This window comes from Nomascus leucogenys, unplaced genomic scaffold, assembly GCF_006542625.1.
Source record: "Nomascus leucogenys isolate Asia unplaced genomic scaffold, Asia_NLE_v1 001035F_58655_qpd_obj, whole genome shotgun sequence".
NCBI classification, from domain to species: domain Eukaryota; kingdom Metazoa; phylum Chordata; class Mammalia; order Primates; family Hylobatidae; genus Nomascus; species Nomascus leucogenys.
The window spans coordinates 1-58,837 of NW_022097270.1; the positions used below are offsets into that span (position 1 = coordinate 1).

General features: G+C 38.1%; 1 protein-coding gene and 1 pseudogene across 1 annotated transcript; one reads left to right on the plus strand and one right to left on the minus strand.

Annotated features, from left to right (window-relative positions):
• Positions 1-4,339: 4,339 nt before the first annotated feature.
• LOC115834221 (tripartite motif-containing protein 51-like) lies at positions 4,340-10,554 on the plus strand. Its single transcript, XM_030808978.1, has 6 exons — positions 4,340-4,753; positions 5,037-5,132; positions 6,934-7,164; positions 7,884-7,906; positions 8,867-8,964; positions 10,055-10,554. The coding sequence occupies exons 1-6, from the start codon at positions 4,340-4,342 to the stop codon at positions 10,552-10,554; spliced, it is 1,362 nt and encodes a 453-aa protein (XP_030664838.1).
• Positions 10,555-26,712: 16,158 nt separating this feature from the next.
• LOC100595490 lies at positions 26,713-32,263 on the minus strand (annotated as a pseudogene).
• Positions 32,264-58,837: the final 26,574 nt, after the last annotated feature.

Here is a 58,837-nt window from a genome sequence, read left to right on the forward strand (position 1 = left end):
CACTTTTGGCACTTAAATTCAGCAGTTTTTATAAAACACAGTAAGGTAAAGGATTTCAAACTGCCAAAGCGAAGATTACAGTTTGTATTGGTCAGGGTTCTCCAGAGAGAGAGAAACATAGGATGTGTACATAACTATAAATATTATATAAATATATATAAATATAGATAAAAATATATATGCAAATATACATATAAATATATAAATATATATAAAAATATATTTATATTAAATATACAAAAATATATTTATATATAAATATATAAATATATAAATATATAAATATGTAAAAATATATAAATATATAAATATATAAATACATATAATATAAAAATATATATAAATATATAAATATAAATAATTATATATATATATATATAATATATATATAAATATATAAATATAAATAATATATATATAATTATATATAAATATAAAAATATATATAAAATACATATAAAAATATAAATAATTATATATAATTATATATATAAATATATATAAATATAATATAATATATATAATTATATATAATAATATATATATTAATATATAAATATATAAAAATATAAATAATTATATATAATTATATATATAAATATATATAAATATAAATAAATATATAATTAAATATATAATAATATAATATATAAATATATAAATATATAAATAAATATAAATAAATATAATATAAATATATCTAAATATATCTAAATATATAAATATATAAATATATATAAATATATATAATATATACAAATAATATATATAAATATATACAAAACATAAAATATATATAAATATAGATAAATATATAAACATATAAAATATATAAATAAATATATAAATATTTATATAAATATATATAAATTAAAAAATAATATATATAAATATGTATAAATTATATAAATAAAATATATATAAATATATAAATATAAATATAAATATATAAATATATATAAATATATAAATATATATAAATTATATAAATATATATAATATATATAAAATATATAAATATATAAAATAAATAATAAACATTATAATAAATATATAATACAATATATATAAATTAATAAAATATATATAAAATTATATAAATATATATCAATATATCTAAATAATCTAAATATAATCTAATATATCTAAAATACATCTAAATATATCTAAATATATAAATATATATAAATATATATACATATATCTAAATGTATATAAATATATAAATATATATAAATATATAAAATATAAATATCCATAAATATCTATATATATCTATAAATATATATAAATATATATGAATAAATAAATATGTATAAGTATATAACTATACATGTAAATATATATAAATATATAAATATATATAAATATATATAAATATATATAATTCTATATAAATATATATATAAATATACATAAATATATAAATACATATAAATATATAAATATATAAAAATACACATAAATATATAAAAATATATATAAATATGTAAATATATATAAATATATATAAATATGTATAAATATATATAAAATATATAAATATATATAAATATATATAAATATATATAAATACATATAGATATATATAAATATATAAAAATATATAAATTTATATAGATATTTATAATATATACATATAAATATATAAATATATATCAATATATATCAATATATAACTATATATAAATATATATGAATATGTACTAAATCTATAAAAATCTATAATATCTATAAATATCTATAAATAATATATATAAATATTATAATATATATAAATATGTATAAATATATAAATATGTAAATATATATAAATATATAAATATGTATAAATATTACAAATATATATAAATATATATAAATATTAAATATATAAAATAATATAAATATATATAAATTAATAAATATATATAAATATTAAATATATAAATATATAAATATATAAAATATATAATATATAAATATAATAAATATATAAATATATAAATATATATATATATATATATAAATATATAAAATATATATTAAATATATTAAAAATATATATAAAATATATAAATATATATAAAAATATAATATATAAAATATTAAATATAAAAATATAATATATATAAATATATATAAATGTATATAAATATATATATAATATATATAGATATATATAAATATATATCGATATATATAAATATATATAGATATATAATAAATATATATAGATATACTGCAATATATAGATATATATAAATATATAGATATATAAATATATATAGATATGTATAAATATATAGATATATATAATTATATAGATATAAATATATATAGATATATATAAATATATATAGATATATATAAATATATAGATATATAAATATATATAGATATATATAAATATTTATAGATATATAAATATATATAGATATATATAAATATATATAGATATATAAATATATATAGATATATATAAATATATATAGATATATATAAATATATATAGATATATATAAATATATATAGATATATAAAATATATATAGATATATAAAATATAATAGAATAATATAAAAAATATATATAAATATATATATTATATAATATATAATATATAAATATAAATATATAAATATATATAATATATATAAATATATATATATATATATATAATATATATTAAATATAAACAAAATATATATATATTATATATTTATATATATAGTATATATATATTATATGTATATATATATGTATATATATATATATATGTATATATATATATATATATATATATATACACAAAATACTTACCATTGTGATACAATTTCCTATCGTATACCATACAGGTTTGCAGCCTAGGATGGATATGCTATACAGTATACCATAGGTGTGTAGTAGGTTATACCATCTACGTTTGTGTAAGTATACCCTATGATCAAACAATAACAAAACTGTCTAATGTGTCCCTCAGATCATGTATCTGTCATCACTCTACACATGACACTGTACAGGAGAGGAAGTCTACTAGGGGAATTTGTTCCCTTATTATGGAATCTGAGAAGTTGAACATAGGCTGTCATTAAGCTAGTGTCGTGGAAATTCCAATATCCTGGCTGAGTTCGAATCAGCTTCAGGAGAGAGAGGGAAACTGCCTTCTCTCTGCCCTTTATCTTCTGTCTGAGCTACCAGCTGATTGGATAGTGTCCACCCACATTGAGGGCTGCTGTTCCCCGCTCAGCTCACCAACTTACGTGTCTCTCTGGAAACAGCTTCACAGACTCACCCAGAAAAAATACTTTACCAATTCTCCATGTATTATTTAATCCAGTCAAGTCAACACCTAAATTAACCATAATACCATAGTAATATAATTATATATATTTCAGTTTTTAAAAAACTGACTATATGTCGGTTCATAGTTTGAGTGGTCCAAAGAAGGAGTTAATTTAAGCCATAAGAAAAATAAACCCAATATTTTTCATTATTTCTTTTATCTCCTAGTGATCCTAGACTGGTTTAATTGCTCTCTTTTTGTTTATCTGGTCGGTTGGTTTGTTGTGGGGTTGTTTTTGTTTTAAACAGCCAGCTTCTGGGTCCCTCTGTCTAAAAATATGTCATAGAGCTCTCTGACCATCTTCTCATGTTTTGTTACCCAAGGGAGGTTTTCTTTTTTTTTTTTTTTTTTGAGACAGATTCTGGCTCTGTCGCCCAGGCTGGAGTGCAGTGGCGTGATCTCAGCTCACTGCAAGCTCTGCCTCCCGGGTTCACGCCATTCTCCTGCCTCAGCCTCTCCGAGTAGCTGGGACTACAGGCACCCGCCACCACACCCGGCTAATTTTTTTTGTATTTTAGTAGAGACAGAGTTTCACCGTGGTCTGGATCTCCTGACCTCGTGATCCGCCCGCCTCGGCCTCCCAAAGTGCTGGGATTACAAGCGTGAGCCACCGCGCCCGGCCCCAACGTAGGTTTTCTACTCCTCTCCCATATTCATTCAGTAGTTATTTGAAAGAGAAATAGGGACAACCATGTTTTATTCTAGACCACTTAAGTTTAAAACCCGAGTTCCATATCGACATCCAGGGAATAGGTTTTTGAACAGATTTGCATTATGTTATGGGCAGGAACTAGGAGTAGAAGAGGTTGTGAGTCATCTAGTCAGTAGTGTCGGCTATAAAGCCTAAAGACTCTCTTGTGTATGCATTTTTCATTTTTGTTACAGAGGAAATAGTTTGTTCTGCTTTAATGAGCACTGTCAAGAAGAAAATATAGCTATCACATATCACCACAGGTTCACAGATCTTCACCAACTCGACCCCAAAATGACATGCTGCTCTTTCTTCTTCAGAAACATGAATTCTGGAATCTTGCAAGTCTTCCAGAGGGAACTCACCTGTCCCATCTGCATGAACTACTTCATAGACCCAGTCACCATAGACTGTGGGCACAGCTTTTGCCGGCCCTGTTTCTATCTCCACTGGCAAGACATCGCAGTTCTTGCTCAGTGTTCTAAATGCAAGAAGACAACACGGCAGAGAAACCTCAAAACTGACATTTCTTTGAAGAAGATGGCTTCCATCGCCAGAAAAGCCAGTCTCCGGCAATTCCTTAGCTCTGAGGAGCAAATATGTGGGACGCACGGAGAGACAAAGAAGATGTTCTGTGAAGTGGACAAGAGCCTGCTCTGTTTGCTGTGCTCCAGTAGCTCTCAGGAGCACCGGAATCACAGACACTGTCCCATTGAACGGGCTGCTGAGGAACACCGGGTAAGTGATGCTTCTGAAGATCTATTTCTACACAGGACACATGAAATTCTTGTAAGTCTATTTCCTTGGTGATTGGATGATGTCATCTCTGTGTCCCCTTAAGCATGTCTGTTATGAGCTTCCTTGACTTCACACCTCTCAGATTTGACAAACATGAGGAGAAACAAAGCAAACTCTATTTTCTGTGGGCGAATTTGTCTCTCATTTTGGGTCCTTCGTATATCAGAGTGTGAATGATACTTTATTGTCTTCACTTGTGCTTCAATTCATGGCTCTTTTGCAGGAGGAGCTCCTAAAAAAAATGCAGTGTTTGTGGGAAAAAGCTTGTGAAAATCACAGAAAACTGAGCATGGAAACCACCAGAACCAGATGCTGGAAGGTTAGTACCGTATTACTCTACCTTCTCCAGGAACTTATAGTGAACAAATGGGTGACTCTTAAAATAGGAACTTGATCTCAACTCATAATGTTTCTGGAATTCAATAAACAAGGATAAAACACTTGAGAAAAAAACACGCTAATTTTTTATGTAAGTTAGTGTGACTCTTCGGTAGGATTTCTAATCAGACCACAGATGTTATCCAAGCATGCTCATCTGTTTCCATACAAACCTATAGCAATACCCCAACAAATACAAGAGACTGGGCCATTTCACACTGTTCCCAATGGGCTGCCTGGATAAATTGTGGACACGAGAGTTATTTATCAGTCATGGAAATTTCAGGTGACCTTTCTAAGGCTGAGTCAGTATGAATTTGAATCTTGGTGGGCAAGTATATTGAAATGTGAGCTAAATTTCAGGCGGAAGGAGCAAGCGCGCAAACTTAGGGAATGCATGAAATGAAATATCAGAACTAATTAATATTGAATAAGTCATAACACATAATGGGAAAAGTGGTGAGAAATGTAGACTTGTGTCTTGATGAAGATATAAATATGTGAGAAATACGGGAACTAGTATTTAATATAAGGAGAACTCTAAGGACTTGAGAAGAATTCTAGAAATGATTTCTCTTGTGGATGTTTATATTGAGGGTATGGTATCGAATATTAATTCATTAATTTATTCTAATATTAATTGAAAGATATTTTATGAGTACTTAGTCTATGTCAAATATCAACTTAGAAAATTAAGGAGTAAAGAAGAAAGAAAACACACAAATCTTGCAATGGAAATGAGAAAAGCAAATGGTCACCATGCAGATATGTGAAGTACATGATGTGTTAGAGTGTAGTAGTGTCATTGGAGAATAATCCAGCAGGAAAGTAGAAAAGGAGCACAGAGGCCAGGGACTGGGGATGAGGGTTTGAGTTTTAAATAGGGTGGTCAGAAAAAAGGCTCATGGAAAAATTCACACTGAAACAAAATGTCGATCAGGAGGAAATATATATATCCTCCTGTTTGCCTTCCTCTTCCTCATAAATATATGAATATATATGTGTATCTGGGTGTATATATATATATATATGGATATATATGAGGAATATATATATACACACACACAGATACAAATATATATTCCTCATATATCGATATATACCTATATTGGAGAAATATATATATGAGTACATATATGAGAAATATGTGTATATATATATGAAAATAATTCTAGGTATAGAAAACAACATGGGCAGTAATATTTAATATGCATTTATTCGGGGGTTTGAGGAAGCACAAAGAAGTCCATGTTGCGATTAGGGTGAGTTTGGAAGAGAATAAATGAAACCTTATTAGAATATGTTATGCTGGGTGAAATGCATTGAGTTGACAATGCTAGTCTGTGGTCATGTCATCATTTCTCATATAATGGTTTTACATAACTTGCCCCAATTCTCCAAAATAGAAATAATGGTTTCTTACCTAGTCAATATAACTCGATAGTTTGATTCTATGCAAGAGCTGTGTTTTCTTTCTATAAATGTGGTGTGGAAGAGAGAAATCCATTTTTATATACCTATCTTAGAAAACATTTTATCATTAATCAGGTGAATGTAACTGGGCAGAAACAACTATGTTGATACTAGTACAGAAAAAAAAGGAAAGGAATAAAATTTTGTGGAATCTGAGAATTGACAAGATTGAGGATTAAAACATTGGGTGTTCAGAATGCTAAGAGGAATCAGTGAAATTCAAGAGAAGATGGATAAAACATTTCTATTTTGACTAATTGTCACTGCAGGATTATGTGAGTTTAAGGATAAAAGCAATCAGAGCTGAATATCAGAAGATGCCTGCATTTCTCCACGAAGAAGAGCAACATCACTTGCAGAGGCTGCAAAAGGAAGGCGAGGACATTTTTCAGCAACTCAATGAAAGCAAAGCCAGAATGGAACATTTGAGGGAGCTTTTAAGAGGAATGTATGAGGATCTGAAGCAAATGTGCCATAAAGCAGATGTGGAGCTACTCCAGGTACGGACTGACCATGGGGTATCATGATGTTGAACATTCACATGCATGGGTATTTTTCCTCTCTCCTGAAATCCGTCTCCCCATTTACTTCCATGATTTGTTTCCAAAAATACGATTCGATAACTAATGCCACTTGGTTGGGAGGGTATAGCCTCTCCTAGTGATTCTACCAGGCCGAAGATCCCTCCTACTTTATCCACCAGCAACAAAACTTTGTAGAATGGCCAAGGTAACAGACAGCCCCAAGAAATATTTCCCATCAGAAGTCAGTGATGTATTTAGGATTTTTGAAAGTGGATAAAATGAGAAGTGATTCATGGCATTTAGGCCAATTTGGAGACATGGCATGATGGAGAAGTTGGGGAATCTAGGATCACACTAATATTATTTTGGGGTCCACTCATTTTGGTAACAGGGCTGAGGGAAGATGACTGAGTAGCTTCTTTATGGTTACCGCAGAGCATAGACTCTGTGGGCCTCCTCTCCCTTCACTTGTAAAAAGAACGTCTTCAAGACTTAGACTTTATGAGGACATTAATTCATGACATATGATAGACTGGGATTTTCATGAGAAAAGAAATAGAAAATGCTTTCCAGGAGGGAACGTTGTAGGAAAATTATATCTTCAGAAACTGTCTCCAAATCTCACACTGAACTTAGTGGAAGATTCATCTTGTGGAAAGCACTAAGCCTTTTTTTTTTTTTTTTTTTTTTTACAGGCTTCTGGAGACATATTACACAGGTGAGTGCATACCTAGATTTTAGCAGATGCTTTCAGTTTCCACAAATATCAAGCAGGAACTTTGATACTGAAGGTATAATTGATTCAGATAGTGATACTGCCTTGTGCTGGTTGTACTTTCTCCATCCCCCACCCCAGGTAGACATCTATTTTGTTGCCATACACAGTGATTTTCTTCAGCAGTTCAATGAAAGTTCTGCAAAACCAAAAATAAATAAATAAGTAAATAAATAAATAAATAAATAAGAAAGAAAACCAAAAATAAATAAATAAAAGAAAAATAAAGGAAGTGAGCATCTCTATTCCTAATTTCATGTTTATTGCTCAAAAGCCTTCATATTTGAAAGAGAAAATATTACATTTACTACATGGCTACAAAGTCAACCAGGGAAGCCAGAGAGAAAATGGGAAAGTATTTTAGCAGTGAAAAGTGTTGATGATTTCTAGTTTATATTTAAATATATAATTCTGAAAAATAGATGAACAAACTATTCGGAATGTTTGAACTGTGTAGGCCTCCAGAGAAGCTCAACTATGAAAGGCAGATATCCCATGCCTGGAGCAAGTTTCAACACCCCGGCCTTGAGAAGGAAGCAACAGATGCAGCAGTCTTAAAAATAATCCCACTTTTCCAGACAATGATTTCAGGAATTTCTGGGGAAGTCTGGAACCCAGAATTTCATTTTTGAATATTCTCCTAGTCTTAAGACTAATGATCCTTACTAATTTGGAGCAATACAAAGAAAGATTCAAATGAATTCTCGCTCAGATAGACTTTTCCATCGTGCTTGAAAATCAGGAACTGTGAATAAGAATGAATTCAAAAAAGAAAATGATAATTTTGGAATTAGCAAATGTGTGGGTTAAAGGGATTCTCATGAAACATCTTTTAAATAAAAGTAGTGATTTTTATGTATTTTTTTGGCTGTAGATGTGGTAACTGTGTCTTTCTCGTTGCAGGTGTGAGTCTCTGCTGCTGCAAGTGTCTGAGCCTGTGAATCCAGAGCTCAGTGCAGTGCCCATCACTGGACTGCTGGACAGGCTCAATGGATTCAGAGGTAAGTGTCAGCCCATTGGCAGAATTCCCACAGTGTATTACTTCTTGTTAGAATCATGGGGGTAATACTTTACCCTTCACCACATCTTCATTTCATTTCAGCAGGAAGTGAACCATATGGCTATGCAACCCTTTTATATCTGTGTTTCTATTTATATTCCAATTTATAACAATGAACAGTAAAACGTAGTGAAAAACAAATATGTTCTGGGTCACATGTATAGAGTTATATATTGGGTAAATGGAATGACATAAGAAATAAAAAATTGAATAAATGGAACAATGCTCAGAAGGAAGCTTAATAATCCAAGCTTACATAAAAATTTTACATTACCGTATTTCATTTGAATTGTTAAACACATTTCGTTGGAGAATGGCGTTCACTGAAGTTTGATGGAGTATTTGTATTTTCTGATAATAAATATATATTATTGATATAATGTAAAATGTTGACTTAGCATGTAAAAAGAAAGAAGAAATTATTATGTAAATAGGAAGTAAAAATAGAAATGATAATTTCAGTTTAGTTACAACATGAAGAGCTACGAGTAAAATCTAAAATTCAGTTTCAGTCTAGAGCTAGCAGGGATGTCCGCAGAGTGACTGGTAAAGATTTTGCAAAAAATCTGCCTTAAGTTACCACTTATAATTTGAACGTATGGACTTGTATCCAGTTATCTAGAGCAGTGCTTGAGTAAGCTAAAATCTTCCCATTCTTGCCAAAATTATATCACTAGTATTTAAGAACAAGAAATATTTTAATAATAATGACCTTGATAGCTAAAGGGCATTCAAGGCATATAATATTTCACGTTTACATTGGAGATTGGATTAAAACAGGCTGGTCTTATATTGAACTCTCAATTTTTAAGTTTTCAATAAATTTTCAATGTCTATTTTTAGGGTTTTGTTCTTCCTATAGAGAATATTAATCATCCTTATACTTTATTAAATGTTTTAGTCACAATTCTCCTGTCCTTGTAACTTCAAATTTCTTGGTAAAGTAAATTCTTGGTAGAACAACTTTTCACTCAAGAATTCTAATTTCTAATAATTACATGTATCCATGCTTTTTAAAATTATTTTTGCAGTTGATTTTACTCTGCAGCATGAAAGAGCCAATAGTCATATCTTCCTGTGTGGAGATGTGAGAAGCGTGAATGTTGGATGTGACCCTCAAGATGATCCCGATATCACTGCAAAATCCGAATGTTTTTCTTGTATGGGGGCTCAGGCTTTCACATCTGGCAAATATTATTGGGAGGTTCACGTGCATGACTCTTGGAATTGGGCTTTTGGAGTCTGTAACAATTATTGGAAAGAGAAGAGACAGAATGACAAGATAGATGGAGAGGAGGGACTCTTTCTTCTTGGATGTGTTAAGGAGGACACTCACTGCAGTCTCTTTACCACCTCCCCATTTGTGGTGCAATATGTTCCAAGACCTACCAGCACAGTAGGATTATTCCTGGATTGTGAAGGTAGAACCATGAGCTTTGTTGACGTTGATCAAAGTTCCCTGATATACACCATCCCTAATTGCTCCTTCTCACCTCCTCTCAGGCCCATCTTTTGCTGTAGTCACTTCTGACCAGAGAAAAGTCAGAAAACGTGTCTATATGCTCTGGGAACCTGTTTATCCCAGAAAGCCATCTTTTTTGCACCTCATCAAACAGGACAAATCAGTTATATTTAATGTCTTTAGTTGCATTCTAATGTCATCAAAACTCATTTATAGTGTTTCATTAAATATGGTGAAAACACAAAAAACCATGTGTATTGTTTCCTTTTTAAATCATTTTTGGAAAATCATTACCCATGATGTATGGCATAGAATATATTCTCTGGTTTTTAATTATTTCTGAATGTCACAAAGTGAAATAATAGGTAAGAGAGTTGGTCTAAATGAAATTAAAACCAATGGAAGAAAGTAGAGATCTTGGGCTTCATGAAAAACCTTGGAGTAAAAAGACTCAATGGTAACCTGGAAATATTTTCTTTCTCTTCATCTAACAATATTCTACTTATCCATGTGTTTTATTTATGAACCTATACTTTGAGGTTATCTTATTTGACCTCCTATGCTGTGCTTGTCTTTGTAGATCTCATCTTATATTCAAATGCTCATGCATTATTAGAGTGCTGTTCTACAGTGAAATTTACAAGGGGATCAGGACAATGCTGAATCAATAAATATTCAAATGGACATAACTGAATACTGACCCCTACCTCAAACCATATACAGTGCATTTCCACATGGATTCATGTTCTGAAGGTGAAGGGAACACAATAAAATATTCTCATACAGAAAGATTTCCTGACCAGGAGAAAAAGTAACAATTAAGAAGAAAAACTTAGTTTATATATCAAAAACGATGACGTCTGTGTTTCAAAATATACCATTCAAGAATTAAAATGCAAACCAAAGAGTGGAGAAAAATATTTATCCCAACATATACGCAATAAAATAAAATACATGTGATTAATGAATGTAATAAATAAAAGAAAATGAACCCAGTGTAAAATTGGGAAAATATTTGAAGAGGTACTTCATAAAATTGGAGGCATAAATATCTGGACAAATATGAAAATGGGATTACTTTTATTAGTCCTCAGAATAATAAAAATTAATCCATAAGTTGAACTACAGGCCTCCATAAAAATTTGCAAAATTTAAAGACACACAGTATTGTGTGTTGTGAAAGATAAAGAATCAATGAAAGTTATTCATGGCTGGAGGTATGTAAACTGAGATACTTTTTGGCAAACTGACTATGAGCATTCCTTATGGGCTAGATATTCTAATTCTAAAATATATTCCACAGACTGCCTATGTGTATTTCAAGATAAACACAATGTTGATAATTGCAACAATTTTTATAGTAGCTCCTAATTGGAGACAAAGTAAATATTCATCAACAGTAGAATTGCTAAATAAATTGTGATCTCATCATATAAAAGAATTTTACAAAACAGAGATAACACCAAAATGCAACAAATCAATGAATCTCAAAGAGAAGTTTAAGAAAAGAATTGAAACACACAAATGTTATATTACAGTGTTTTATTCAGATAAATTGTGAACTCCATTAAACTGATACTAGAAGTTAGAATATTGAATAATATTTTGGAAGGTAATGGTTAGGAAAACTTAAAAATTAACCAGGATAAGATACAGGAAGCATTGAAATCAAAGAGAGAAACTATAAGCATTTTTCATGCAGAAGAGTATTTTATATATATATATTAAATATTTAATGTATAGAATAAGTTTGAAATAAATAAATTTGATGTTTTGCCTAATTTTTCAAATGCATATATTATAATTTAGATTTATGATAATTTAACATCAACATTAAGACATAAAACTGTTTTTATTATTATACTTTAAGTTCTGGGGTACATGTGCGGAACATTCAGGTTTGTTACATAGGTATACACGTGCCACGGTGGTTTGCTGCAACCATCAACCCATCATCTACATTAGGTAGTTATCCCAGTGATATCCCTCCCCTGGACCCCACCCCCACAGGCCCCAGTGTGTGATGTTCCCCTCCCTGCGTAAGTATTGGGCCTTTTCCCTCAGATTCAGCCTCAGACAGACATGCTACAAATGTGTCCACTTACCACTTGAGTGGAAAACATCTTGGTTACGATTTGAGGAAGATTTTTTTCTCAGGCTTCCAATCCTGAGGGTACAATGCAGCATTGATTACTGCTCAGAGAGAGTGGTCAGGCTATGGAGTAGGGAGGTTTGGTACTAAAGACTAATTAGAAACATAATACTGCAAAAAATTATCTGTGAATCACCATAAATTCCAATGACTCTCATGTAGGTTTTCTGATATCAAAGGGTGTATATTGAAGAAATGGTGGATAATAACCTTTTTTTGGGTGTTTTAGGAAGTCATATAATGAATAAAAGTTGTTTAAGAAAGAATGAATTTGGCTTCTAGTATTGTTAAGAAACAATAAAAATAAAGGAAAGAAAGGGAGGAATGATTGATTTCATGGTTCTGAGAAGTGGGAAGACATGAGTTTATGTACATAGCTTATTGGTGGAATACATCAGTCAGTCTAGGCTCAGTGGCTCAAGTTCGTAATCCCTATAAATTTCGCAGTGCTACATCAGGAAAGGGTTTTAAAGACGAATTTCCTTGAATGATTATTTGTTTTTAAATCCTGTGATGAAATATTTGGTATTAGAAAGCTCAATTGTATTTTCCTCTTTAAAGGAGTGAGTCAGAGCAGCGGCACATGCCCCAATGTGTGAGCTCAGAGCTCAGTGCTCAACCCATCACTGGCCTAATGGGACAGAATTTCATGACCTCCAGGTGAGTGGTCAACCCCTCAGGCATGGCTTGCTCTTTCCTTTCTTTCTTTCTTTCTTTCTTTCTTTTCTTTCTTTCTTTCTTTCTTTCTTTCTTTCTTCTTTCTGTTTTCTTTTCTTTCTTTCTTTTCTTTCTTTTCTTTCTTCTTTCTTTCTTTCTTTTTTTCTTTCTTTCTTTTTCTTTCTTTCTTCTTCCTTCCTTCCTTCCTTTCTTTCTTTCTTTCTTTCCTTTCTTTCTTTCTTTCTTTCTTTCTTCTTTCCCTTTCTTCTTTCTCTCTCTTCTCCTCCCCCTCTCTCTCCCTCCCTCCCTCCCTCTCTCTCCTTTCATCCATGCTGGAGGGCAATGGTGCAATCTCGGCTCACTGCAACCTCCACCTCCCAGGTTCAAGGATTCTCCTGTCTCAGCCACCCAAGTAGCTGGAATAACAGGCACTCACTATCATGCCCAGCTAATTTTTTTTTTTTTTTTTTGTACTTTGTAGAGTTGGGGTTTCGCCATGTTGTCCCGGCTGGTCTTAACTCCTTACATCAGGTGATCTGCCCGTCTTGGCCTCCCAAAGTGCTGGGATACAGGCATGAGCCACCACTCTTGCCTCAGGCATGGTTTTTACTGCAGGCAATTTTTGTTTTTTTATTAATCTTTCATCATATAAAAGGACAGACTGTAAATAGCATATATAAGATACATGTAATACAGTCCTTATGGTCATATGGAAAAAATAAATGAAAGCTGGTGTAATGGTAAATGTCATTCAGTTTCCTCTTGATTCTGGGCCTTTTGGGTCTGGGTCCCTCTGTGCAGCCAAGGCAGGTCAGATGGAGAGAGATGGTGCCAGACGCTGGCCAAATGGGTTCTACATGAGCCTTACTGGGTCAAACACTGCTTTTCAATAAAGACCTGGCTGTTGACGACTCCAGCCGTGTTGTCCCACCACAGTGGGCGGAGTGCTCATAGGTGGGTCCTTGGGCCGTGGGAGACACCATTATATACATTGAACAACATGCATCAAAGCATTTCCCATCTGACACTGCCCAGGGCCCATAACAAAGCTACAGCAGCCACCATAACCTTTGCCAGCATGAAGCCTTGATGTCCTTTTGGTTTATCTGTGTGGATGAGTAAACACACTTACGCTCACCTGTGCATACCCTCACACCATAGTGTACACTGTCCACAGTGGCACCGCCTGCTACTGAGGGCTGTGCCTTTTATCAAGTCTTATTTCAAGCTGGCTCAGCATGAGGAAATTGTGTATGCCAACACTACTTTCCCAACTGAGTCACTCAAAAATTAGTTAAAATCATTTCAGTAGTGTGTGCTTTTCTTTTTCCTGTTAATGAAAGGAAGCTGTGGAGTGCAGGGGCACAGAAACGAGCAGTTGATTTAAGTCATTCCAACGCCATAAGCAAGTTCCAAATGCACTGAGAGGCGAGGAGGAGAAGATGCAAAGGGCGCCTTGGGAAGAACTGTTTTTGCTGTAAGCCCTTGGCGGCTCCCAGCATGCCCACTTTGATGGCATTCACCCCACTGCAGTCGTCGTCATCAATGTGACTTTGTTGTTTTAGAAGGATATGTTGTGGTCAGGGTTCCACCTGTCCTTCCCTAGACCACGGCCCTCCAGGCAGTTCTAGGCAGGTCCCAGTCAAAATGTACTGGGGTATAAACCAAGGACCAGGACCACAGAAACAGGAACCCCAGGGGCTTCCAAGGGAAAGTGCTGGCTGCCAGGTGCAGAATCCATAGAATTACCTACCACGGGAGCCAGCGGGACCTGCGCATCTCCCTGGGGAGTCTGTTAGAATTTCCCCAAATACTGTAAAAGAGAAAAGTACTCATACTTTATCACGTGAAAGACTAATGATGTCTAGGAGTTGACACAGAACAGGAGGACTCTGACCACCACAGGACCAGCGAGATGTGTCAGGACAGAAATGAGCAAGCTTGAGTCTCCGGGCACACCTGGGGAAAGAGTAATGCAAGGCACACCTCAGGGCTGTACTCACTCCTCAAGGCAGGCTTGGGTCCCCAGGGTAAGGGCGAAGAGACAGCCTTCCCGTATCACGTAGTGTGGATGGCGAGGCTGCAGGGGATGTAGTCCTCTTGCCGGTGGGCTGCATGAAACAGCAGGCTTTGCATCTTTTTCAGGCCTGGGGTCTGGCCTTACCCCAGGGGCTTCTGTTTCACCCACAACAGACTCGCCTCCACACCGGAGACCTGGTCAGCAGGGAGAGAAGCAGGCAGAGGGACCCAGCACAGCCCTCCTGCATTCATAAATCATAAATCATATTTTCCAACGAACATCACGAACTCCGTCTCCTGCTCCCAGGAGGAAGCTCGGTCTCAGGAGTGGTCAATGCTGAGATACAAAGCTATTGAAATCTGATCTCCATAGTTTTGAGGTCTCTAGTGTTGCCAGGAGACTGCCAGGAGGGACTTGAAAAGAAAGAGGCACATGATGTTTCACACTTGCTTTTCCCAAGGGCAGCCAAGGGACAGCCTCTGCATACTGAGGTAATTCTAGATGATTGGTTTCCACGCTCTTCCCTCCTCCTTTCTAGTGAGTTTAGTGCTGGCTGACTGTAGAACACTTTATTCACAGAAGCAAGTAGAAAAAATTGTCACTCTTAATCACATGCTCTAAGGTCAGGACCGGAGTGACGGTTCTGGAGGGAAGTGCTAGGACTGGCTCACTTGTGTTCTCATTCAGCTGCCTCAGTGTACACGGAGGTGGATTTCACTGGTGTTGATACATGCTTTTCAAATCCACAAGAGGCTCTCCGAGGGACAGAAGTGACTTTACACCCACCGTAAAGCCATTTCTGTTGCCAGAGTCCCCAGTCTCCAATCAGCAAAAAATTCTCCACCAAAGGGGCGAGCTCCAGCCATCTTCACTTGTAATCAGTAGCATCGACATTGTCTGAGAAACATTTATTCTGTCCACTTTAAGCTTAATTCACAAACACTAAAAAGTAGTAAAAATAGACTTTAGATTTTCCTCTAAACTATATTTATATAGAAATCCTTGAGAAGGTAGCTGTCAACTTGAAATTCACTATCTACAGTTAATTAACATCAGGGTGCCGGAGGGACCCTGGCCCCATCCCTGTGCACAGCAGGGGCGGGCTGTCATTTGCAAGAGAGCAAACCTGGTCTCCCTTCTGTGCAAAGAGGAGGGGTGGGAGGGGCATGGCGGTGGAGGAATTTCTTAGCCATCAGCACAGATCTGGCAGGGCCTGCTTGTTCACTCACTCTGGGGGCCTGGAGGTCCCACCATGATAACACCACATTGCCTCACAGAGGCCCTGCTTTTCTGTCCATGGTAGACCTCAGGTAGGTGGTGCCTGAGATCATAAAGAACTTAACCAACTGGGAGAAGAAAAACAGCAAAGGAAGGAAGTGTGAATGAGGAAGAAGAGATGAGGTAACAGGGGTGGGAGGAAACGTTGGTGATAAAGCCAGGGGGGACAGTGTGGTGGCAACTGACACGAGAGGAGAAGGGGGCCCATGCTCATCAGTCCCTCCCTTCCTGAACAACATGAGGGGTCAGGGAGGGCAAGCCCTCAGTGAGTGAATGCAGCAGTTCAAAGAAACAAAAATAGACCAAAAATAATAAATGTTCTCCTAGGGACACCAGGCTTTTAGGGAGGCCACTGTGAGACCTCTGAATGCCCGATGCCCAATAGTGCTGAGGGGGTAAGTGACAAAGAGCCGCACCCCCCAGCCCTGTGCACCATCTGAGACCGAGGAGCCTGTGTCACCAGTACCTAGAGCTAGAGGAAAGGGCTTCCAAATGGCTCAGGAAGATGAGTGGGCATTTCACTCCACCTCTGGGACCAGATGACCACACCTCCCCTGAGAATCCCTTACCCAAAATAATTGAACATAATAATGTTTGCTTAAAATAAACTGGCTGAACTGATCACCCCGACACTGACCCCAGGACACCCCCCTCAAGGTGGCTCCAGTTCCTCCATCATCTAGACTTTTTTCCCTGCCCTCCCAAACTCCCTGAGCCTGGCTGAGGCCTGCTTGTTCTCCTCCTTGCTGCCCACTCCAAAGAGGATAAGAAACCAAGACCTGGGCTCGCCACAGGTCGAGGAAAGAGGCTTGGCGACACTTCCTTTGACTTGGAAAATTCCTCTACTTAGCAAATCTGCTTCCACATGGCAAAGATGAGAAGTGCTGGGCCCAGTAGCCAGGCACACAAGCTGCAAAGCACCTGGATCTGCCTCATGGGCCAAGGGAAGGGCTGCCCATAGGCAAGTCACTTCTAGAAACGAGTCCAGAGAGATCAGGGAGAGTCTGGGATTCAATCAGGGATGACCCTTCTTTCAGTTGGGCCTGGTGGGTTTTCAAAATCCAGTCTTTCCACTGGGGCCATACCAAAGCTCCCTGGGAGGTCAGGCTTCCCAGTCCCACCAAAGCCCCCATTGAAGCTGTCATTTTTCTCTCAAGTTGCATACACTGGCCAAGTAAGGCAGCTTCTACTCACCAGACAAGTGGCCAGCTCAGCTTCAGATTTGCCCAAAGAAATCTGGTCCTGCCCCATACTTGCTGGCTTGGCAGGCTTTTCAAAAAGCAGGTACCTCTGGAGCTGTTGTGTGGACACCAGGAGCATTACTTGACAAGCCCTGTGCTAGCCCCAGGGTACCCTGTGCACCTGGGTAAGGCTGGAACACACTGGGGACAGGGATCCAACATGTCCACTCTGGAACAGCGTGGGAAACTGGAAGAAAATCGCCAGTGTTGGCTGTCCTGCCATTGCTGTTCTACACATCCCTGGAGACTATGAGCATCGGTACAGCGTGGTGGTGGCTGATCAGGACAGAAATGTCCATTTTTGACCTGGAAGCAGCAGACACCATAAGGCTTAGGGTTAGACGTGGGGTTCCATACCATTCCCAGTGCCAACTTCCCATGGAGGAAAACAGGAAGGAATGTCTGGCCACCCACCCAGGGTCAGATGCCACAACAGCCTGAGCAGAAGCTGCCTGACACTGGCTGTTCCAATGACAATAGGACATCCTTGGGAAGGTGGAGCCATTTGTGAGACTCAGGATGGGTGTCCTGGAAGTGCCACTTAAAGGCGACTGGAGGCCTCTCAAAATCCCTGTGTTAGAGCTGCAGCTCTCCATGCCGGGCTGCAGTGCAGTCACCTGTGGAGCTTTAGGACAGGCCCAGGGCTCAGCTTCCCGGACCAGTGCCTTGAGAACTTTCGCAGCAGGATAGCCGGCTTGGAAAGGCATGCCTGGGAGACCATGTGACACTGCCTGGCTGGGTCCTGGGCTGACAGAGGTGAGCGTGGAGCTCGTGGTGACTTGGTAATGCTGTGAATTATGTACGCGTGGGCAGGAATGTGCCACAATGCCAAGGCCCCAAACTCTTGGAAATTCCATGAGGTCCAATGAGGTTGAACTAAACACCAAGTGCAGTCCTCAAAAGAGAAAATAAAAGAAATAACCCACATAAGGGACTCTTTGGAACTGAGTCTGGAAGAGAAGGCTTTCCTGGTCCACTCCAGGAGAATTGCCTAAAAAGTTTGCTTCCCATTCGTATTCTCTTTGCTTGTTCTAAACATCACCTCCCCCCATTCCCTTAATTTGCATCGTCTGGGCTCCTTACTCTTGTTGCATCCTTTTTTTACATTTTAAGGATGTCTGGATTCGATTTACTAAGAGCATAATGGCTTAATTTTGTATTCTGGTAATCGTCTATTACATTTCCCGCATTTTATCAAATGACACGTTTTCCTCATATCTATTTTTAATATGTTAAAGATTTGTATCCAGTTTATCTAAAAACTCCTTGATTAAAATGAGTTAATTCTAGCAATACATACATGCTTATCTCTGCATTGTTTTATTAATTTTACGATAAATGTTTTTCCCCAATATATGACTGTATGGATAATACTTTTTAAAAAGATACAATAAAATATGATATCTCTTTCTCACTTGATCATGTGGCTTGAATGTATCAATCCCTCCATCAAATAGAAATATCTGGCATTACTTAATCTAACTAATGAAAACATCCATTGTGCACGTGCACCCACAATGAGAAGAAAAGACCAAAACAAACAGCCAAAAAGGAGAGAATCCCATGATTTCTGTGTAAACTCCTACAGAATCTATAAAACATTTATTGCCTAGAAACGTATTTTAAATGAAGGTCTTCAGGCAAGGTTATGTAAAACTGCCTTGATACAAGGGGCCCTATTCACTTTGAAAACTTGGCAAATTGGATAACAATTAAAAATACAAAATTACACAGAAAATACCCCTTTAATAAATTGAGGTTTTTTTTTGATTGAGACGGAGTTTTGGCTTCTTGTTGCCCAGGCCAGAGTGCAATGGCGCGATCTTGGCTCCCTGCCACCTCTGCCTCGTATTCAAGCGATTCTCCTGCCTCAGCCTCTCAGTAGCTGGGATTACAGGCATGTGCGCCATGCTCGGCTAATTTTGTATTTTAGTAGAGACGGGTGTTTCTCCATGTTGGTCAGGCTACTCTCAGACTCCCAACCTCAGGTGATCCGCCAGCCTCGGCCTCCAAAGTGCTGGGATTACAGGCGTGAGCCACCGCTGCCCGGCCTCATAAATTGATCTTAAAACAAATCTTAATTGAGGTTCTCTAAAGGGAGCCTTTTAGGCAACATGCCCACTACGGTATGATGGCTAGGGTGGCTGGTGTCAGGCGAATCATGTGTGCTCCCCCAGCCCCTTCCCTGGGGAGCATCCTAGAAAGACAGCGTGGAAACGCCCGCCGCCTGGTGGTCCCGTAGCTGCCATGGTGCCCAGCCCCGCCGCCTCACCCTGTCCTCGAACCCCGGTGTCAACGCCCGCGGATTCTCACGTCCTCTCTTCCAGGGCGGCGGCGCTTCTCCTGCACCTTGGCCTGGCGCTTCTTTTCGGCCTCCTCAGCCTCCGGTTTCTCTCCTTGACCACCTTGTTAAGGCCTCTTGGGTATTCCGCAGGTGGCCGCTGACCTTGGTGCTGCCCTTCCGCGCCGGGCCTCTGGGGCTGGAAGGTGGGCGCCGGGCGCCTTGCTGAGGCGGACCCCAGGCACCATGCCCGACTCAAGCTGCTCCGCCGCAGGCGCCGCAGGGGCAGGGAGGCTGGCCTTCCGCCGGGCGGGGTCGGCAGAGCCCAGGACCCCGGCAGCAGGGCAGGTGGCGAGGCCCAGCCTTGGGGAGCCCTCCCCAGGAGCCCCATGGCCACTGGTAGGGCTGCTGTGCTGCTCTGTCCCTTGGCTTCACCCGCCTCCTGCGCCCGCCTTCCCATCCCCCGCCGCGCGCCAGAATTTCCTGAGCCGCCAGGATTTCCTGCATCGCCAGCCGCCTCTTCCCCACGCACAGGGAGCACTCGGGCACACGGTCTGGCACGCGAGGGCCACGGCCGGGGCTGTTAGAGGCTGGTGGTCATCCCTGACCATGTGGTCCAGGGCGCCCCGGTCCTCCGGGCCACGCGGAGCCGCGTCAGCGCAGACAGCTCGCAGTCCCGAGCCTCTGCAGGCTCTGGCCATGGAGCGGAGGCAACTCAAGCTGTAATTTTCCCCAAGGGCTCCTGGCAGGGGCGCTCCAGGAGCGTCTGCATGAGGCAGAGTTGTAAGTGGCCACTCTGGCGACATCCCATGGTGGGGGCCCTCGCGTGGACACCTGCCCCTGCTAGCTCAGGGCTCTGATGCAATCGGTTCGACCCTTCATATGGCTTCAACCCTAACACGTCCGTCCTTGAAGTCAGACCCAGGACATAGTTCAACAAGTAGTTGGTGTGATAGCGTGCCCTGACTGGGCCAGACAGCCTCTTTAGTAAAAACAGCGCAGAAAGTCATGAAACAGATCCTCAGCTCCTTTCTTCATTTTCACTTTAATTCTGTGATGCCTTGTCCAGCTGAGACATTCTCCGGGGTCTGGACTCTGCTGGTCTCAATGCCTACTGAGAAGGTTTCCTGGCCATCATCAGCCATGAAAACCTCAAAGCCCTCTGTCTTCAACGTGGGATCCCTGGGCAGCGCATCAGCCTCACCAGGAAAACCTGTTCTCTGCTCATTCTTGGGCCCCATCCCAGGCCTATTTCAAAGAAAGACTCCAGGGGCAGGGCCTGGCAGTCTGTGTTTCCACCAGATCTGTGTTAAAGCTCAAATAACAGCCCAGGTGATGCTGAGGCAGGAAGTGCAAGGCTGAAGCCAGTATCTAAGGAACTGTCCCCATGGGCCAGGGGCATCTCCTGCCTGTGCAGCTTGATAGGGTTGTGTTCCTTTCCCTGTCCTGCCAGTTGACGTCAATTTGGGGCACTCAGCTAAGGCCACCACGGTAATCCACAAAAGCCGTGGTACAGGAGACATTAAGGCCAGTCTAGCCCATTGTGGTCAGTTCCTGCGCCTTCTCAAACGCTCAGCCCCCGCCGCACCAGAGTCTGCAGCAGCCCCACTGCCTCCAGGACGCCCCTCTTCCAGGACGCTCTCCACGCCCTGGACGCCATGCTCCTCCTGGTCCGGAAATGAGAAAGAGTCATCCCAGTGATGCTGAGGGTGTCGGGCAGACTGAGAAGTCCTGGAACTCTTTGTAGTCAGCGGTCCTCCTAGACCTGTGTTCTAGGATGAGACAGCGTGCGGGTCATGCAGCGCGCCCCGCCACCCTGCGGCCCAGTCCAAGCCAGCAGCACCACACCGGTGGCCAGAGGCGTGGGCAGGGGCGGAGGCTCTGTCCGGGAAAGCCTGGTGGCACCAAGTCCCTGCTTCTTGCTTCTGTGTCCCCAGGGAACCCTAGCTCCGCCCAGCCCGGCGGAAACCTGGCTTCTTTTACTTATTGGTTTGTTTTATTTTAAGTTTTAGGACATTGATAAATCACTTTCTGATTTTTGAGATTAAAAATAAATAATTTCAACTTTACCCTTTTTTAAATGTTCACTATTTTAATGCTTTTATTTTTTGTATACTTTAATTATTGTCATTTATATCTTCAATTATTTATGAAGAATTTAGAAAAAGTCTTTCACATAATAAAGTCTAATTAATTAACTCTTATTTATTCTCCTCTCTACTCATATACGTACTTTAACCTTTTAGAACACTTTGTTGAGACTGTTGTACTTATGTGACATTTTAACTATATTCTTCACACTTCTAGTGAATTTTAATGTCATTCAAAGGTAAATCTTTCTATAGTGAAGAATTAAACATAGTTCTCAACAATGTTCTCGAATATTAGGAATTTTCACCTTCCAATGGCATGTTACGTATGTTCTCCTACCCTCTTAATACCATATTCCCCGCCCCCTGCTAATTTTGTATTTTAAAGTAGAGACAAAGTTTTACCATGTTGAACAGGCCAGTCTTGAAACTCTTGACCTCAAGTGATCCAGCTGCCTAGGCCTCCCAAAGTGCGGGATTAACAAAAACAGCAACTAAATGCTGGAATGATTGACCGGGAACTCGTTCTAGATCTCCAGTGAATATATCCTCCTTATAACAAGGCAGAAAGCCTTCCTCAGAATTATCTAGACTGACATACTCATTGTCCAGACCTGTTAACAGACTCCGCAAACAGTGCTGTGAGTCTCAAATGTGCTCCTTCAGTAATGCGGTAGAAGCCCTAGTTCCACACTGGTAGTATCCCTTCCAATGCCTGGAGACTTTTAAGGCATAAGAACGTATTGATCCTATGAGTATATGTTTTGTAAAATCTCAGTTGATTGGTGTTTGGACAAATAAGTTCAGGGTGATATCAACTATTGAGACAAAATTAGTCTAAAGAATTAAGACTCAAAGTCCAGAATGAGAAAAAATTGTTTGCTTAGAAGCCTCCTTATAATTGTCTCTACTTGTTTTATAGATATAAGCACTAGAGGACAAGCTCTACCTGATATAGTGGCCTAGACATATGCGGATTTAATTGTAAGAAAGAAATTATACCTTTCAGGTAAAATGCCTACCAAAAATAATTAGTTGCTGTTTGAGACAAGTTCTCACTCTGTTCCCAGGCTGGAGTGCAATGGCACAATCAGAACTCACAGCAGTTTTATAACTCCTGGACTCAAGCAATCCTCCAACTCAGCCTCCTGAGAAGCTGGGACAACAGTGGCACACCACCAATCAGGCTAATTTCTTTTATGTCTTGGTAGAGATAAGGGTCTTACTATGTTGCCTCAGGCTGATCTCAAACTCCTGGCCTCCATGTATTTTTCTGCCTTGGTCCTCCAAAGCACTGGGATTATAAGTATGGCCACTCGTAACCAGCTTTAGATCAATTTTATTTAAATACCAGATACCTTCTCCAACTAAAAATTTTTATTAGAATTCTCTTAATTCAGCAAAGACATTGTTATTACTGACCCCAGTCTTCAACTTATCTTCGGCTTACATGCAAAGAATACAAATTACCTTTCGTTTTTAATTTGTTTTATTTTATATTTTCAAGGTGCAATATGTCGTTTCGAGATACATGTGCATAAGGAAATGATTACTATAATGAAGAAAATTAACAAATCGATCATATCACTTAGCTGTGCTTCTTTTTTATAAGAACACCAAAAATCTAGTCTCTCAGAATATTTCCCAAAAACAATACAGATTATCTAATATACCTACAGGTTGTACATCAGATTCATTTATTCTACATTACTGCACCTTTACCACTGTTACCCTTCATTTACTATTTTCTTCCCACGAATGTAACCACCGTTTTTAATGTATTGAACTTTTAAAAATCGATTTCAAATATGAGTGGGACCATGAAGTATTTTTGTCTGTGTGTCTGTCTTATTTCACTTAGGAAACCTGCCATTTACATGTCTCCTAAATTTAGTACAGAAATAAAGTGCTAGTCAAGAATGTGTCTCACTTTTGTTAGATTAATTTTTTCCAAGTTATTCTCTTTATCAATTTTTACTTTTTGTACTATAGAAGAGTGAAAATTCTTGTATTAAAAAAAACTGTAACCAGGCTATTGATAAATAACTTCTTTCAGATAAAAATCTCAGGAAGTTCAAGATTTCTGTATTAATGATTGACAATGTTGTTGTGGTCCTCTTAGACTTATTTCGATTGTAAGTAAGTCTTGGTGATATTCTAACATAAATTCTGACAGGTGAAGAGAATAAATAAATTAAGTATCTCTAGGAGAATCAACAGAATAAGATTATCTTGGTTAAATGGCTAAGAAAATATGGTAAATAGACACAAAAACTTTTTCATCTTCCAAAATCAGAGTCAAATACTAAGTGATCATAAAGTAGCTAATTCTGTCTTCCTGCCAAAGTGAATGTGAGCTAAATTAGAAGAATGTCAGGAATAAATATTTCCTTGAAATCTAGCAACAAATAATGTAATTAAATTATGAGGCTTTGCATAGAGTTTTAGCATCAACAGAAAAGCTCACAAAACCTAGGTGAAAATCAAAAAGGAGTGCTGGGTTGGAGCCCTGAGGTGAATAATTTTATTCTCAGATCACTTGGAAAAAGGCAGCGAGTCCAAAAGAAGCTGGTGATAAGCTTTCTCTCTGCTAACTCCTAATGTTCTGCATGAAATATGTGGAGGAGAAGAGGGACAGTTTATTATAGTCTACGTGATATAGAGTGAAGGAATAAGAGAATCTTTCTGATAAGTATCTTTGAAATTTGGAGAATCATTCCTATCAAAATCGTTCATTTAGGGACTAAAATATAAATAAGATGTTTCTTGCCACATAACCCTCAACTAGCCAGGCTCTAAAAAGAACGGCACTGGACACCCGACAGTGGTAAAAAGCAGGGTTTACTCACTCTTGAATCACTAACAACTGGTGCTAACCTTAGGCAGCAGCTTATCTATTTGGTTGAGGTTCAGCCTTGTTTCATTGAACAAATCTCTTGGGTTATTTTCAGTTGTGCCAATCATTTAATTTGTTTTCTGAATCAAATGATAAGAATAAATATGGTTTAGAGTGTAAACAGCATTCCCAGATACATTACCACTTAGTGTCCCATCTGCCTAATTTTGAACCTATAGGACAGGAATGAAAGCATTGTGAGAAACGCCAGGTATTTCTTAAAGCCAAATACTCTTGTCCCTCCTACTTTTCTTCTGGCTTTCCTGCTGCATGGGACATGGTAATAAATGGAAGTTTCCTGCACAAAGAGGTAAAATTCACTTGTTGAAGATGCAGTCTTCTTCTTGACCAACTCCTATATTGGTACAAACATGTGAGAGAAATGCACCTTCTGAATCATTTCAAATTCGTGGTCTTTGTTAGAGCACATAAGCCGGTGCGCTAGGAACGTAGCTATTACATTCTTTATGGAATTTTCCATTCTCTATCATCTGGATTCTTATTTAAAATGTAAACAAAGTTTGTTCTTTCTACTGCATAAGAAGGTTTATACCACTTTATGCTTAGTAAGTAATTAAATTTATATGTCAGTTTAAATAAGGACAGCCTCCAGTATTCTAAGTCCTGTTCCTGTTCCCCATCATCTTATATAGGAAGCTTCCTCTTTCGATTGTTTCTATTAAAAAACCTAAGGCAATTGAAATCAACCCTGTAAAAATTATGCTGCAATTATTTGAAACCCTAACATAATAGTGTTATCTTGATATGAATCTGAAAATCAATTTATTTCTTATCTTTTGATAGATATTCATTAGTATGTTCTATCCTATTTTGTTACTTATATTTTGGAAAAGTTTCTTAATGTTAGAATAATATTTATACATATTAACTCCTCTACTTATCCATTTACTCATCTTATTTACTGTGTGATCTATTCTAAAAATTGCATTGAATAATTGTAACATATTAGCAAAGAAGACAAATACTGCCATTGCCCCCTTGGAATTTTCAATCTGGTAGTAATAAGTATAAGAGTTTTCTGAATATTAAAATCTGATATGATATATTCATAGAAGATGTAATAGCAGAGCAACCCGGCACTGAAAAACTGTTGTGTGAGTTGAAATGTGATTAATAACTAGGATGTTGAGAAACAATAAAGTCTGTGAGGTCAACTTAACTTGCTCAGACTTAAAAAGAAAATAAGCACGCTTTTTATTCTTTGTAAGATAAGATATCCACCACTTCATTATTCTACCCCAGGCTGGTTCAAATATACAACTAAGACAAGTGATTTACAGTGTGTACAAACTGAAAACATACTCTTGATTTTATTTACCTGAATGCAAAAACATAAAAAGTAGATTAAGTGGTGTCAGGGAATGGGGGAGGGTGAATGGAGAATAAGTGTTAATGTGTATGGGGATTCTTCTGGAAGTGTTAAAAGTGCACAGGCAGTAGAGAGCTCTGACGCCTGCACAAGTGTGATATACTAACAATATCTGAATTAAATACATTAGAACATGACTTGCACGGTAAGTGAATGAATCTCAACAAAACTAGTACAAAAAAAACTATTGATGTTCTAGTAAAGATTCCACAATAATTTATTAATTAAAATAACTTAATTAACAAATGTACACATTCAAGGTGGTTATCCCATTTATAACCATAAAGTAATTACATTCCATGAAGTTACAATGAGCTCACAGGCTCTCACACGTAGGGTCTTAGGACACTATTTGCCTCATATATGGGAGGTCACAATAAATCATCATGAAACCAACTTTTCATGTACAACCAAAGCAAAAGAAAGGCCTCAGAGGGGAAGACAAGGAGGAAGGAGGAAAATCATAGATCAGAGAACCTTTAGAAACATCAAAAAAACTCACAGATCCATTATCATAATCCAGAAACACCCCAACCCGACCCAGAGGCCTTTGCACATACTGAATTAAAGGTGGAGAGTTGGTGGAGAAACTACAGTGGTTGCTCCTTTTTGAGGAAATTTAAAAAATGTTTCATCAGAATCAATAACGATATTGGCATCTGCAGTCCTGAAATCTCTACAGACTCCCAGAATCCAGCTGGAGGAGAGAGTCACATCCACCTCCCAGAAATGCCTGCAGGAGGTGAATGCTTGCGCTCCCCACACAGCAAAGCTCTCCACTCTCTGGGGATCCATGGGAGCACTGAGATGGTCATCTCCAAATATCACATATCTCACATCCTCAGAAAGGCTTATATAGCAAGGAATCATTTCTGTGCTCAGAGCATTATCCACTGTCAAGGAAAAAATATTATATTAGTGAGTTCTATGTGAGACAGAGGCTCTGTGGCCCAATTATTCACTTCATTGCTCTTCTTCCAAGAAAATACAGAAAGAAGGAAGGCAAGAGAGTTTAGCCCCATGCATCCATGAAGATGAAATGTTATTACACCTCTACGGCACATACAATTATGTATTATTCCTTAAAAAACAGAGAAAAAATGTGACCATATCACTGGGCGAAGTAATGATTTAATGTCTATCTCTGCCTAGTTTCTTTCAGGACATATCTAAAATGTTTTTTTTTTCTTCAGTAGAAAAATCTTGTATTATTTGTTTTAAGATCATCAAGAGGTAGACATCAATTTGCTGCGATGTGAGAATTATTGGAATGTTAAGTAATGCCTGTTATAGTCTCAAAACATAAAAAATTGGTAGAAATTGACACAAGTAAAATTTATAAGTTTCTGAAAAGAATACTCTGGCTTTACATATCTGTTTAGCTCCTGATTCAATCTACTCTGGGTTCCTGCCCTCTGCCTACTTAGACCTGCTCTCTAGAATGGGCCTAACATGGTTCAGCCACGTTCACAGATCCCTCACCTTTCACTTGTTACGAGATGTATCGATGGCATTAGAATTGTCCTGATTATGGATATTTAGTCATCTTTGTTGATCAAAATGTTCTGATTTTGTACATAATAAAGGTTACTTGTGAATGCATGTAAATGCACATAGAATAGAAACAATTAAACCAGTATGCCAAATCTAAGCCTTCAAAATGAATTAAATTGAATAAATAAGAATACTGATGCCACCATGAGAACTAGTGTCTTCAATAACACATGATCTGAATATCTTTGTCCTTCTATTCTGCCAGATAAAGTGTGTATCTTTCTTACATTTCATCAACTGTAGTCAGGAAATTGAGTTTTGATCATTGTAATATACTATGCAGGTAGAGAAGATGCACATGTTTGGAAAAGTATGTATTACCTACATGAAAACTAAAACTTAAATGGGAAAAGCCTCAACCAAGGACCCAATAAGGAAATAATTTGAGGCTAGACTGCCAAGCAGCTGGCTCTTACCTCTGAAGTTGTTGAGCATATCTAGGACTCCAGTAATGTGCCATGAAGTGAGCTCTGGGTTCACTGGCTGGGCTTTGCATCTGTGTCAAATCAGTCCTGCAAAAAAAAATGGCCTCAGCTATAGTTCCAGCCCAGAGTTAATCATTACAGTATACAAAGATATCACATTTTACATAAGATGTTTCCTCAGAATTCTGCCCGTTTTGTTAACTGGTTGTACATTTTATTGCCACACTCTAGGGGCCATAAGGATGTTACTTTTCTAAATTTTACTTCCATAAACACCCAATTTCGCCAGATATGATTATCCTCAGACATTATACAACTTCTAAAGTCATTAAAAGTCATTGCCCCCCTCTGCCCATCACACCCCCTGAGGGTAGGCAGAAATTCTTGGAATTTTCAGAGAGCAGAAAAACTCAGACAAAAAACCTTTGGGACCTCAGTCTGCAGCTGTCACTAACGCTAGTCAGTGTCTAACAGAGAATATTCATTGAGACAAAAGGCTTTAATCTTTGTGCAAATCAAAGGAGTCTAATTCCAGCCTGAGAACCCTGCTTGCTGAGGGTCCTGAGGCAACCATTTTCCTGAGGTCTTTCCTTGAACTGGGTGTACGGTGATGGAGGCAGGCCCGGGTCATTGATGCTTTTAGGACAAAACATCCCTCCTCAGCCCATCCTTAGGGAATCTCTCTCCTCCCTCTGTCTTTTTTTTTTTTTTAACCTCTGACCCCTCTAGAGTAGAAGATGTCTCTATGATTCCTCAGAGTAATTTTTGTATTAAGATCTGTGGGGTATGGCTGGTCAGGATGGATGGATCGGGAGAACAAACTTCCGAATGGCAAATTGTTTTATGTATATTTTAATTCATTACAAAATTTTTAAGATGAAAAAACTTTCCAGACCAAAAGAGAAGAAGACCTCAGCCTTCTTTTGAAACAAAATTGGAAACAGCCCCTGACAACGATGTTAGTACTCAAATGTATACATCCCTTCATTCACAAGAGAACAAATTTTTCAGATAATAGCATTGTTTTTAGTGTACTCACCTTGCTGATATATTTCCCACATCCTGCCAAAAAATAAAAGGTAATTGTAAATTATGAGAGATTTTTCCTTCTGCATCTTTTCTCATACTCTTGTTCCTTCTGTTTTGTGTTTTAATAATGTGTATCTTTTTTTTCCTGCTAAGGATCATTCAATCCTACATTAATTAACAGAACCTCAACTAAACAATAAAAAGCTTCATCAGTGGGCATTAAGAAGAAAGGAGCTCAGCAAGAGATGGTGGAGTAAAGCAAAGATATCTAGGTTTCCAGTGTCATTAATTTCCTAATCTTATTTCCAAGGAAAGCTCTGACCACACATGACAACTATTAAAACAAAACAGAGAACCATATGAGAAACAGAGTACATGGACATTGATGAGCAGCTTTGAGAAATCTTGCCCAGGCAAGTGGAAACCCCTCAATGTCTTCATCAAATCACTGCTCTCTGGGAGATCAGAGTGAGGAGGAACTAGGGCATGTAAATGGAGTATTATAACCTTCCCCTTCCCCTGGCCTAGAGTTCTAATGATTTTGGATGATCTCTCTGTGTGGATAGTACTCCAAATTATATTGAAGAGAACTTTATTATATGCTATCAGCTAAAATGGCAAAAATTTCCCAAAGATTACCAAAGTATGCAGTAATAAGTGAATGGAGAAACGTAATGGTGGAAGTCAGACAGCATGTGTCACTTAGCTTAGAGCAGTGACATATGCAGGTGATATTTGCATGTCCTGGCAGCACTGTCCAGCAAAGGCTTCCTGTCTCTGAGGATGGACCCTCCCTCCAAACCTGGAGCAGCTCCCCGTCAGGCATGCGGCATGTCTCCCACAGCTCTCTGTACATGTCTTTCCCTTCTAAATGTTGGGTCATTCTCACTTGACTGTCTTGTAGTTGTTGGAAAGCTCTTTTGCTTCTCTTTCCAGTGCCCGCAGATGCAGTTGCTCCTCCTCTTCGAGAAATATATGCATCCTTTGATAATGAATACTGATTATCCTCTTCCTTAATGACATATAGCTGCAGAGACGTTTGGTTAAAGGATTACATGTTCTCACTCTCAATAGAAAACTTCAAATAATTATATGCTAGGTGTAATCAAGCAACTTATAAACTTTCTGCCTCACTCTTGCAAGGAGTCTTGAACATTTGCTATCTTTTTCTGTCCATCTTTTTCAATGTTCCTATTCTCTCTCCCTTTTTAAATCTAACCTATATAAAGACTCCTGGTTTCTGTCACTGTGACACTTCTTCACAGTATTACTGAGTCAATTATTTCCTCTATTAATCTCTCTTTTAGGATTTTTCCGTGTCTGATTCGCCTACATGTTAAAAAACATTTAGCCATACACCGTATTATGCAGTATTTTTTTTACTTTTACCATATTTTTACTCTATATACTATTCTCTTTCTTTCACCTTCCTCACACCCAATCTTAGTGAAATGTTGTCTCATCTGCAGTGTCTGAAAAGGTTTATACCAACCTTCAAATTTGAACTAGAATACACATAATGCCGTTTATCCAATATACTAGAATTAATTTGGTAGCTTGTGTGGGCTTCTCTGTTTGCAACTCCTATTATATCAATTGAAATCACTACATTTTCTTGGGATGAAATCACTATCTTTCAACTGGTAGTTTGAATTTAGCTAAAAATGATAAGCTAACATTGTGTTTATTTGCATAAAAACAAAGAAAACATTTTCATTTTTACCTCTAACGAATGAAATTTGCTAGTTTCCTGATTTAGATTGTTTCGTGTCTCTTCATTGATTTTCCATAAATAGTCCATTTCCTTTCTAAGTTTCTCCTGCAAAAGAAGCAAGAAGCTTAGCAATAATGAAGACAGTATAGTAGATTTCATCCCCTTATCAATAAAAAAAAGGCTGTAATTGAAAGAAACATAAATTAAGTTAGAGTGGAGTGGTCAGATTTTTCCAAATTAAACACATTTGGTTCTAATAATTTGGATGTGAAAAGTGATAGAAACATAATAGAGAGTTTTAAAGGACCCTTCAGATAATATCATCAATTTTCTAAAACTGGCTTTTATATAATCTGACTTTGAACAGTGTTCTTGGTGCTGGCCACCTGCTCCACAGCTCCATTCTATATGTTTGAACAACGTTTCTAAGGAAACCTCCTTTAGTGAAGTCTCAACACAGCTATGATTAAAGTGCCAAATTAGTCAGCAACATTGAAAGGACACATTTATGTGTCATGATTGACATGGAATTATCACCACCTCCACCATCTGCATTCTCATCACCATCATTATCATAGGCCCTCATCGTTCTTATTTGGGATTCTACATAATTCAAACTGCCTTAGAGGCATCACGTACCCTGCATTCCTCAGCAGCCCATCCTTTTGGGCTGTGGCTGTGAGCCATGTGCTCTGGTGACTCAGAGCAGGGCCCACAGAGCAATCTCTTGTCAGCCTCACAGAAGCTCCTTAGTCTCCTCATGGAGCACACCGATATTGTCTGAGCTGTTGATGTTCTGAGGTCTGGTCTGTCTGGCTAGGGAAGCCAGCTTTTTGAGTGCCACACTGGTGTTGAAGTTGGGCTTCTCTGAGATTTTTCTGCACAAAGGGCAGTGAATTGGTTCTCTGCCTTCTTCTGAGCAGAGGCAGAGGCAGAGGCAGGGCCTGCAAAAGCTGTGCCCACAGTCAATGGTGACCGGGTCTATGAGGTATTTCATGCAAATGCAACAAATGAGCTCATTCTGGAAGACTCGCAGGGCATCTTAATCCATGTTTCTGAAAATTAAAAAAAAAAAAGTGAGAATTTCTTTCTCTTATTTTTATTTGCCCCGATGAAAAGGAAAAAAAGTCTGGTGGACAATTTTCCTTGTCTACTTGAGCTCTGTCCAATATGTCTAATAAGTTAGTTCCAGTACAAACTGAGACATAGTAAACACAAACATGCTGGATTTATAAATTTTCCCTCAATAGTCATCGAAGACTCAGTCCAGGACTCCCTGAGATACCAAGATCCTAAGATGTTCAAGTCTCTTATTAGTAAATGGTGTGGGACTTGTATGTAACCTAAACCCATCCTCCTGAATACTTTATGTCTAGATTACTTTGAAGGCCTAATACAATGTAAATGCTATATAAATACTTGTAATGCCATACTGTTTAGGAACAGCAAGAAGATTAAAAATATGTACATGTTTGGCAGGGCGCGGTCACTCATGCCTGTAATCCCAGCACTTTGGGAGGCCGAGGCGGGCGGATCACGAGGTCAGGAGATCGAGACCATCCTGGCTAACATGGCGAAACCCCGTTTGTACTAAAAATACAAACAATTAGCAGGACGTGGTGGCACCTGCCTGTAGTCCCAGCTATTCAGGAGGCTGAGGCAGGAGAATAGCTTGAACCCAGGAGGTGGAGGTTGCAGTGAGCCGAGATGGCACCACTGCACTCCAGCATGGGTAATAGAGTGAGACTCTGTCTCAAAAAAAAAAAAAAAAGTACATGTTCAGTACAGCTGCTTTATTCTCCCTGTAAATATTTTTTATCTGAGATTAGTTGAATTCACGGGTATGAAACTTATGGATATGAACAACCGTGATGCAAATGAGAAAATGAGACAACAGTCCTGGTGGCATTTTTGTTAAACAAGCTGTGCCCACAATCATTCCCAGTTACTTAGACAAGCTTAAAGCCTGGGCGGAGGTAAAAGCTGGGATGATTTCTGAGTCACTTATATAAGCTAATTAATGAAGAAGCACATTCTGAATGTCATCCTGTCTCTGCCATTCTATCTCTCTCAATGATTCCATGATGATAATATATGAAAGACACTCAGTATCTATGGTATTATTCTATACTCCCTGCCTCCAAACTCACCTATGAAGTTTGCTCAGACAGTTATAAATAAAGTAGCTTTTATCTAAGATTGATTAATCAGAGTGGACTGTCAACTCCTAAAATCATCAATCATTAAATTTGTCCTTTTAATTTTAATATCAAAACTCTTCCTTTCAATATATTAAATGTAAATAATATCTATTATTTTTAATTAGGAAAGTTTTTTCCCATAGTCAATTCAGATGATTAGAGAGAACACTTTCACATTCTGAAATAGCCAATGTTTCACCTATAATAATTAACAAGAATTAATCAACAATTAATTATCTTCTAAAATAACAAAAAAATGAAGATATGTATTAGGTTTTCCACTCTACGCTAGAAAATCCAGAAATGCAGTTAATGGAAGCGTGGCCACCAGTTCACCTCTCCCCTTAGTGACTTGGAAGTTGCAGCTTCTTGGGAGCCCTTGCCAGTTGGTTAGATCTATTGATCTATTTTCTTTCTTTTTTTTTTTTTTTTTGTTGTTGTTGTTGAGATGCAGTCTCACTCTGTCACCCAGGCTGGAGGGCAGTGGCACGATCTCAGCTTACTGCAACCTCCACCTCCCAGGTTCAAGCAATTCTCCTGCTGCAGCCTCCCGGGTAGCTGGTATTACAGGGGCCCACCACCATGCCAGGATAATTTTTTTGTAATTTTAGTAGAGACCGGGTTTCACCGTGTTGGCCAGGCTGGTGTCTAACTCTAGACCTCAATCGATCTGCCTGCCTTGGCTTCTCAAAGTGCTAGGCTGCAAACATGAGCCATCATGCCCAGCCGATTAAATCTATTTTCAACAGCTTTCAAATCTAGTCTGCAAACTGCAAATTTTGAAGAGACAGCAAATAAGACCTTTGCAACAAGAATTTTCAAAGTAATTCAACATTTTTAACATTCACTTTGGTGAACATTATAACCACTACTACATGCCCACATTCTAGTGAACATTTTAGATATTTTATGGGTTCTATGATTGCATGAAACTATGGAAATATATCTTTTCACACTTAAGAAAAATCTAACAATACAGAAAACAGTCACATAAAAAGAATCAAATAGCAAGGGAACACAGACCATATCTTACAAACTGAAGATACTTTATATTGATTTCCTATAAAATCACTAAGACGGTTATTTGTTTGCTTAGAAAAGACCCAAGCATGCTGCCAGATAAATTTAAAGTATTTTTAAGAGTAAAAGTGAGCATGATGGTTTTGCTGCACATTTTATACTCACAAGGCTACTATGAATGGTCTCAGTCTAGAAGCTCTGTAGACATCCAGATTAGAAGTAACTCCTGGTGCTCCAAAGCCCAGCAGCCACAAATCCAGTGGGTCCTCACTGAAGGGGAGAGAAATCTCTGGACAAGCATCCTTTGAAAGTGTATGGGCCCTCGAAAGACCACACCCACTTCCTGAGGTGGATTAGATTGCATAGAAACCGGTAAATTGGCTGATTAGGTTTATAAAGTATTGAAAACCACACTTGGGGGCTCAAAGCTCAACAGAGAAGTTTGGAATGAGATGCAAGAAAGTTGACTTAACAGGGTACTCAAAGAAATATTTTAAGTATAACAATTATTTCACTAAATATTATCACAAGCTAATTTTTGTTTTGTTTTGTTTTTGTTTTTGTTTGTTTGAGACGGTATCTCGCTCTGTCACCAAGGCTGGAGTTCAATGGCTCCGTCTCAGCTCACTGCAACCTCTGCCTCTCGAGTTCAAGCGATTCTCCTGCCTCAGCTTCCCAAGTAGCTGGGATTACAGTCGCCCACCACTACACTCAAATAATTTTTGTAGTTTTAGTAGAGATGGGGTTTCACCATGTTGCTCAGGCTGGTCTCAAACTCCTGATCTCAGGTAATCTGCCCACCTTGGCCTCCCAAAGTGCTGGGATTACAAGCGTGAGCCACTGCACCGGGCCACATGCTAACCTTAAAATTTTGTTTCTCACTCCATTTAAAAATTATAATTGCTTAAGTGCCTAGCAGTTATTTATCTGAATATGTTCAAAGATAAAACATCAACTGGGATTACCAACACATCTGTGCTGTGTAACTCTCTTGTTTAAAAAAGTATAACAAGGAACTTAATTGTGTTTCACAAAATTGTATATATAATGGTTGATACAATTAGCTGTTTTTCTTATTTTTACTATTTTATGACTATTTCCTAATGATGGATTTATATGAAAATAAAATCTGTTTTTTATTTATCCACCTTTTTGAATAATTTTAAAACTGAAACTTTACATATGTATGTACATAACTATCTATAACAATGCTATGCATTCATATTTTTAAAATTATATAATTAATTTACACAATAATAATTATTATTACCTTTTTTTTGACATGCTCTCTCCCTCTGTCAACCAGGCTGGAGTGCAATGACACGATCTCAGCTTACTGCAAACTCTGCCTCCCAGGTTCAAGTGATTTTCCTGCCTTAGCCTCCCGAGTAGCTGGGATTACAGGTGTCTGCCACCGTGAGCAGCTAATTTTGGTATTTTCAGAAGAGATAAGGTTTCACCAAGTTGGCCAGGCTGGTCTCAAACTCCTGACCTCAGGTGATCTGCCCATCTCAGCCTCCCAAAGTGCTGGGATTACAGGCATGAGCCATGGCACCTGGCTGTTATTTACACAATAATTATGTCCATAATTATCTTTAATAGTGCATGAAAGTTATTTGTAACACAGTTGCCATACTAACAGATTTTGTTGTCTTTTACCATGATTTAATAAATCACCAATGTTTATACATAGTTGTATTCATAAATTATCTAATGTTTGGGGATTTAGGTCATTTCTGTAAACTTAAAATTAACAAACGTTCCTAGAAGTTGAAAAAGTAGCAATCTATATAAAAGTCGCCATTTACATATTGAGACATTTAAAAAATTATAAAATTCATAAAAGCCAGCATATCCTAGAAAAAGATGAAGTGGCTGTCGTTTTAATCAGTCCATGGCATTGCAAATTAGTATGTTTTCTGAAGTGTCATTTGATCAGCATTATGCTTCAAAAAATATATTCAATAAATTTAAGAAAAGGTAATCAGAGATATATATATGCAGACTTTTCCACAAATGTTGTTCTTTGAAAACTGATTCAAACACTTCTTAAAATGTTGCATATTATCTACCTCAGTGTAGAGAAGAAAGACTTTCTGGTATTCTCACTTCTCAGTAAAAATTTGATTCTACATTTTGTAGACCGCCCTGTATTAGACAGAAATAAACAATAAGCAACTTATGAGATGCATATGAAAGAATAAAAAATAGTTGCAAATTTTAGTGCTAGAAGCTGAAAAAGTTATCTATTTTACTACAAGTGTGTTATCATGCAGGGTAGGTAAGAGAGAAAAGGCAGTATTTCCTTACCTAACTAAAAAATACTCTGTCATTTAAGTGAAAATATCAGACATTTATTGATCACCAATTCTGTGCTAAAAACTGTTCTAAGTGCTTCACATGTTCTAACTTACTTAATTGTTACAGCAACCCCATAAGATAAATAATATTTTATACTCATTTAAAGATTAAGAAACGTGAGAACAGGAAACTTTAATAATTTGTCCATAGGCATACTCTAATTAAGTAGGAGAACTAGGGTTTGAAACCAGGCAGTCTGTCTCTGAAAACTGTTTTCCTTTCAGTGACATTAAATATGTTGCCAAAGTATCTTCTTAAGCCACCAAATTACATACAATATTTTGGGGAGACGCTTCTTGCATGCTGGCAGAATTGATTGAAAGTTGACAAAGCTTTCACGTATTGTGCAGGCTTTGGTCCACTTTTTTGAATAATAATATGCACACTGTCCTACATCTACCATACCGTCCAACCCTCTATCAATGACATCACAAAAAGCCTGTGGGCATGCTCGGCCAAACCCCATAACAAAGGCATTGTGGAAATCCTAGTGTGCAGTGCAGCTCTTCTTTTCAAAGCACAGAATGTCTCAGAGGGTCTCTTATGTGAGCTACTCTGATTACTCACAAAATAAGTGTCTGCTATGGACTGTCCTTACTGGCAGAGATTGGAGCCAAAATTGTAACAAACCTGCAAGTTCTGCACATGTATCCCAAAAATTAAAGTAAAATTTAAAGAAATGTGTAAAAAAACCAAGACTAAGTCCTTAAGGAGCTCATGGTCTAGTAGTTGATACAAAGGAAGGGACAGTCATCCTAAAATTCTTCCTAAAAGAAATGACACCTAAGCTGAAACCCAAAGGATGAGGGTAGTCTTATCTTTTCTGATAGTACAGTCTAAGTGACAGCAGTTGTCATGAGAAAAGATTTTGGGGCCTGGCATGGTGGCTCATGCCTGTAATCCCAGCACTTTGGGAGGCCGAGGTGGCTTGACCGGTCAAGCTGAGAAGTTCGAGACCAGGCTAGGCAACATGGTGAAACTCCATCTCCACAAAAAATACAAAAATTAGACAGGCATGAGGGTGCATGCCTGTAACCTCAGCTAAGTCTTAGGCTGGACGATTGCCCGAGCCCAGGAGGTAGAGGTTGCATTGAGCAGGGATTGTGCCACTGACTCTAGCCTGGGTGACAGAGTGAGACCCTGTCTCACACACACACAAACACACACAAAATATTAGTTCTGTTCTCTTCCTGGGTTGATATCCTTCTATTCTATCTAGGCCAGAATGCTTTCTGAAATGGAAATGTGCCTATATTCCTACCTGCTTAACCTTATTATGGGATTTTGATAAACTACAAGAAAGTAGTTACACTCCTCTCGATGTCAAACAAAACGTACTTGATGTATTTGGTGCTCAGTGTATGAATTTTTCTTCCCACAAATGCCTTGGATTCTAGTAAGGGTGAGTTCCTTGTATTTCCTTAACTTGCCACAATCATCCATACTTCTATTATTTTGTATAACATGATTACCTTGTCAGTGGAAATATAAATAAATAAAATTACTTTGAAGCGCTGTGGCATTGCCCAATAGAATTGATGATCCATAAATTTTATAACCCGGACATTCCAGTTATCGGAAGATACTGTCCGCAAAGAGAATCTATTGGCTATTTACATTAGGAGACATGTTCACAAAATCAAAATACAAAAGTCATTCCAAATGTACAACAGCAGAAAATGAACAAATATATATTATTATGCACCATTTATCCAACTTTGGGTTTTCCACTACAAACTGACTCTTGATTGTTTACATAAATAGATCTGGACTCTTTAAATATTTTTTTCTTTGCCACGTGTTAAGATGTCAATCTTTGTGAGTAGAAAACATTGGAGAGAAATTCCAAAAAAGCGCTTCCAATCTGCTTTGGAAATGACGCCTCCAGTGTCTGGCCCGGAGGGCATACAGGGATACACCAATGCCCAGATTGTGTAGTTGAGGCAGCTGCTATAGCAGCCACTTCCTGAAGTTCATGGTGGCCAGGAGAACTGAGCCGCCACGAGCTTCTCCTGATACTGCCCTTCGCCACATTTGAAGTGGAGCCTGTCTGGCATGACATTTCTTTGTAAACTGCTTTACAAGTGGCCCAGAAGGCAAGTTTGTGGGGAGCTCTGAAGTGTGGATTTAAAGCAAGTTGTTCAAGCGCAACAGCACAGCGACTTCTTAACATTCAGTGAGGCCAAGGGTGAGGGGAGTCTTCATTGGCTACTCCAACTTCACCCTGGAAACAATGGCAATTCCTTATATGTGCTCATCACGTATTATTTAGACTTCTTACATTCTACTAGACAATATTTCCTTGCTCAAATGCTGTTATAATTAATCATTCTTTATATTAACTTTCCCTATTCACATTATTATATGTTTTCTCTGTCTTGACAGACCCTGAATCTTCCTTTCATTTGAATAAACGCTATCTATCTATCATCTATCTATCATCTATCTATCTATCTATCTATCTATCTATCTATCTATCTATCTATATCTATCATCTATCTATCTATATCTATCTATCTACTTACTTATCTATCTGAACACTTAAAGACCAGTGTAAAAAAATCAAGTACCACAAAACTATACTTGGTATGATTTTATTTTTAAAAGTTCAAAACTACCTAAAGCCAAATCATGAAACATGTAAATAATATAGCCATGTGTGATAAAATTATAAAGAATAAGAGAGGAAATAAAGATAAACACAAAATTCACGCAGTGAAAAAGCACAACTGTCATTAGTGCACGGGGAACCCAAAGATATTGGAAATGTTATTTTCTTAATATGGGTAGTAGGTTCACAAATGTTCATTACTATTTTTGTCTATACTTGTGTGTTATATTATAGTCTTTTACATAAATAAAATATTTTAATAAAAAATAATGATTTCTTATGCTATAGAGTGATTACATATACTAAAAGTGTAATTTAATCAGTGTCCCAACTAGTGCGCTGAGATAGCGATCCTCTCAGCCTTGGGAGGCCAGGCAGGGCGTGAGGCCTCTGGCTTGGAGCAGTTGTGCATATTCCGCAGTGTGCTCTATGACAAACGGATGTTTTCCCATGTATGAAGTGACATGGACACATTAGACTTGATTCCCTGAAAATGCCAGATGAGAGTTTTACGATATTTGTCCATTCCCCTTGGATTTAATACTGACTTTGATTCTTCCACTTCATAATAATCTTGTATAATTATAAATTTTGATTTGTTATTTTTAATCCACAACGAGAAAATAAAAGAAAAAATATATACACCGACAAATATATGAACACTCACATAACTGTATATACTACCATCTTTATTTCTAAAATACTAATTTTAAGATACATCAATATACCCATCATGATTCTTTCTGAGTGACATACCACACAAATTCAATATGGGTTCTCTAAGGAATCCTCTTAGGCTACTTGTTTCAAAGCCTCTGAAGCTGCCTGCCCAGTGAAGGCTGCAACAAAGCTTTCTCTTCACTTCTCCCTTAGCCTTGCATGGGTCCACTTTCCTTTCAATATCAAACAGAGTATTAGAAATTCCTGGAAATGACTCCCCTGAATACTTGCTGTGGCTGCTTGGAGCATAGATGACATACCTGTTGATAAGACAGTATACTGTTTGCTAGTTGCCCAAATGATATGGAAGAGAAACACAAGGGCACTCTACAATTCTAACACTGAATATTTCTAATTTAACAATTTGAACCAGCCACTTGTCAACTAAACTTCCACATTAAATAACTCTAAAGACTAATATGGTCAGGCGCAGTGTCTCCAGCCTGTAACCCCAGCATTTTGGGAGGCCAATGTTGGCGGATCATGAGGTTAGGAGTTCGAGACTAGCCTGGAAAGCATGGTGAAACCCCGTCTCTACTAAAAATACAAAAAATTAGCCAGGCATGGTGGCACATGTCTGTTGTCCTAGGTACTCAGGAGTCTGAGGCAGGAGAATTGCTTGAACCCGGCAGGTAGAGGTCACAGTGAGCTGAGATCATGCCACGCCACTGCAATCCAGGCTGGGCTACAAAACAAGGCTCCATCCTTTAAAAAATAAATAAATAAATAAAATGGAAAAGACTAGTTTATGAAATATGTGTTAATTAATAATATTTGACTTCGAACAAATAACCTAAAGTGGTAAGTGCTTCAATGCTACAACAGTAACAACGATAAGGTAACCACAGCAATCGTGCTTGGTAATAAAGTATTTACTTACAATTTTTCTAATTCTTCAAGATAAACTACACACAGTTGATATTAGTATTTCCCAGAGGAGGAAACTGAGGTCTGAGAAATCAAGTTGCTAAATGGTTTGTCTCAAGGCACATTACAAGTAAATGCTGATTTTTTAATATATCATAATAAATGATAGCACAACTGTGATCCTTAAAGTCCTGTTTTTGATTAGTCAACCATCTATTGTGTTTTTTTGTCCTTTTTAAAAAAGCCACACTACCATGTTAGAATACTTAACATAAAACATGAAGAAACATCAAAAATAATTTTGTAATGTCTCATATGACCACGACAGACGAATGTTTTATGGAACGGGCAAAGACATTTTCATGTCATAGACCTAGAAAGGAAGGACAAACTGAAGAGAAAAATAAGGCCAGGAGCGGTGTCTCATTACTGTAATTCCATAAATTTGGGAGGCTTAAGTGGGAGAATTGCTTGAGGCCAGGAGTTTGAGACCATCCTGGGCAACATAGGGACACCCTGTCTCAACAAATGAAAGTACAAATATTAGCTGGGCACTGTGGCACGTGACTGTAGTCCTAGCGATTTTGGAGGCTGTGGTGGAAAGATTGATCAAGCCCAAGGAGTTTGAGGCTGCAGTGAGGTAAGATTGCACACTGAACTCCAGCTTGGGAGACAGTGTGAGAACCTGTCTCTTAAGAACAACGACAAAATAAGCTGGGGCGATGGGTAAATTAAAAATATGCTGCCATTGGCCAACCAATCGAACTGTTTGAAACATGCTCTTACTCCCAAGCCAGACACTTTGATAATCCCTGGACAGAAAGATGGAGCCAATTCTGGCTCCATCTTTCAATACATGTAAGATCAACTGGGGATAGTCAATGTTTGGCTGAAAAAAATTACAGTAGTCAAGATTTAGGAAGAAAAACACCTCTAAATGTCAAAAAAATGAAAAAGAACAAATAAAGATGTGTTGATTATACACCTTACGTATAGAGGGATTTACTGGGTTTGGCGTATACGTACACAAAAATATATTTAAAATAGGAAAAGGGCTAGAATTATACACACAAGAATATAACCATGATTTCATATTTTTCTGATGGAATTAGGCAGATATTTACTTTCTGCTGTGGCTTTCTTGATCTTTACAGTTTCTAAAATAAACATTATTTTAAAATAAGAAAAGGATACTGAAAATAAAGATATGCAAAAATTATATTACATTGTATGAGAGAATATTATATTTATCATTACTACATATATATTGAAATTTTCTATTGGCTTGCAAGAAATCATCTATGATATTTTTCCACAGTACAAAAAAAAGAAAAAGTGGTATTATAACAGGGAATCATTTTTTCTTTCCCTACCTATAAAAATGTCTATCTGGTAAACCTAAGGATCAATAAATGCTCATTACAGAAACATTGGTTGATTATTCATAATTCTCAATAATATTGGAATGAGAAATAAAATGAATATAGTTATAACGTCATGAAAATGCATTTCTATAGACAAAATAAAAATTTCAGAACAAAACTGAACTTAATCAGTCAGCTCTGGGGATTGGTTCCAGGACACTGACAGAGATCAAAATTTGTGCATACTCAAGTCCTGTAGAAAAGACACGTATACATGAAAAGTAGGCCCCCCTCTTCTGTGGAATTAAAAAGCTGAATGTGAAAAAAACACTAAACAAATCAAATTGATTTGTCAGAATAATAATCCAGATTTTAGTGTAAATTATTTAATATTTCATCTTTTCAAGTGATTTTCCGAATAATGTAAGTCCAGCATTCTCAGAGTCTGAAAAGACTTTCTGGATTACCTTGCTCTGCCTCAGTGAGGAAAGGTAGTTGCGTATGTGGAATGTGAAGCCACATCTGACCTCCCTTGGGTTAACTGGCCATAATATAACTCTCACCACATGCCTAATGCCCTTTGACATCCTGGTCTTCATATTGTTCAGACAATGAAGTAGGCAATAATATAAAAGAAAATATTTCTGAAAAACATGGCTAAGAGTCCCAATGGAACGTAACAGTTTGGCTTTATTTTGTTTTGTTTTTTAGAAAAACGTTCATAATTTTCTTACTTTACACATTTTTCATTAGTTCTTTATTGGCCACATCTGAGGTTCTCAGATTCAAGCTCATGTAATGAGTATCATTCTGTGAAAAAAGTTCTAACATATCAAAGCTAAAGGAAAAATAATTGTTGAGGTTTGTTCCATAGAAATAAATTGACTCACTTAAAAGCCTTTTTTTCTGGATTTATGTCCTTCCTACTTTGTGATATTTTTAACAAAATCATTTTCTGTATGCAATACTAATATTTAAAAAGATAAGTTTGAAAAAATAATTTGGCAAAATAAAGTTTACCATCTTTAAAAATAAAAAGTCGGCACTCTATAAACATGGGATTCTTTCCTTCAATACTGTATTTTATTATGTTTTCTTAAGACATGGAATTTTGCTCTTTTGCCAGGGTGGAGTGCAGTGGCTTGATCATACCTCACCACAGCCTCAAACTCCTGGGCTTAAGCAATTCTCCTTTCTCAGCTTCCTAAGTACTTGGGATTACAGTGAATAACACTGTATTTTCTACCTGTCTTTGCTTGCTGATGTGAAATCTACAGATCGAAAGGGCTGACCGTATTTTTTAAAAACATTGTGCTTAAGTAGACCTGTGCAATTCAAATCAGTGTTCTTCAAGTGTGAAATGTGTATTTTAAATTCCTATCATATGCAAATGAAGAACAATAAAATACATAGCTACCACATTTTTAAATCTTATAAACTACTATTCTGCTAAAGCTTATGAAAGCACATAAACAGCTGCATGTGCCAATGGGAAAAAAGATAGTGATTTTTATTTGCATCGATAATAACTAACTGATAAACCCAGGTATACAAATATAGGCAAGACTTTCTTCACCTTAGGTCTCCTAGTAATCTGCTCACAGAAATAATATTAATATTAAATTAAAATAATCTAGTAATGTTTAGTAAGATGCCTGACAAATTATAAATTTTTACCAAGTGATAACTAACAATATTCTAATTTTTAAAGCTAAACCTATTAGGAACACAAAACATGGTGCTTATTTCAGTCTTTCTACAATATCTGGATGCCTGCTATGAATCATACACTTTCTGCTTTCACAGAATTTACAGTCCAAAAGGAGTGATGGGGTTGCTATTGCAATAAGAATGATTCGATCTATTTGAAACTGTATCAACAAGCTCTGAGTACATGAACAATGAGTCACTGAATTCAATATACCATTCTGTCACAATGTAATTAACTAATGAGAAACCATCATTACATTAAGAAAGCATTAATTATTATATTCATTCATTTATCTCTTACTTTTTATAATGTAGTTTTACTAACAGTTGGCATTTAGAACTGGCTGATCACCTCCTATGAGCCAATTACTGTTTTGAATGTTTATACAATACATGATTTTTAATCTTCAGAGCAATTCTGCAAGTTGGGCAGGCCAGTAGCCCCATTTCATAGATGAGATAATAAAGGATCAGGAGTTAAATAACTTACCTAAACTCACACTAGATAGTTTTAGAATGAAATGGGAGGTCTATATTGTTCTTTCAACTGCACCCTGTTGACAAAGGAAAAATAGGAATAACTACAACCCCCATAATTTGGATATCAGCTCTATTCAACATTTATGAATTTAGCATCATGAACTCAGATTTTGAAATAGTATATAGTAAATGAAACACAGACTATCTGTTAGCAGCTCTCATAAACAGATGAGACAATCAAATAAAACATAATTTCAATAAAATGCTATGGGTTTCTGAATCAAATTCACAATCCATTGCTACAAATACAAAAATTGATGTGGCTACACCCGTGTAAATGCACAAAGATACACACACACACACACACACACTTCTCTTTCTCTGTATCCTGTGTTAACACCCTGTATCCTTTGATACAGGGGAAAGAAGTCGTACAAGAAAAGCAGGATGAAGACATGTCTCTTCCTTAGATTTCAAAGTTTTTGTTGAGAAATTCAGCATTCAACTTAATTTACTTAGTGAGAAATTACTATTATTACGTGCAATGCACTGCTCAGGTGTTTCAGGAATTGTAAACATCTTATAGAGAAACAGACTGGATCTTTACTATGATTTGGAGAAAATGAAACAAATATAGAAATACTCAAGGAAGAAAAAGCTGTGTGCCCTTAACAAACCATAATTCAAATGATGAGGCATTTTGTCAGGGAGAGAAAACATCATTTTTCTTTTGAAGATAGAAAATCAGCTTCATGGAATCTGCTTACCTTTTCATTCTCATTTTTGATCTTTTATCCACATAAAAAAAAATTTGGAAAGAATTGTGAACAATAAGGAAACAATTCTCCCAATATTCCTCTGAAGATAATGCAATGCTTATAAAACTGATTAACTCCCTTTAAGTTTTTCCTATATTTGTTGAATAAAATTAATCAAATTATATATAAAACTTTACATGCTTTCTGCTTCCTTCATATATTGTTGTAAATGTCTTCTTATATTGTATCTCTAATAATCTTTTTTTTTTTTTGAGATGGAATCTTGCTCTGTCTTCCAGGCTGGCCACCTCCTGGGCTCAAGCGGTTCTCCTGCCTCAGTGTCCTGAGTAGCTGGGATTACAGGTGCCTGCCACAATGCCTGGCTAGTTATTTTTGTTTGTTTATTTGTTTGTTTGTCTGGTTTTTTTTGTTGTTTTTTAGTAGAGATGGGATTTCACCACGTTAGCCAGACTGATTTCAAACTCCTGACCTCAGGAGTTTTGTCTCACCCACCCAAATTGCTGGAATTACAGGTATGAGTCACTGCACCTGACTCTAATCATTGATTCTAATGATTATAAAATGTTCTCATTGGGGAATATCGACTTCTTTAGTAATTTCTCTTCTCTTAAGCAAGAGGTTATTTTGAAATACTTGCTATTATCATTTTAGAACTCAAGTCTTTTTCAAAGCAGTCTTTCTTTTCCAAATTTGAGACTTTTTCTTAAGAAATAATTCAAGAAATGAAAATACTGTGACAAAATATAGAACTTTGTGACAGTTCTTGGACACTTTAGAAATATATAGCTATTACTTTCAAAAATATTAATATAATTCACAATATTATCAGAAATCCATGGGAGCATATGCTTCAGTGTACCAGACAGAGCAATGGGCACAACCAAGTCGTCACTTGTTATGCTACTGTGAGCAGCAGAACAATAGCAAAAGGGTTCTATCTAATCATTTCAACATGGGAGCAAACTTTTTATTAGAATTTCTTGCTAATATCAAAATATTCAACTAAAACAATTTTGTTTCCTGGGAAATGATATAAAATATCAGTAAGCATGATAAAATACACTATTACTATGAAATGCAATAATTACTGTATGAGATAAACAGGGTTTCACAGAAAGATAAAGTCTTTGTTCACAAAGAGATTCTCAGATTATTTGAATGATATTTAATAAACTTAGAGTTGACCCTTGAACACCATGGTGGATGGGATGCCGAGATACCATGTAGTCAGAAATCAGCGTATAACGTTGGACTTCCTCAAAACTTAGCTATCAATAGCCTACTGTCGACTAGAAGCCTTAATGATAATATTCACAGTTGATTAACGCATATTTTATATGTTACATGTATACTGTATTTTTACACTAAAGTTATCTAAAGGAAAGAAAATGTTATTAAGAAAATCAAAAGAAAAATATATTTAATATTCATTAATGGAATACTAAATCTAATTAGTGGAAGTGGATCATTATAAGGGTTTTCGTCCTCATCATCTTCATGTTGAGTAATCAGAGAGAGAGGAGAAAGAGGAGGGGTTGGTCTTGCTGTCTCAGGGGTAGCGGAAGCAGAAGAAACTCCAATTGTAAGTGACTCACATAGCTCCAACCAGTGTTATTCAAGGATCAACAGTATATATAGGTCGAAAGTTTTAAAACTGTATTCTCTAATTTTCTAAATAAAATTAAACTACATTACATAAAAAAATTAATAGAAAATTTCTTGGAATTTCAGGCAGGTAAATTGGGGCGGGGGGTGCTGGAAACTATATACTAGATAAACCATTGTACTATTGGATTTCCACTTAGTTCACATATGTGATTAACACACATATGATGCGAGAGGCAGTGCTTAGAGATGTAGCAGAAAAGGTAGCATAGGGTAGTTCAAGATGGGGCCTAGATGCATGGCTGAAGAATCTGTATAGATCATTTACTAATTCAAACATAAAATGAATACTATGAAGAGAAGAGATGAAATGAAATTACATATACATTCTGAAAGAAGTAAAGATTTCCTGATGGAAAAGTAAAAACAAATAATATTAAAGACACTCCCAAGCACTAAGAAAGAAATTGGCTCTGTGAGAAAGAGAGAGATATCATCAGCTTAATTATTTATATTGTAAGTCATCTTGATGCTTTAAAGGTGATATCCTTAAGGATATAACTTACAATACTTTTTTCTTCAAAATATCAAGTGCCTACTGTGTCTTAATAAGTATTCTAAGCCAATGCAGAAATGAACAAATGAGACAGATTTTCTTGCACCTAAAGTGCTAAAGAAGTCGCAGGGTGAGAAACACAAGTCAGCAAGTCAAAATACAACATTGAAAAAGTGAAGCTGGCACAGTGGCTCTGGCCTATAATACCAGCAATTCAGGATTCTGAAGCAGGAGGATCACTTGTGCTTAGCAGTTCAAGACCAGCCTCGGCAACAAAGTGAGAGCCCATCTCTAAGAAAAGATAACAAAATTAGCTGGGGTTGTGGCACATTCCTGTATTCTCAGACACTGGCTTAGATGAGAGGATTGCTTGAAATTGGGAAGTCAAGGCTGCAGTGATCTGGTATGGCACCATGCTTATGCCTGGGTGACAGAGCAAGACCCTGTTTTGAAAAAAAAAAAAAATTGATAGAGTAACGCATTGTGATAAGTGCTTTAGAGAAAAATACAGCAGAAAAAAAATAAATAAAGTATCATAGACAAAATTGATTTTTGTTTTTTTTGTTTTTGAGACAGAGTCTCGCTCTGTCTCCCAGGCTGGAGTGCAGTGGTGTGATCTCAGCTCACTGCAAGCTCTGCCTCCCGGGTTCACGCCATTCTCCTGCCTCAGCCTCCTGAGTAGCTGGGACTACAGGCGACCGCCACCACGCCAGGCTATTTTTTTTAGTATTATTAGTAGAGATGGGGTTTCACCGTGTTAGCCAGGATGGTCTCGATCTCCTGACCTCGTGATCCGCACGCCTCGGCTCCCAAAGTGCTGGGATTACAGGCATGAGCCACTGCACCCGGCCCAAAATTGAATTTATAATATCATGGTCAGAAAAGACCTAGTATAGAATATATTTGGGCAGATACCTAAGGGAGGCTAGAAACGAAGATGCGTGGCTATTTCATGTATTTCAGCTTTTTCCTAGCTATTTAGGAAGTGATAACTACATTAAAAATATCTAAATGTAAACTGATTATTTCTCCACACCATATTTGCCCCCATTGTCTATTATGAAGTTTCTGACATAAAGGAGAAGGAATGAGAGTAGAGAAAACTGAAGCCAGATCTCAAGGTTGAGAGAAACTTACTTACGATCAGTAAAGTCTCATAATATGTATGGCAATTTAAGCATGGTAGGTGAGTGTTATTCCCTGTGAAATGAATCAAAATCTTACTGGGAATACTGAAAGTAAATATGTCAAGTGTATATGGAGACCAGAGACAAGTGCTCTGCTGTTTTGGCACAGAGCACAAGCAACATCTTAAAGCTTCATTACTTGTTTCTCAATATAAGAGGAGAGGAGAATGTCTGCCTATTGACCTCAACAGCCTCCTCCTGCAACTAATCATCCTTCATTCCCCTTGTCCCTGAATTCCCTTGACCCACCCCTCCTTCATTTGATTGGCTCTGTGTACTTGTTAGAATCAGAAGATCTGGGGGAACTGTGGCTTCTGAACATGTACACTAGACTCTACCCATATCCAGCCCTGTGACCCTACAAACATGCTCAACTGAATTCCTCCCATAGAGATACTCTTCCTGCTGAGTTTCTCTCCTCTGCTCCTAGAGCCAAATGGCATCTCCTGTCCTATCCCTGGATGGCTTAACCCAGGAAAATTCCTGGATCCAAGAAGAGTCAGATAAAGGAACGGTGGCCTTTGGGTGCTGAGATTCTCATAGAGATAAAGGGGATATCCTGAAATCTAGGGTTTCTTCCTTCCCTTTTCCCTCCCTTACAGCTTCTGCTGCTCCTGGGAGCTGTGCTCTATCTCTCATCCAGCTCAGACTGTTGCTGGGCCTGAGAGTCTTTGCATAGCCAAGGTGGTTCTTGAAGAACTCTTGTCTGCACAAGGTCTGAGCTGTTCTCCAGAATCTGCAGCACGGGTTTCCATAACTGCATGAAGATCTGGAGCCACCGGTAACTAGGCAGAGAGTGTTCTCATGTGTCTGACATGGCATGTCACTCCTCTCTATGAGCGGTAGAATAAATGCATTCAGATGAAGCCCTGCCATCATTACTTCGTCAAGTAGAAATACATTTCAATTTACCTCAGAGCAACATGTCCTACACTACCTTGGCCCAGGGAGGTCCCTGAGATGGAGCTTTGTAGACTTTCTCTCCTTTACCCCTTGAGCTGGGATGAGCAATGCCAGGTAATATAGGAGGGAATCCTACATCCTGTGGTTGCTGAGAGGCCCTTGGAAGCCTTCATCTGGAGCATGAGGAGCAGGAGAAATGTCCCTTCTGGAGTGGAGGCCAACAGTGTTCTTAGATTAAATTCTTACATTACAATAAAAGTGAATCGCCTGGGCACGGTGGCTCATGCCTGTAATCCCAGCACTGTACTAACCACTCTACTAAAAATGCAAAAACAAAAAAAAAATTAGCCAGGCATGGCAGTGGGCACCTGTAATCCCAGCTACTTGGGAGGCTGAGGCAGGAGAATTGCTTGAACCTGGCAGGCAGAAGTTGCCGAGAAGTGAGCCGAGATCACTTCACTGCACTCCAGCCTAGGCAAGGCAATAGAGAAAGACTCCATCCAAAAAAAAAAAAAAAAAACTTCTGTTTTGAAAAGACTTAATCATCATCTATCTTAACAACCCCCTATGCCCCCTGAAATGCAGTCAGTTGAAAGAAAGGGATTGGTCTTCAGAGATTTATATAAGGACACTTTAAGAGCCAAGCTCATTCTTCTCCAGAACCCACAGAGTGGCTTGGCACCTGGCCTTGGAGAATTCCAAAAGCTACCAGGACTGCACCCGTGAGGCTCTGATCCCTGAACTGAATTCATCTTATTTGACAGCAGGCTTTGGTGAGAACATAGATATTTTTCTGAGGTAAGTACACAATTTCCAGAGTAGGAGCTACTATTAGGTTACAAACCAAAACAAACAAAATTTGGGGACTTTAATTTATCTGCAAACTTAGATTTTTTTTAGATGAAATGATCTCATTTTCTGAGTTTTAAAAATGGCTCCATTTCTTTTTTAAAATTATTCTAAACATAATCCGTAGGTTTACAAGCTCCATTTACTTAACCTATTTACAAATTAACATTTTTGTCATCTGTCTTGCTACATGTTCCTCAAATTAAAGTTATGATTAATTTTTTACTTAATGTATTTCTAAGTTATTTGTATAGATTGTAAGCATTTTGCAATAGTTTCCAAATATCTAGTAATTTTTTAATCTCTGTGGGTTCTATAAATGGCTTATGGGTGTTGTAATTTATGTGTATAAATGTGTTACATTCTACTGTACTAGTGGTAATGTGCCTGTGTTACAATGTATGGCTATATATAGGTAGAGAGTGCATTGTCCAGGGTAAGCAAACACATTCTTTAACCTTGACTCCTTCCTGCTTACTAAAGACCGTGATCAGGGACAGTCTTTTATTTTATTTTATTTTATTTATTTATTTAATTTTTGTTTATTTTTTTATTTTTTATTATACTTTAGGTTTTAGGGTACATGTGCACAATGTGCAGGTTTGTTACATATGTATCCATGTGCCATGATGATTTCCTGCACCCATTAACTCGTCATTTAGCATTAGGTATATCTCCTAGTGCTGTCCCTCCCCCTCCCCCCACCCACAACAGACCCTGGAATGTGATGTTCCCCTTCCTGTGTCCATGAGTTCTCATTGTTCAATTCCCACCTATGAGTGAGAACATGCGGTGTTTGGTTTTTGTCCTTGTGATACTTTACTGAGAATGATGTTTTCCAGTTTCATCCATGTCCCTACAAAGGACACGAACTCATCATTTTTTTATGGCTGCATAGTATTCCATGGTGTATATGTGCCACATTTTCTTAATCCAGTCTATCGTTGTTGGACATTTGGGTTGGTTCCAAGTCTTTGCTATTGTGAATAGTGCCGCAATAAACATACGTGTGCATGTGTCTTTATAGCAGCATGATTTATAGTCCTTTGGGTATATACCAGTAATGGGATGGCTGGGTCAAATGGTATTTCTAGTTCTAGATCCCTGAGGAATCGCCACACAGACTTCCACAATGGTTGAACTAGTTTACAGTCCCACCAACAGTGTAAAAGTGTTCCTATTTCTCCACATCCTCTCTAGAACCTGTTTTTTCCTGCTTTTTTAATGATGGCCATTCTAACTGGTGTGAGATGGTATCTCACTGTGGTTTTGATTTGCACTTCTCTCATGGCCAGTGATGATGAGCATTTCTTCATGTGTTTTTTGGCTGCATAAATGTCTTCTTTTGAGAAGTGTCTGTTCATGTCCTTTGCCCACTTTTTGATGAGGATGTTTATTTTTTTTCTTGTAAATTTGTTTGAGTTCATTGTAGATTCTGGATATTAGCCCTTTGTCAGATGAGTAGGTTGCAAAAATTTTTCCCATTCTGTAGATTGCCTGTACACTCTGATGGTAGTTTCTTTTGCTCTGCAGAAGCTCTTTAGTTTAATTAGATCCCATTTGTCAATTTTGGCTTTTGTTGCCATTGCTTTTGGTGTTTTAGACATGAAGTCCTTGCCCATGCCTAGGTTTTCTTGTAGGATTTTAATGGTTTTAGGTCTAACATTTAAGTCTTTAATCCATCTTGAATTAATTTTTGTATAAGGTGTAAGGAAGGGATTATTTTTTGCACACAAAACAATAAACATTTTCTAAAAGTACATACAAACAAAAGATGCATATCAAACTTATTAGGAAGGTTGCACATGGGAAGACGGGAAATAGAAATGGGGTGGGAATTAAAGAAAATAAATGAGAGAGGGACTTGTATGGATCAATGATAATAACTCAATCCTCTATTTGACAAAGAAGAAGGAGAAGGAAGAGGAAGAAAAAGAAAGTGGGATAAAGGATCAGAAAGGGAGGAAAATAGAAAAAATTAGAGTATAACTCCAGGGTAGACCTGTTTTGTTGTCGCTTGGTTGATTGGTTGGGTTGACAGTTGTATTTTTCATATGTTTCGCCATGTTGGCCAGGCTGGTCTCAAGCTCCTAGCCTCAAGCGATCAACCCCCCTCAGCCTTCCAGAGTACTGGGACTACAGGCGTGAGCCACCACATCCAGCCCACACATTGCTTCTGGCCTCTGTGGTAGACCTCCCAGATGGGGCGGCCGGGCAGAGGCACTCCCCACATCCCAGACGGGGGGCCAGGCAGAGGTGCTCCTCAATTCCCAGACGGGGCAGACGTGCAGAGACGCTCCTCACTTCCTAGACAGGGTGGCGGCCGGGCAGAGGGGCTCCTCACTTCCCGGATGGGGCGGCTGGGCAGAGGCGCTCCTCACATCCCAGATGATGGGTGGCCGGGCAGAGGTGCTCCTCACTTCCCAGATGGGGGGCCGGGCAGTGGCGCCCCTCACATCCCAGAAGGGGCGGCCAGGCAGAGGCGCTCCTCACTACCAGACAGGGCAGCCGCGCAGAGGCACTCCTCACTTCGCAGATGGGGTATCCGGGCAGAGGCGCTCCTCACTTCCCAGATGGGGTGGCTGCACAGAGGCGCTCCTCACTTCTTCCCAGATGGGGTGGCTGGGCAGAGACGCTCCTCACTTCCTAGATGGTGTGGCGGCCGGGCAGAGGGGCTCCTCACTTGCAGGACGGGGGGCCACGAAGAGGCGCTCCTCACATCCCAGACGATGGGTGGCCGGGCAGAGGGGCTCCTCACTTCCCAGACAGGGCGGCCAGGCAGAGGCGCTCCTCACTTGATCAGGGATGGTCTTCATGTTGTCCACAGGGTGTCTCCCAAGATGAGAGTAACAGCTGGCTTACATCTTCAGTGATTCAAGTCTGCAAGGTGAATACACTTGTGCTTGGGAGGGAAAGCAGAGAAGCCGCTGTCTGTTCTTAGCCTGGAACTCACTTCAGTGCTAAAAGCACATCATAGCAGTTCTGCTTGCAATAAAGTCTAAACTAACAATCTGCCTTTGGCTTGAGCTTTTCTCTTACAAAATAAGCTATTAAGTCATGCCTTGATTTTAGGTCTCTCCACGGGGCGGGCTAAGCATCTAGAGCTCCCCTGTGGCAGCCAGCTGGGAAAGCCACCCCTGTGTCATGCCCTCCAGTGTGAGGCAGTGGCCATGGTGGCGGCTGTGATCTGATGGGGCCCCTTCAGGCCCATCATGGGGCAGAGGAGGGTGTGGTGCCTCCCACACCAGGGCAGAAGCACTGGTAGGGCGAGCGGGCCGTGAGGTCCCAGGTCTCCTTGCACTGAGTGACCTCAACAGGGAACCAGGGCTCAGGGGAGGGTAACTGGGTTGGGGTGGGGTGCGGAGTGACAGGACCCATCCCTGTGGCAATGCTACACTGAATGGAGGCCTGCCTACAGGTAACCAGGTGGTCACAAGGCCCAACAGGAGCAGGAGAGGAGCAGGAGGAGGAGCAATCCCAGAGAGAGACAGGCAAGGAAGGCTGCAGAGACCACCCCAGTTGGTATTTTTTTAACCCATCCTTCTCCCGCCACCCTCACGTAGTCCACAGCGTCTATTTTTCCCATATTGATGTCTATGTGTGTTCAATATTTAGCTCCCCATGTAAGCGAGAACATACAGCATTTGGCTTTCTATCCTGCATGAATTTGCTTAGGATTAAGGCCTCCAGTTCCATCCACATTGTTGTAAAGGAGGTGATTTCATTTTTTTACGGCTGTATAGTATTCCATGGTGTATATGTACCATATTTTATTTATACAGTCTACCATTGAGGGACTCCTGGGTTGATTAGGTCTGTGCTATTTAAATAGTGGCCAGCCATGAACATAGGAGAGTATATGTCTTTTTGGTAGAATGATGTATTTTCTTTGAGTATATACTCAGTAATGAGATAATTGTATCAAAAGGTAGCTCCGTGTTCAGTTCTTTGAGAGATCTCCAGACTGTTTTCCAACAGTGGGTGCACTAATTTACATTTCTTGCTTTATGTTTAGTTCACAAAATTTCTACTAGACTCAGCTCAGGGCTGCAGCCCTGACTGCAGCAGGTGCTGGGCTTCCCTAAGTAGATACTGTGCACAGGTAAAGAGAGTGCTCAGATCCCAGGGTTGTGAGAAGTGATGCAGAGGAAGGAGTTAAGGAGAGGGCCACATTTGGATGCCCTGAGGAGGAATGACAGGCAGATGTAAGGAAGGTGGTACTGTCTAGTCACTGGTGACATCCTCCTAGTTCCAAAATTTCCTGGAAAGCAGGAAGGCTCACAATTCCCAAGCATGCTGCAGTTCTGGAGGGCACAGGGCTACTATCCTTCCCAGCGTGACTCTCTTTTCTCCCAATAAACATGGGACTCTGAAGCCAAAAGTCAGAATGAATTATCTTCCACCCACAAACACTTAAACCTTCGATTTATGATTGAATTACACACACACACATGCGCAGGCACACACATGCATCCATCTCTGTAATAAAACGTCCTTAGCTGATGCTAGACAGATCTGTGATCTGTGATTATCTCTACCCTTTTGGGCAACAAGAATAGTGAATTGATTGACAAAATTGATTGACTCCTGGAAACTAATGTAAAAATGTAATATACATGCAATACACATGGTGTACTCCCCCTGTGACATCAGCAGCAACATTCCCCTAGAGTATTACAAATAATATCAGAGGGGGTGTACACCCATAATGTACATAGCATGTAAAATTAGGAGCAGCATCTCCAAAGATATTATGAATAATATCACAGAATGTGTACACACATGACTTATACCCCATGTGATGTTAGGAGTTACATCCTTCTAGTATGTTAGGAATAATACCACAAAGGTGTTCACACATGGAGAACAGCGTATGTAATATTAGGATTAACATGCGTCGAAAATATTACAAATAACATCACTGGGGTGTGCACACATTATGTACACGCCCTGTGACATTAGGAGTACATTTCCCTGACACATTACGAGTAATATCAGAGAGTGTACACCTTTCTGTGACATTTGGAGTAATGTCCCTGGATAGTACGAATAGTATCACAGGGTGTACATCCCTTGTGACCTGAGGAGTAACCTCTTTCTTGGATAATGCAAATAATATCACAAAATGTACAGCCCCTGTGGCATTAGGAGTAACATCCACCTAGGATATTAGGAATAATATCACAGGAAGTATACCCCGTGTGACAGTAGGAGTAACCTCCCTCTAGGATATAATGAACAAATACAGAGGATGCACACGTATTGTGACATTAGCAGTAACATCCATTTAGGATATTATGAAAATTATCACATTGTGAACACCCCCTGTGATATTAGGATAACATCCTCCTACAATATTGGGAACAATATCACACGGTGTACATTCCTGGTGGCAATAGAGGTAACATTTCTTTAAGATATTATGAATAATATTACAAGATGTACAGCCCGTGATATTAGGAGTAACATTTCCATAAAATAGTACAAATAATATCACAGTGTGTACACCACGGGTGAACATTAGGAATACAAAATTATTAGGAATAACTTCACAGGGTGTACATCCTCTGTGACATTGGGAGTACCATCTTTCTAAAATATTACGAATAATATCACAAAAGGTACACTCCCTGTGACATTAGAAGTAACATCCACCTAGGATATTATGAATAATATCACAGGGAGTACACCCCCTGTGGACATAAAGAAGTAACATCACCCGAGGATATAAGAAATAATAGGTTGTGTACATGCATGGTGACATTAGTAGTGACATCCTTTTAGGATATTATGAATTATCAGAGTGTGAACACCTTCTGTGACATTAGGAGTAACATCATCCCACAATATTGGGAATAATACCACACGGTATACACCGCCTGTGACATCAGTGGTAACATTTCTTTAGGATATTACAAATAATAATGACAGAGTGTACAGCCCCTGTGATATTAGGAGTGACATATCCAAAAAACCTTTCAAATAATATCACTGTTTGTACACCTTGTGTGACATTAGGAGTAACATCCCCCGAAAATATTATGCATAACTTCACAGATTGTACACCCTCTGTGATATTAGGAGTTAACGTCTTCCTAGAATGTGAAGAATAACATCACAGGATGTACACCCCCTTGACGTGAGGAGTAACATCACTCTAGGATATGATGAATAATATAACAAAGTGCACACAATTTGTATGGTAGGAGTAACATCCCCTGGGATACTAGCACACCCCCTGTGACAATAGGAGTAACATCCCCTTAGGATATTACAAATATTATCACAAGGTTTACATGCATTGTGACATTAGTAACAATATCCAGCTAGTATATTGTGAATAATATCACAGGGTGTACACATTTGCGACGTTAGGAGTAACATCCCCCTAGAATATTACGAATAATATCAGAGGGTGTACACACCCTGTGGCTTTAGGAAAATCATTCCCTGGATCACCACGAATAATGTCACAGGATGTTAAAACCCCTGTGCCAATAGGAGTAATATACTTCTAGGATATGACGAATAATATCACAGTGTGTACACCCGCTGTGACATTAAGAGTCATTTTTCCTAAAGTATTATGAGAAGTATCACAGGGTGTACACACATAGAGAACACCTGCTGTGATATTAAAAAGTTATACCTCCCTGGGATATTGTGAATAACATCACAGGTTGTACATCATGTGTGTACACCCACTGTGATTTTTAAAGTAATATCTCCTTAGGATATTACAAATAGTATCAATAGGTGTACACACCCTATGACATTAAGACAACACCCCTTTAGGGTACTCCAAATATATCCCATGGTGTAGACCCCATGTGACATTAGGAGTATCATCTTGCTTGGATATTACGAATGAGATCATAGGGTTGACACCTCATGTGATTTTAAAAGTAAAATCCCCCGGAATTACTAATAATAACACAGGGTGTACACCCTTGTGATGTTAGGAGTAACATCCTCCCAGGATATTACGAATAATATTCAGAAGGTGTACACACAGAAGGTCACATTAGTAGTAATATCCCACTTGTATAGTGTGAATAATATCGCAGGGTATACACACATGTGACATTAGGAGTAACATCCCCCTGGAATATTGCGAATAATATCGCTGTGTTTACACCTGCTGGGACATTAGGGGTATCATCCCGCTAAAATATTACGTAAATATTTATAAAATTATGCATCTCCTTAAGGTATTATGAATAATATCACAGGATGTGTACACACGTGGCATATACCCCAGGTGATGTTAGGAGTTACATCCTTCTAGTATGTTAGGAATAATACCACAAGGTGTTCACACATAGTTAACAGCAAATGTAATATTAGGATTAACATCCCTCGAGAATATTTCAAAGAACATCACAGGGGCTGTGCACACATGATGTACATGCCCTTTGACATTACGAGTACATTTCCCTGACACATTTCAAGTAATATCACAGTGTTTACACCTTATGTGACATTTGGAGTAACGTCCCCCATGATAGTACGAATAATATAACAGGGTGTACATCCCCTGTGACCTGAGGAGTAATATTTTCTAGAATACTATGAAGAATATCACAATATGTGTACACCCCCTGTGTCATTAAAAGTAAAATTCCCCTAGGATATTATGAAAAATAACGCAGGAAGTACACCCCGTGTGACATTAGAAATTATCCCCTGAGGATAAAGCGAATAAAGTCAGAGAATGTACATGCGTTGGGACATCAGTAATAACATCTCTTTCAGATAATACGAATAATATCAAAGGGTGTACACGCATTGTGAAATTAGTAGTGAACTCCCGCTAGTATATTGCAAATTTTATGACAGGGTGTATATGCGCTGTGACATTCATAGTAACGTTTCCTAGAATATTACAAAGAATATTAAAGGGTGTACAGGACCTGTGATTTACGAGTAATTTCCATAGAATATTACACTGTGTGTACGCCCCATGTGACATTAGGAGTAACATCCCACGAAACCATAACGAATAATTTCACAAGGTGTACACCCTCTGCGACATTAAAGGTAATTTCCCTAGAATATTATGATAATAACAACAGAGTGTACACCCCCTGTGATATAGGGAGTAACATCTTATAAAGATAATACGAGTAATTTGATAAGGTGGACAAACCCTGTGACATAAGGAGTAAAATCCCTCTAGGACATTACGAAATATCAAGGAACACACGCCGTGTGACAATAAAAGTAACCTCCCCTTAGGATATTACGAATAATACCACAAGGTGTACACACACTGTGACATTATTATTAATGTCCCGCTAGGATATTGTGAATAATATCACGGTGTGTACAGTCCTGTGACATCAGGATGAACATTCCCCTACAATATTACGAATATAGCAGGGTGTACACCCCTGTGATTTTGGTAGGGCC

What these genes read in the sequence shown, in the direction of transcription:
- LOC115834221 (XM_030808978.1), top strand. Translation starts at nt 4,340, where the DNA reads ATGAATTCTGGAATCTTGCAAGTCTTCCAGAGGGAACTCACCTGTCCC. An exon ending in GGGCTGCTGAGGAACACCGG is followed by an intron (nt 4,754 to 5,036) that starts GTAAGTGATGCT and finishes GCTCTTTTGCAG; the next exon opens with GAGGAGCTCCTAAAAAAAAT. An exon ending in CAGATGTGGAGCTACTCCAG is followed by an intron (nt 7,165 to 7,883) that starts GTACGGACTGAC and finishes TTTTTTTTACAG; the next exon opens with GCTTCTGGAGACATATTACA.